The sequence below is a fragment of the Strix uralensis genome, chromosome 4, assembly GCF_047716275.1.
Source record: "Strix uralensis isolate ZFMK-TIS-50842 chromosome 4, bStrUra1, whole genome shotgun sequence".
NCBI lineage: Eukaryota > Metazoa > Chordata > Aves > Strigiformes > Strigidae > Strix > Strix uralensis.
In genome coordinates, this window is record NC_133975.1 from 65,245,500 (window position 1) to 65,317,588 (window position 72,089).

The 72,089-nt window shown below is 39.8% G+C and overlaps 1 protein-coding gene across 5 annotated transcripts; it reads right to left on the minus strand.

Moving 5' to 3' along the window:
* Positions 1 to 7,734: 7,734 nt before the first annotated feature.
* On the minus strand, positions 7,735 to 57,982 carry MTHFD2L (methylenetetrahydrofolate dehydrogenase (NADP+ dependent) 2 like). 5 transcript variants are annotated; one of them, XM_074867005.1, is made up of 10 exons: positions 57,814 to 57,982; positions 49,129 to 49,313; positions 47,714 to 47,836; positions 42,392 to 42,544; positions 41,515 to 41,622; positions 35,770 to 35,862; positions 29,150 to 29,275; positions 10,527 to 10,644; positions 9,609 to 9,761; positions 7,735 to 9,306 (listed from the first exon to the last, which is right to left on the minus strand). In XM_074867005.1, the coding sequence occupies exons 1-10, from the start codon at positions 57,960 to 57,962 to the stop codon at positions 9,252 to 9,254; spliced, it is 1,263 nt and encodes a 420-aa protein (XP_074723106.1). In that variant the 5' UTR covers positions 57,963 to 57,982; the 3' UTR covers positions 7,735 to 9,251. The 5 variants fall into 5 exon arrangements, 3 of the variants coding, with proteins under 3 accessions (XP_074723106.1, XP_074723108.1, XP_074723109.1); XR_012628769.1 differs by lacking the exons at positions 7,735 to 9,306; positions 9,609 to 9,761; positions 10,527 to 10,644 and adding exons at positions 20,783 to 20,856; positions 26,332 to 26,417; XM_074867007.1 differs by lacking the exons at positions 7,735 to 9,306; positions 9,609 to 9,761; positions 10,527 to 10,644 and adding an exon at positions 18,870 to 20,856.
* Positions 57,983 to 72,089: the final 14,107 nt, after the last annotated feature.

The following is a 72,089-nucleotide window of genomic DNA, read 5'->3' on the forward strand; positions in this document are numbered from 1 at the left end:
GGGCAGTTAGAACTATAAAATTACTTTTAGCTGGAAAATGAGAAAACACCTCTAGCTGTTGTACACACACAGGAGCTCATGCAAGTGATACCCAATTATGAGAGCACACAGGGCTAACTTTCTGCCTGCTTGGTGCCCAGAGCAAAATTGCATGTGCCTTTGTTCAATCAGATCCTTTACACCACCAGCACGTGAACGACTGAAAAGGGGTTTGCAACACAACTGCCAAAGCCAGCTCTACTGCTGGCACCTACGTTCACTTAACAGGGGTCCACACACCTAGTAGGGAAAGTTAAGAGCTGTTGTTTTAGGCTAGGTAAGCCGAGGTGCGCATGCTCATGCTTGCGCAGGGGCTACGATGAGTTGTTCGGATGTAAAAGCATAAGCAGGAAACCAGAACAGAGCTGAACCAGAGGGCGCTGCAGTGAGGTATGCATCTCCTGTGACTTTCCACAGATCTTACTCTGCCATTCTTTGAACTAGTCATCTGTACCCAAATGTAGTTCTGGGTCTTGAACTTGGTTTTGCTTTGAAACACTCTATCCTGCTTCTTCTGACTTGTTTTGCAGGATCACCTTGGAAGTGACTGATTTTACCGGTTCATTAAGCACAGAGCCTTTCACCACGCTCAACTTGCCTTCATCTTCTTGTTCACACTTACCTTGAAATTCATGGTTTTGCACCTCACCACCACCCTGAGAATAAGGCAGCAATAGAAATTAGCAGAAACTCCTATCTGAAGGTTTTTATAGCCACCACTCTGTTACAGCCATCAGGTATCAGAGGATTTGCTCCTATGTGTGGACCCAGGATTAATCTCCAGTTGAACAGAAAGATGAGGCCCCACAGCCTTATCAAATGGGAATTGTGCATCCAATTATCTCCCTTGCTGGGTAAGAAAAATAATAGTATAAAGACAGGGTGGCTATTCTTCAAGACCCGCATTATCCATTGCAATGGAAATCCTCAGCACTCACAGATCAATACCAACACTGCTAACATCAGTAAAGCTGCATTTGTTGAAAGCAGCCAAGACTGGGACCAACATGTACCTAAGTTCTGTTCCTCTGGACAGGTCAGACACAGCGCCCCGTTCAGAAGTCCAGATGCAGCATCTGTCTTCCCACCCTTGCCAGCAGCTCCTCTCCCTGCCCTGCCCACATTGACAACGATGACAAATCCCAGCTTGACAAGCTTCAGTGCTTGCACTGCTAGAGACAGAAAGCAGATTAAGCTGTCAAAGTCCAAGACTTGCACCTAAACAAACCAACACTTTAGATGTTAAGAGTTTCTAAAAATCACGAACACAGAAACCAAGGCCTCTTGGGGGCCCTCCTTGTGTTTCTCTTCCTGAACAGCATCCCTCCAACAAACACACATGAACATGTGACACCGCAGCCTTGAAAAGAGGAGAAAAGGCACAAAACTCCTAGCCAAATACTGCATGTTCTGGCTACAGGGCATGGCCTGTAACTTGAGGTCCTCTCTTGCTGTCCCTGCTTACCACTGACTCATCTCAGCCTGCTTCAGCCCATGGGTGGCTGCTCGCAAAGCAGGGATGCACCAAAGTGCCCCGGTCCTCCCTGTTACGTAAAGCTGTCACAGCTACCTGTGAGGCTGATCTGTCGCCCCGTAACCTTTAAATTCTGAATTAGTATCTATTAAGGCAGCTTCCTGGAACAGTGCTCATATTCAAAACTGCTGCCGGGCTCTGTCAAACGGCCGGCAGAAGTCAATAAAATGCAGTTCATCATGGGATTTGCCATAACAATGGGACACAAACAGACTTAGTCTTACGTATAGAAATGATGTCAAACAAATTAGCTTTGCCTGAGTTAGTCAGACACTCTTGCAAAGCACGGCCCTGTCCTTCCATGTCTCAACCCTGGTTATGCTATGTGTCAGATGGAGATACAGAGGCATCTTTACGTACCAGTCTTGAACATGGAAGACAGAGGAAGGGTTCTTGCATTTCCCACTCTCCCAACAAACAAAAGACCCCAAACAATGATCCAAAAAAAGCAAAGAGCATAACATTTCATGGAGTGACAGTGACGAAGCCCTAACACTCCTGTCACTGCATCATAATGTGGCTCCTTGCCTTGGGAAGCTGAAGGTGATGGCAGACCAATTTGCAAACAGCAGCAGCTACTCCACAGAGTGGGCTTCCAGGAGCAATTAAGGTCTGAGGCAGCAGGTACAGGCACTTAGCTCCAGGCTCACAGACTGGGAAGCTTTCCCACGCTGGCTACCTCAGGCTGGCTCTCCATCAGCCTGTCTCTCATCAGCCAACAGCAATGCCGCCATGCTGCATTCTGGTCAGTCATGATCGGGAAACACAGATTGACATTTGACTATCAGGTATTCAAAGTACAGCAAACTGTATTTTTGCCTATTAAAGGATAATTTTTGCTTATTAAAAATACTGTTAAAAAGAAACATCACTAGGGAATCTTTACAAGAAAATTTGTTTGCTAACATTCACCAGAAAAATTCAACATGAAGTTTTCATTAAAAATTAGTGTTTAAGTGACTCAATGTTAGACACGGAATCAAAACCTCGCATTTGGATACCTCTGACCTTTTTATGAGTTGGAAATCTGAGCCCAGAGCTACAGCTCAGTTTCACTGAGCTGTATCTACACAATAGGGCAAAAAACCCCCAAACCATCAGATAGAAAACTCCCCCAAAATGGCTATGCAAGACAAACCTTGACTCCCAAGTTTGGCTCATCTTGAACTGCTCCAGAGAATGAGCATTTAAAACAGATTTTACCCTAATTTGTCTGTGAAATTTTGTCTCACAGGTTGTTTTTATGTTTATATTAAAAAAAAAAATTAGAATTTTAGAAAAAAAAATTAGAATTCAATCAACCTAACAATCAGTTTGGACGAACTATATGACAGCCTCCATGTTCTTTATGATCTTTAAAAATCAGATACATAGAAAACTCCATGACAGAAGTCTTTTGAGTATTACTCTTATTTTTGTGTGTGACTTAGTGCTTACATTTTGACTTCCTTTTCTATGTGAACACATCACTTTGAAGCCCTGGCAAGATGGACAAAAAGATTTAGACTTTGGTGCTACCAATTTCTATTCTTCCACTAACACGATGTCCATCAAATCCAGCAAGCAGCAACTCGGCTCTCTTTCCAGACCTTAGGCCTCTGTTGTTTCCCTTAAATATAAAGGCAAAATGTTGGTTTGCAAACAGGAGCAAAGCAGTCCCCTAGATCCTGGATGGGCAGGCCAAAAGCCCAGGGTCTATGCCAATGCCCGGCTTCATGCAACTTGCTCTTTTCTGTGCCTCTATCTCCTCTTGTATCATTTCATCTGGCCTTCTAGAAAAGATGGATTCACCACTTCTCCCTGCAGTTATCTAACCTCTCATTTAGGAGTCTACCTGCCTACACAGGCAATGGGCTTACATATGGAGTCAAAACTAGTCTGTGCCCCAGCTTCTAACCCCAGCAGCCAGGTGAAAGCGTGCTCTTCCCATCTGAGCAGCCACCAGCAAAAGGGGCCTGGCGTGACAGTGCTCCCAGCAATAGCACAATAAACATTTTCCTCTTCTGCACACACCAGTGGCGTGGGCTGTGCTGTGACACCTCCTTCAGCTTGCTAAGAGCTGCTTCTTACAGAGCCTGCTCTTGCTCCCATTCAATTCAGCGAGAGTAGGAGCAGCCCAAAGTCTAGTCATAATACAAGATTTTATTGCTGTCATGATAATTAATGACTACTTACACTGAGCTTTTAATAAGTACCTGCACTTTTTTTTTGTTTGTTTGTTAACTGGGTCGTAAAGAAGGAGTCCCGAATGATTTCTTGGATTTATGGTACAATAGGGACCTCTACAGGCGTTTCCCTCTTCAGAGCAAGGCTAACGACATGACCTGTATGAGCAGCCACACATCACTACGGATGCCATCAGAGCTCTGCAGCACAGAGAGATCACAGAGCGCAGACTCTGCAGACAGCGCTCTCAGTCAGCAGGTCAAGTTGCTCACTGGTACCTTCAGGCCACCGAAGTGACACTCTCAAATGCAAGCAATAACCAGTGCGTTTTTCCCCACTCCTTGTTTTTCATGCTTTTTTTTCCTAGAGGCTGGATCCAGCTACGCCACTGCCATGAAGCTGTTTGGTTCCATGCCAGTAGCTACGGAAATAAGCAGGGCTATTGAAGGCCCTACCTACGATAGGCTGCAGTTGACTGAATACAGCCTTCAGATTATTTATCTGCATCATGGAAATTGTCTTATTTCAAACATATTTTGTCATGATACTTCTGAATAGCTCCAGAAGTTAAAACACAAACAAAAAAAATTGCACTCATGTCATACAAGATATAGAGTTGAAATGAATATTCAAAATGAAATTCTTGCTGTTTGCCATCAAACTTTCATTTTACCAAGACTGACCTCTCTCAATACTGCTCGTGTGTTATTGGTCTACTGGAGAACCATTTCTTAGAACGCAAAGGAGCAGAAGAACGATCTATCAGCTACAGCACTAGCAGCAGGTTTGAAAAGTTTGTTGCCTCTCCTTCATGTGACTTTAATCCCTCCCTGTCTTAGTTCTCCACAGTGCATCATCCCCAAAGCACTGCCTTGCTTCATAGGGATGGTCTGAAGACAAACCCATTAAGGACTGCAAGCTTCAGGGCTCATGCAAGCTATTCTGAACTTATCAAATCAGTTATTTTGCCAAGTTAGCCTTCTCTCTGCAGGATGCTTTCCCAACTACAGTGTATTTCATGGACCAGAAATTAAATAAAACCTTTAATGTGTGTAAAGAATGACAAAGCTATAAAATTTTGCTGAGCCACATAATTTTTTGGGGTTTGTTTTGTTTTGTTTGATCTTTTGGGGGTTTTTTTGCATAAAGTCCAGAGTCACTAGCAAGTAACCAGTTTCACAGCTAGTTCTTAGGACACAACCCAGTACTTACACTCAGGTCATATGCTAGTTAGCCTTGTGCTAGCCACATGAGCACAAATCAGTTTTTTACTTTTAATATGCACTAGAAGAAGCTGGGTTGCCCTGTTAAGTGTGAAGGACCAGAAACTCTGCTGTGTTATTACACAAAACATACTCTTGGTTACTGAGAATAAGAGAAAACCTTCTTTGAGGGAAAACTGTCTCCTACCTACTTGCCTGCCACCAGACTTCCAAAACCTTCTTCAGGAGCCTCTGGCACTGTCTGCAGTTGCTGGCTGGCTTTTGGACTAGATGGGCCAGTGGCCTGGCTGCTGCTGTGCCCCTGCAGCTCATATTGCTGAATCAGCCGTGTGCAATCATGGGCACCACTGTTAATCAACAGTGCACCCTAAGGCAGGCAGGACAGGGACTCTGCCTGCTCCAAACATTAGCCATCAGTACACTTCCTTACACTTCCAAGATTAAAAGCAGTATTTTGAAAGGACAGTCATCTTCTCCACAGGCTTGCATCTCGCCATTTTAAATAGATCTTGCTGGGATCAGGTAAACTGCAGGCCACCCACACACTTCAGTAGAACATGGGTGCTGAATTCAAGGGAGGTATTCAAGTCACAGTCAAGCATTAGCAACAACGTACAACTGCACAGTGACTGCAGATGCCAATGAAGCAGGCAGAGGGCTGGGTGGCTTAAGGGCAACTAGGCTTGAGAGATGTGCTGCAGGAAAAGCCAGTGTGGTTCCCCCAGCCAGGACCATCCACAGGGCAAGTGCTCTGTCCTTTGGAAAGGCAGGTCCCAGTCTTTAATGTCTTTCTCTTGGCCCTGCTGAGCTGGTGCCCCAACAAAGCTGATGCAGGATGGCCTAAAAGTCACACAAACACAGGGTGTCCTCTTGAAATGACAGTTTTTGGCATGTGCAGCTAATAGGAAGCAGAAGCTTACGACTCTGTTAATTATGCCATTACAGAAGGAGTCTGAGCCTGATAAATGAGCAAGGAAAGATGATCCTGATCCTTTGACAGGCCAGTCCTGCAGGAAATTCAGCACTGTAAGCAGCAACACACCATACTAGCCCAGTAGCATCTGTCACTTATCAAGGCAGGGCTCAGCACAGCTGACTCCACACAGAAATCTGAGGCGACACAGACTTCCTCAGCCAGGTCAGTGCATCAAACAGCACAGTGATTCATTCATGCAGTGATAGCTCAAACACAGCTTGGGGCTGATGAAATCCCTTAAAACTGCAGTAACAACACTCTTCTCCCACATGGGGTACAGCCTGTAAACACCGCAGACTGATGGAGAAAGCTGTCATCTGTGTTGGTGCCACCAGTCTTCGCTGTCTAAGAAGCTGGTAGCCTGCTCCAAGGTTGTGCTTCAGCACAAAGGGCGTACAGAACCCAGGTGGTGAGGAACCCATTTCCGGAAACCTCAATGCCATTTGGAAAAGGAAAACTAAATTAAAGCAAAGACCTCCTTTTCCTTTCTTCTTCCCATGTTTGTCTTTCCATTTTATTCTCTTTCTGTCCTTACACAAAGTCTCATTTTGCATGCACCGACTCATCGGGTGTTTCACTCTTGAGCTTTTCTTCCACTAGCAGAAAAATCTCAGCAAGCTTTCACTGGCAGCCCTTCCAAATCTACCTTGGACCAGAAAGCAAATTAGAAAAAAAATTTCACGATTTAGTCTCCTGATAAATTGTAGCCTTGAAATAAACCTGCTTTTCTCATTATGTCTAACCTACATTAAAAAAAAAAAAAGGAAGTCAATGTGCATTTCTATAGGTATAGTGTTTCACTGCAATGAATAAATACTTCTGAGGAAGCACTTGCATACCCTGCAAGGCACCTGCTTTGCCACTGGTATGTAAAAGGTGTCAAAAAAGTCAGTAAGAGGACATGCAAATGGTTAAAACCAAACAAAACCCATCTCCCTCCAACAACTTTCTTTGGACAAGTGAAAGTTCAGCTGTTCAAACTCCTGCCCTTAGAACTCCTTTAACAACTGCATGTACACCCTGCGCAAGTTGTGCTGCTGTGCGTGTCTGCTCCAAGACACAGCCTCTGTGATGCAGAAGGGCTGGTCCTCTAGAAGTGAATGCAACACTCCCCATGTGCATGCAGGAAGAGACTTCTCGCTGCAGAGAAGGAAATTCCTCACATGACAAAAGCTTTGAGGCTTTTCATCCTTTGGCCTATCTAGCTCTAAAATTTTCTCTGAGATCAACAAGAAAGATCTCTCACCTGTGTTTCCCTGACAACATGCATGTTTCTAATAGGTATTTCTGTTCAGTCTGTCCAGTGTGTGGTAGGGGTGAAGGGTGTTTTTTGTGTGGTAGTGTGCAGATTCGCAGAATGTAATTCACATCTAATTGCACTCTCAGTATATACATGCGACAGAAAATATTAGGGCAGCTACTGAAAGCTGACTTGAATATTGTGAAGGGCAGAAGTTGTCTCTCAGTGGACACTAAGAAAAGGTCAGAATAATGGAAAGGACCAAACAATACAGAAATCTGAAGATTTAACTTGAGATAAAGAAAACAAAAAGGCTGAAAGTTGGAAAATCAGCTCAGTGCCTCTTACAAAATGCTCATGTCAATGCATAAGGGAAAGGACTGGTGTCCATCTCCATCCAGCTCCTCACCAATCCTTTCTCTGCATGCATGTGTCGCTTGCTTCAGGCTGTTGCACAGGGACTCCAACCAGTGTGTGACATGTTTCAATCATTGGCATCAGAGAGCCAAGCTGACTCAGCTACTGACCAGGATGCCCCGTGTGAGATTCAGACCACTTGAGTGCCAAATGTATATTTATCCTGTCAAAGCCCAGTCTTTCATACACATTTCAACATTATCATTGTAGTCTCACAAATACACAGGGTTTTTTCAACAAATGACATGCATCCTATTGTGAAAATTAACTCACATAACAAAGAAATTGAGCATTTCAGCAGGGTACCTAAATTTAGGAGTCTGTATCATCCCATAAAATCGCAAAGTACCTAACTGCCTTTTTCTTGTAGATGACTAAGCATAGCAGATGCGTCTACAACATGCAGCAGCTGAAATGAAAACCTCTTAGAGCCATCTCCAGTCTTATCACACTGGCAAACATTCCAACTGTCAGTGAGAAGTCAGTTAGTGCCATGGTCTCCAGAACCAATTTTCTTCTCTCTTCCTTGAACAAAATCTTCTTACCTTTGCAATTCTTCGTAGACAAGATGAAGAAAAACAAGCATCTGATATATAAATCTGTTTGTCCAGGGTGGAACAAAATCCCTAAATTCATTTCTTTCCTATCTGAGTGGTCACATTGTGCACATAATGTGAGAATGGAATAAAGAAAGTCTGTTTCCTGGGCAAAGCTATACTGAAGTTTCATAATAAAATTTCAGTTTCTCCAGCAACTGAAGTCTTGTGCTTAAATCACGGTGTAGCAAAGTAATGTACTGCCTGAAGTTCTGTGAATCTGACGAGCTGCTATATGATGTTAGGGAAGAGTAGAGTTCTTGGTCATGAGCACACTCAATAATCCATTTTGAGAAAGATGTCCAATTCCTTTGCTTCTGAAAACAGTAACAACTTGCCATACCCAGAGGTGTCATGATCTAATTTTCCAGGAATTGCTTACTCTCTATTCCTAAGCTTAAGTAAGCTTTTGAGAACCATCCATTTTTCTCAGTCCAAAGCATTTTATGATTTTGTCCTTTAGGGCAACAGAAGCCTATACTTTGCTTAGCACACTGAAGATAACTGCTGTGTTGGAAGAGGGCTGTTTATCCACACACATAGGCAGCAGACACTGAAATCAGAACCCAAATGGTTTCTTGTCAGCACATGATGTTCAGAACACAACTCCATTGTAAGACAGGTTGTGCTTTTCCTCCAGAGGAGGAAAAAGAAGGGGAGGGACAAAAAAAAAAAAAAAAAAAAAAAAAAAAAAAAAAGACAGAAAAGACCAGAGCAGAACACTGTACTAGGGCATGAAATGACTGAAAACAGCTAAAACCAACCAGTCCTCCCCTCAGCAAATACCAACCACAGGAGAGCATTGAGAGGGCTGCAAGTATCCTTAGCTGTTCGGACCTGCTCATCTAGCAACCTTTACTAAAAAGGAGGAAGTCTTTCTTCAAAAGTGAATGGAGCCCATCAGTTCTGCAGAAGTTCCTTATATGTACTCGCTCTGTCATTCCCTTTATTTCATCTCATCAGCGAGGCTGGGGTACCTGCCAGATGGCGCGGGGTGGCCTTCCCAGCAGAACTTCCTCTCGTTTGCAGGCAAATTGGTAAGTGTCCCAATGCCCCATCTTCACAACGCCGTCTCGCCCATGCAGACTTTGTAGGGTGATTTCAATTTCCTGCATCTAAAATGGACAACATCACATGATCTTAATCAGACAAATCTAAAACCACAGCAGAACCTAAATCTAATCATCTAACTCATTTAAGCAGCCCCAATGAAACCCATGTTTCAGACAATCACACCATTTGACCCGACTGGCAGATTGGAAAGCAGAGGCATACAGTGTCAACTTCTTTTAGACCACACCGCAGATCAGTAGCAGGCAAGAACACACTCCCAGTGCCCTCAAAACTCTGCATACTGTTTCTTCCTGCCCACTGTAATTCAGATTAATGTAATCAGAAGGTTGCGTATCTCCCATACCTCTTTCTTACGTAGCAGTAGATGATAGCAAGTATCCCACTTGTCAGTATTCCTACACCAATTCCCACAGCAATGTAGCGTTCGTAAGAATTATGTGCATATGAATTTAGTGTTAAATGTTCACACCTCTCTCCATTATAACCTGCCAGGCACCTACAAAATAAATATACACCAAGCAAAAATTACTCAGAACTTCTTATGCTATGTATTTTAGAAACACATGTTAGTTTTCATCAGTTTTAAACAATTTAGAACAAGTCTAAATGAGGATGGGCTGGATCTGGTGCTCAGTCAGAACCTCTTCACCAAGACTACCAGTTGCCCCAGTCTATCTAGTTTAAAGCGAGCTCAAGTACTGCAGTCATAGCAGCAAATGCAGTCTAAACATATCCTCATCATGGAGGGTGTGGACAAAGAGCACTGTGCTCTGCTGATCCTTAGCTGCTATAATGTCTTCAAAGGCCAAAGCTGCCCAGCAACGACCCTAGAAAATTTTAAGGACACTGTAATCCCGATTGATGTGTAAGCAGTTACAGAATAAGGGAGTTGCAGCTGACATCTTGGAAGATCTTGCCCCCTTCATCGTGCTCACTGTGAAAATCTACTTATTCCTCCACTATTTACTCCAGCATCAGTTCTGATTTGAGATGCCATAGTGGTAGTGACCTACAAAGCTGTGACTTTTCCCTTTCCCTTCCTTAATATTACACTAGCACAGCACTACTGTCTCGTTAACAGTCCTGAGCCACCATAGCACTCAAGCCTGTGCCAAACTAAGCCTGCAAATACTTGACTGGCACTTGAAAGCTATGCTCTGCTGAAAATTAGTCACATTACATTAGTAACATGTAGCAGACAAAGAAACAATGCTACTGTTGTTATTTTCTAAGAAGGATACTTAGAAGCATTATTCTTTACTTGCATATGGGTTTCCTCAATTCGCTGTGGAAAGCACAGAGCCCATTGATACAATAGCTGTGGTGTTCTTCAAGACAGGTCTGCATGAGTTTCAAGAGCTTTGGCTGCTCTGTGTATTCTACTGTGAAAGAGAAAAAAGTCACGTTATATTTGGGAAAAAATATCATTTGAATATATTTTCACAACTCAAGTTGAACAGACACTGCCAGCAGAAGACATTTAATAAATGCATTTAGTGTGGTATGTCTCATGAGCAGATTCAAGCACCGCTAAGCAGAACAAGCTTCTGGGACATTCCAGCATAGCTTTAGAGAAAGAACAAACTGTAAATATATTACTTGCTCTTGAAAAGCATCTATAAAAATGATTATGGGAGATTCATCCATGATAACATCAGCACTATCCAACCTGAAATTCAATCAGAAAAACTATCCCAGGAGTATCAGGTGTTTAGGACACAATGAGAGCACTGAATTATTCTCAGTATGCTTTCCAGTCTGAATTAAAATTACTGGTTAATTCCTTATTTCTTTTCCCCACCACAAGAGAAACTATAGCACTCCTGCCTGCCAGCTCTGCAGTTATGAGTGGTGAATGGTGGGATTGCTCCCTCCCTCCCTCTATTCTCCATGGTCTAATGTTAGCAGAGTGTTCAATTATGCTTGTAAGCACCCAAGACTGCCTGGATGGTCTTGCCATGCAAAATCACTGTCCACAACTATGAAGTTTCTGAACTTGCGCAAAATTATATGCATGCAGGTCAGTAAGCATGCTTCTGCTTTGAAAGCACAGAACATAACTACCTTATTCCCAAGGATGGTGGCTCAAATGGGAATAATGTAGGAGTCAAAACTCTTCTTGGGGATCTTGCATCAATGTTACATAACAATAGGAGAGTGCCCAAGCCCAGGAGCCAGGCACCCTGCTGTGTAGAAGGAGTGCAAAGGCCAGCATGAATCTGTAACATGGGAGCAGGGGTGCGGCAAGTGAAGAGAAAGCTCAAAAGCTTCACCATCAAAGCAAGTATCTGTTTGAACTGGTCTCTCTACCCACTTACAGGAATCGCCGGTGGGGTGGGGTGTCCAAGCAATGTCTTGCTATTTCAGGGCACTGTTTTAGTGATGGCTGAAGGTGATTTCCTAACTGAGTGTATGTCAACACCAGCTTTCAGTTATGACCACAAGAAAAATAACATCATGCAGGAAGGTGACAAGGTCTGCTCAGAGTGACTAAACAATGGTACAGCAAGCAGAAACCTTCCTTTCTGACTAAGTGCTGAATCAAGGTTTGGAGACATTATACTGATGGAACCAGGCCTCTAGCTGTCCTGCGGGGAACTTGAGGTCCCACAACACATTTTTCAGGAGTAACAGCACCAGCCCCCTAAATTTCCAATCAAATTCCAGCTTGAGTCATTTAATGGCAGAAATTCCCCATGTGCTCAACTAAGCAATTTTTTTCTTTGTCCTTTATGCAGCTTCATCACAGAGATGACAAGTGATGGTAAACAGTTGCTCTACTCTATGCCTGCATGTTAGAGCAATTCACAACTTCAGTTGTGAATCATGTGGTTTGGACACCTAAGAGCTATGATGCTATCGCTGTTATTCAGATCAAACAACACTACTTTGAAAATAGTGTCCTCTAAAACCTGACAGAGCAATCAGACTTCCAGCTTATCAGGAGACCTATAGAGAACAAGTAACAATTCAAGTCTGCTTGAAAAAGAACATGTTGGTTTACTACACTTTCTCAGGAAAGGTTATAGACGTGGAAAAAACATGTCTTGCTTTCAAATGAACCTCTTTGGGCTGAGAAAAGGACATTTTCTCCACTCTTGTACAGAAAAAAAAAAAAATCACAAGTTGTTCTTCACACTATGGCAGACTTAAAGCCAGAAACACAATGCTAGAAACTACAAACCAAATCCACACCTTTGGCCTAGCACTCAAGTGACAATACATACGGACTGGAGGATACGCCGAGACCGAGGCCCTATCCCTATCGCAAACTACGATGCAGCAGGGGAGTACCTGAAGCGGCTCGCAGACCAGACTTGCATGCAGCATCACCTTGCAGTGAGCTCTATGCTACCAGAGCTAGGTTGTCCCCATACACTGAAACCAGAGTGGTATCTCTGCTATAGAAAGCCCTATGTAGGGCAGACACACCCATAGCCTTGAACCACACACTCTGCAGGGGAAGAAGTTGGCACTGGCTACACACGAGCTCTAGTATCAAGCTCTGGCTCTTTTCTGGCTGGCTCTGGGAACGCTGCCGACAAGCTCCGGGGACAGGCTTGTTGGCTGAGAGCACAGTCAGCACAGGACCAGGCCTTTGAGGGACGGATTTAAGGAAGAGAAGAACTTAAGAATGACAGATTTCAGGAACACAAGACAGATTTTATGACATGAGATGGATGATATAATTTTCTGCACAGGAGTACTGTATGATGCTCACTGCTGGGGAAAGCACAACAGAAAACAAAGCACGTGGTAAACACAGCTGCAGGGCTCAGCATGCCAAGGAGATGCAGGATGCAGGAGACCTGCAAAAGCCCATTTTTACTTAAGTCTAATGTACCTGCAGACCAACTACCAAAACTCTGCAGGGAAGAGTTTAAGAAAGCAGGCAATGGACATGCTTCCCCTGTGCCTCTCCTCAAACACTTCAGCACAAACTGTTTTGAATCACCACTTCAGCACAAAGGAGGCTGAACAATTCACTACAAAACTGCTTGACATAACCACTCAACAGGACCCTTTAATGTGTGTTCCTGCCACCTGAAGAATTACTCTTCTACCGGGCCCTGAGAAGATGTCTACTGCACAGGTTTAATATTTCACTTATTTCTTCATGTATCTCTGCCATATGGGTGGAAAAAAAAAACAACAGAAGGTACAAATCTACACTCCAGAGGCATGAAATCCCCAGCCACCTCTACTCAAAATTCCACCAGATGGATTCACGCAGCCAGACCATCCCTCCTCATCTACCCCACCACTGCCGAGAGGTGGCACCCTTCCATCCACCAATGTCTGGAAGAAACCTCGCTTTGTAGGGGAAGAGGTTTTGCGTACCCAAGAGTGCTGTGAAAGTTAGTACTGACATTAGAAACAAAGGTCAGCCTAGAGCAGAAGCCTGCCTAGAAAGCGTTGGAGACAAACATCTTGCTGCGCAGGCGACAAATGAACAATACATTCCTCCCTTGTTGTCAGGAGCAAGAGCTTTGTCCATTGTGGGTTGCAAGATCAGATCTTAAATGTACACACAAAAATTTTAAGTGCTAATTATTCTGACACTGCAGAAGTACAAATTAGCTCTGAAAGAATGATGAGTCTTGAAAACAAAAAGAACGACTTTCTAACCCATCCCAGAGCATTACGCTAATTCATATCATATTATCCACCTAGATACTAAATAAGCTGTTGAATAAACACATCCATGTGCCCTTTCATGTCACGTGAGGAAAGAAAAGCATGCTGTGTAAGCACTTGACAGTTGCCTGCAACTGAGTCATTCAAACAGATACACTTGGCAAGATCTGACATGAAATCAAAACTACAGGTACTTGGAAGCCTGGGCATGCCAAAACTGACAGACTGGCAACAAAAAGAGTCAGCCACTGAGACCACGACAGCTCAGCCTTCAAGTATGGTGCATCAGGGAGGAACAGGAGAGTCAGAAAGGGGAGGGAGGGAAGGGGTCAGTCCCAGGTTCAGGGCCTCCCTTACAGGCTGCATGGAAGAAGCAGTTCACGGCAATGAGGTGATCTCATTTTTATCCCAGTAAAACCAAGCCTTTCCCTACTCCTAGCTGCTCCCAGCCAGGCACCCTCTCCACTACCTTCTTCCTGCCTGGCTGATCACTGAGCCTAACGTTTCCCAGCCCCAGCACCGGTGACAAGTAAAGCCTATGTAACATAAAATAAGGAAATAGGACGTGATCTTGTAAACAGAAGACAAATGGATTGAGCACAAATTAATGGGTTTCCACAAACCACACCTCAGTCCTCAGAGGAACTGCAATCTCACAAGAAACTGCCAGTTCCTCCAGTGATACTTAAGCAGGAATTAATTTTCTTAGGATCCAGTATTACTATACCTTGGTTATAAACCTTACTATAAACTTAACTTATGCAGGAATGGGAGCTACAAGAAAACGTCAGAGAGATACAGCCAGTTTCTTTGATGACTCTTGAAGCATTTCTTTTCAATCTTCTTTCTGGAAACACTGTTTCTAACTTTTCAGTGGCTTTGTAAAAGGTCCACCAAAATATACTTTTAACTACCTGTGTAAACATGTGTTTGTATGTTTGTGAATTTGCTTTTGCCTTTGAGGGGAACACACTCTGAACTAAAACCACTTGTATGTAGTTGACTTGCACATCCACAGCTAGCATAAGGGTACATGGGATAACTACAGACATGGCTGTGTCCCTGTAAATAAGCCTCTTATTTGTTAAAACATGACCCATAACTCCTGCTTTCTACAAAGAATAGAAACAGGGTACTTAACAAGTCACAACATCTTTCTACTTCATTATACTCCTGTTTGTTGTACGCAACTCTGGAAGAATCATGTACCACACCAGACCACAGTGCTGTGCTGATAAATCAAAAGTCAAAAATCAACATCTTCTTGACTTCACATATATGTGTGTGTGTATATATCATATATACTTTACATATATATATGAAACCCACATATATATGTATGGATGAATGTATATATATCTGTAACACTGTACCACTTTGACAAATGAGACAAAAAAAGAACAATTTGACTTGTTATGAGAAAAATAAAAAGCTTATGGATCTACTAAAAAAAGCTTTTAAGACATCTTGTGATGACTTACAATTAACAGAAGATGATTTGTAGGCATGTTTATGTTCTTTTTAAAGTACAAAGACATTAATAAGTATCACAGTTAAAATCCTTTCCTCCTTTACTGACCTGCCAAAACCTCAGTTCCAGATCGCACAGTTCTCCACAAGTAATGACATCACTAGCACCTGAAGTAACATCAAAATGCAGCTTGCAGGATAAACACCGCGCTCTGGTCTCATGTTGGCAGGGAAATAGCTTGAGTTCACATTTCAGTCAGAAAAGAAAAAGAAAGAAAAGAGAGAGCTAGCACTCTGAGAAGGGTTGTGGAAGCTGTGATAGCCGAGAGCAAAACTGCAACAAAGAAAGAAACTACTGAGTAACAGTAATGAGAGGCATCACTTGAAGTTATGCTTGCTGCATTCCCACTTGTGTGCATAAAGATTCACACTGAAGACACCTAGAAACCAAGCACTAGTTAAAAGTAACACAAATTGCCATCAGATCATCTATCCCAATCAGCCTTAAAATATCTTCCTAAAATTATAACTGAATTTGGATAAGTGATCCTCTAGCTGATCAACGCTGAGCCTACTCCAGCTAAGTGGCAGCTATCACTTCAGAGAGGTTCATGAAGAAAGCAGCTCATCTCACAAATAAGACACACACAAAATTCACCAGTGTCCAAGTAACAGGAGCATTATAGCAGCTATCATCATAATAGATTTTGCTGGGTTTTTTTTGTTGTTGATGTTTCTTTGGGGGTTTGGGTTGTTTGGTTGTTTTTTGTTGGTTTTTGTTTTGGTTTGGTTTTAAGTGACAGATGAATAGAGAGAAACAGAACAAAAAAGAAATACCTTCAGCGTGGTTTTTTGTCCAATTATTCCATAAGTCTGTGCTGAGGGATGAAACAGTAATAGCTGACTCTTCACTCAGTGCCCCCATTGCTGTGTAATGCAAATAGATGCTTACTGTAACAGAAAAACTCAGTATATCTATTCAAGGTTCATTTCATCCAGAAAACACGTAGCCACTTAACACAATTCTGATACAATGCAGCAGTATAATAACAATTGATTTAAAACATTCTTGCCTCAAACTTCCTTTTGCCACAGCATAATTATGACTGGGGGAAAACAAACTATTGTTTGCAAATTTCCAAAATACATATCCATTCTGCTCTCGTTCTGTCCTCCATTCTACTATCTTACACAGTTTACGACACAGATACCTGTAATATACTACAATGTTACACATATTTACCAGTCTAAGTAGCTTCTTTTCAAAGAGTCTAAATTATACACTATCAGTTAAAATTTCATACAGGTTTAAAATTGCTAAAGTAATTCTGCTTTGCAATGTCTTTGCACGCTTCCCACCCCTACTGCTTATTTCAGAAAGAGCAAACTATTGTTCAACAAAGCTTTGTATCTTACAACATTGAAAAGCCTCCTCCAAACCTACCTTTCAGCAAAATATAGATTAGCATTCCAAATGCCATGGCAAGCAGCTGCTTTAACACCTTCTCAACTCTTCTTTCCAGATGGCTGGCTTGCTCTGCTTATCTGTGCTCCTGTGTTTTCTCTTGCACTTATATGCCATGAAGCGTCATCTGCTGTTCTCACCAATCAAAAAAAGGTGCATCTGGCAACAACCTCAACCCCCAGGGCAACCACACATTTATTTAGGAAACTGCTATTATCTGGCAATGGGATCAGGTTTTCTTTTGAAACCCTGGTTTCCTATTACCTGTGGGCATAATTGTGCATGCAAAGATACAGTTTTAAAGAGAGACCTGGTATCTGCCAGAGCAGATACACGAAATACAGCCAAGGTGAGAAAAATGAAAAATGACATATTGTGAAAAATGTGATCTTTCTTTCCCTTAGCAATGTAGGTCTTGTGTTACTTCCAGGAGGACTGTTAGGCATTCAGGATGCTACTCTGGAGTTCAGGGTCCAGTGACCAGCCCCTGCTTTGCCCATGTTCCTTCTTTGGTCCTTCCCTGCCATCCAGAAGAGAAACTGCGAGAACAGCTATTGCCAAGATTAGGAAGTGATCAGACACAAAGATAATGGATGATGTTCTCCATCAGTGACTGCCAGCAAGAGGCCTTTGATCACAGGCTCTGGTGAGCCGAGGGGCATGCTAATCACTTTGTTCAGCCTTCCCACGTGCACAACACTGAAGCAAGGCAGGCCACCAGCCCCGCAAAACCCCGAGACTGCTGGCTGCAGCTCTGCGTGGTTGTGCGGGGAACAAGTCGAAAGCTGGCAAAGCACAGGCTCTGAGAAAACACCGAAAGAGCAGGAAAGCTGTTGCCTCCTGTATTAGGTGATCCCCTCACTACTCCTGCCACTATACTGCCATAAAAGCTCATCTCTACCTTTTCAAGAAAATAGGTATGCATAATGAGAACAATCATACTTTTTACATAAAGTGTTTGTAGGTCTCCAAGACATACCTGTCATACACATTTCTTATACTAAACCAGTCTCTAGAGCCCCAAATGCAGTCCAACGTCCTTGGTCACAGGCAGCTTGGAACAAGTAGGACTGGTCTCTCTGAAGGGTACTTATGTAGCCAAACATACTGGAGCAGATCATCGGAAAGGCCCAGTTCAATAACGTACACACACATCAACAATCCGACTATCATCAAAGGAGAGTTACACACTTCACCCCAACAACAACTTTCGCTTTCTCAACTGTGACCTCCAAGCAACAAAAACATTTCACAATTTTTATATTTTAAAACCAAAACCCTTGTGATAAACGCTCTAATAACTCCAGTCAGCTCAAGTTCTCCCCCTATGCTGCACTCTCCTCAGTGATCGGTAGGATTAAATCTAACCACTTCACATGTAAGGGGAAAAACACAAGCTAGTTATACACATTTTAATTACGCGTTCTCCTGCTCATGGACTGCATTCCAGGAGGCTTTTCCCTTCCTTTGCTATCCTGAATTGCTGCATGCCTGCACGCTGATCGAGTGCAGTTTGCACACTCCCCAGATCGACAGGAGTGTTTATGCCTACCTGGATAACCTCTGCAATCAGTCCCGAGCAGGGCTAAGTCTCATGAGCCTTGCTTTCTACACCCATCTACACAATGGGAGCTTAATCCAGCTTGAATCGGAGAGGTGGCTTTGTCATTAGGCAATACAGCTGGGTGTGGTAGGCCTGTGAGAAGGCTTTGGTGGATAAGGCCGTGACTCTGTCTGCCACAGGGCATTTGTGCTTGGACCAGACTTGACCAGGTCTGGCACACGAGCATGCTTTTTGGGGTGGTTAATAGGCCCTTCCCTCTGGATGCTCCTTCTGGATGTTCTCCCAGTGGAGAATACTCTCACAGATGCGTCTGGCAGCTCTGAAAATAGTATGCCGTTGAGCGAAACCTCAGTCTCACTTGCTTTTGTGTAACCCATCTAACCCATCTACCATAGGTGGAAAGAGAAAAAGCTTAAGATGCACGATAAACTGTTTGTAGGACATAAGAGGCAGACTCACTCAAGCGACGTAGGCAAAATGCCATAAATTGTTATTCTGCCAAAAAAAAAAAAAAAGCAGAGATCATTATAGTTAAATCAAAGAAAACAGACATGAATCTAGAACAGCAATGCAAGCAGATGAAGAAAATTAATGACTGAACATGTGAAAGTCATCCATTGGCTCCACTCTTGACACACTGATAAAAAAAGAAAAAACACAACCACCCCCCAAAACTGTATTAACATTTTTCACCAAGACCAACATAACAGTGAACAAGTTTTATTCCATCTTAGTCAATGATGGGTTGATCAGTCTAAGTATTTTCTCCATAGGCACCTTGATCCTCCTAACATTTATACTACCACTTAAACAGATAATTAAGTGTCTGCACTATTCGTACTATGTATTTAGTAATGATTCTATCAACCTCTTTTTTGAACACTGCATTGAACAAAACTCTCAGCAAGTCCATCACAAGAACAACCAGCACAGAAATTATGCTCCATCTTGTTTCTTTTATTACAGTAAGCACATTTTTTTTGTTTAATGGCAGTAGTATTTAGCCACAACTCTTTTTTTAATTCCCCTTTCAAGTTATCTATATTCTACTTGCAAACACCTAAGGCTCTTGATGCAAATAAATCAAAGTTATCCCAACTGAGATAAAAACATGAAGATAAAATTCCCAACTGGCTCCCACTGACTTCAGTGGAAACTGGGGTAGACTCTTCATCTCAATAGTGCACACACTCAGTTCAACTGGTATCTCAGCAGTAACTCCACTCCAACTTTTACATTGCATGAGACTGTTCTAGATCTATCTTGGAATTAAAATTTTTGGGAACAGAAACACACTGATCTTATTATCCCATATAGTCCTCTCTAAGCAGCAAAACATTGTAGCCAAGGATTCACAGGGCTGAGCCTTACATCATGGACTAAAGAAAACCCCTTCATGCAGTTTCAGAAAAATAAAGAGAATAATTAAATGGCTTAAAATTCCAACAGAAATATTTCATCAGGGATAAACTTCTCCTTTTCTCATCCTCTTCTTCCCTGCCCCCCTTATACATAATGTACATACATAGCAGTTTTAACTACATTCTACCTAATTAAAGTCTGATCCAGCCCAGTCATCCATTCAGGGGTTTTTTTGTGGGATGAGGGCATTGTGCACCAAAACACTTTGTCAAACAAATCCAGACATGGAAAGAAAATAATTCTGGCCTCAATTCTAGCTACTTATTCATGCATACCTCTTGCATATGCTTAAGGTCAGAATTTCACCAGCATTCAAGTTTACTTGATTATTTTAAAACATGTACTGAACATTTGCATTCATGTCAACATTACTGCCTGGCAGCTGAAACAAAAATTTCAGTCTTTCACTCCTTTCAGATTCAAGATTTCTGCTGCTATCTCCAAGTGTTTAAAAAAAATAATAATTTCAAGACTTCAAACTACACCCAGAGTGCTCCATAACCTTAGAACTCAAACCATATTTTTAAAAAGATATCTAGCATGTTGAAACTTAAGTTTTCATATCGTTTGATCAAAATTGCAGGTCCCAAGTGCTTAGAAGGTCTTGGTAATTGCACATCATCCCGAGATACACAGGTATATTTGTAATTCATGCTTCATTCTTCATTTTCACACGCATAACATTGTTGGTGGTCAATTATCTGCATAGGCTGCAATCTCCAATTCATTTTTGCTCACAGTAAGTCAGTAGGAGGTAACACAAAGTATTTAAACATTTTGTAAACTATTGGGTTCAGCGTATTTTACATGAAAAAATAAATACAATGTAGAAATAAATATCTTTGTAGTAAAAAATAAATGTTTTGTGTATCAATAAATAGAACAACTTGGATTCTTCTTCCAAGGTAGACCACTTGCTCTAGTAAATGAGCTTTTTAGCAACTATAAGTGTGTTCTTCAGAAGCATTGCAACAGTCATAGGTCCTACCCCTCCTGGCACTGGAGTGATAAAGCCAGCCTTCTTCTTCACTTCTAAGAGAAAAGAGAAAAAGGTATTGACTAAGAATGTTTCCAAACAGTTTGTTTTTTTTTTTTTCCTTCAATTGCCCTCATATGCCTAACTGGCAATGAGCATAAAGGACTGCGACTTGGCAAGTACTGCAGAATATGAGAGAAGTTAAGGCAGAAGTCTTATTACAGCCATGATAGTGGCAGAATACAGTCAGGACCAGGGCTGAAAGGTAGTTTTCTTCAGCTGAATATTATTACCCAGGGGCTAGTTCTGGGGCATGGTTTCAGAACCTGTTCGAGTTGATCCACCTGCAGCAGGCTGTCCTTTCTTCATGGGAGCAACACACATACATGCAGCCTGTGATTAGACAGATGGAAAGTTAATCCCGCAAAACTTTTTGGTAAGTGGCAGTTTTTGACTGTTTGACCTGGCTGACCAGCTGACCCAGGAATGTCTGGGTGACATGAGGGCAGGATGATGCCAGGAGGGCAGCATGGACTCGCATCACCCCCATCTGTCAAGGGTGATACTGCACCTTCAGTATCCAGGAGAGCTATGGAAGGTGGGGTTCTCATTTTGTAGGTAAAGAGATGATCCCCCAAACAGCGTGTGTTCCTGAGGAGCAGCATGCAGAGCAGGACTCTGCTGTAACTATCAAAATTGACAGCAGAACACTAGCAGCAGTTAAAGTTGCCTATTCAGCCTCTTTCCCCCACTCTGGCTTGCACGTTCTAACAATGACATTCTACGATCACAAAAGGGAACTTAAAACCACAGAGAAGGAGAAAGTACAGTTCCCTGGTTGATATGTTTTTCCTCTTCACAATATTGGCAAAGAATAAAATCAAGAGTTTTCTTCAAGGAAAAATCGATTCTAGTGGCAAAATTCCCATTGCAACTTCAGCCATAAACACTCAGCTCCTCCAGAGAAGACTTTTTTTAACCAGTGTTACCAGGGTGCTTATACTGAACTAGAATCCAGAGGCACAGATCTTCCCAAAGTCTCCAACAGAAGGGAAACTGTTACAGCTGAATTAACTCCAACCATGAACCACATCAGACTATCCAAAGTTAGTATACACCTTGAATGCTTATGTTGAGGTAAATACATACGGATTACTTCTTTTTTTCAGCATTTAACACCTGTCAAGTTAATCTCTTTGTACAAGGAATTAATATAACCTAGCAATAAATCCTGAATTGATATTCTTATCTACTGTCCAAAACACAATCAACTGGAGTTGCAGGTTACCTGCAAAGGAATTATATGCAACTGACTGGGAATTCATTGCATGACAAACTGTAATGAGCAGTTATTTGCTAATAATGGTTAGTCTAAACAGCATATTACTAACCTGATTACTACAGAGTTTTTTTTCTTAAGTGCCACTGTGAGAGGTTTTTTGTTTGTTAGTTTGGGGTTTTTTTGCTTGCTTAGAAATAACTTCTTGGAAACTCACACCCCAGTTTTAAAAGCATTGTTTTTAAAAAGGCACACACAGATACACAGGAGAAAACTGAGCAAGCAGAACCCTGACACATGCACATACATTCCCACTGAAGTCACTACAGGGCAGAATCTGTATCTCACTAATAGAATAGATCAATGGACGGAAAACTAGGCACCATGACTTTGGAACCAAGATAACTTGCTTCTGCTTTAAGTGCATTCATCTTGAATGTATGTGGTGCTTTACTGTTGAGAATAACAAAGTCTCACAAAAAGAAAAGTTACAAGAGAATTTGGGAAGCTGGATATTGGGGTTTTTTTGACAGAATATGTATTAGATTTTAAGCGGGGGTGGTGACTGAAACAAAAAAAACCCACTGTCTGAAATCCTCACCGCAGTGACCCACTCAGAGCATTCACAGAATTTAATGGTGAATATCTCACTGAACTGAAGAACAGAAGATTAAGCCTCATTAAGGACAGATGGTAATTACAACTGGGAGGGTTTTAATTACTCAGTTGACTGGTACCACCAGATATACTGTTAAAATATTGGGATAGGTAAACAAATTGCAATGTGGTTTTTTCACATGTAAATTGTAACAAATGAATTAAGATCTCATACGACAGTTATTCTTAATATTCTCAAACACAAATAATTTGTCTTTTTAATAATGATACTATTTTGAACTACCTACCATTTGAGATGGTGTTTACAGTTAATACAGTTGTTACGAATTCCCAGATTAATGTCATAATTATTGAAATGTACCCACATCTGAAGTAAACACAGTAATTAACACAGAAAATATTTTAGGCATTTTCAATTGAAGTAAGTTTGTTTCCATGGCAATGTTACATCCCTTTTTTTGTGGTATTATTCAAACTACTCCTATCTTACTTACAAAGAGGTACAATCCACAACCGGACCATGCCTTACCTACAGAAAGCCTTCTAATGAATATCATGTACAACATTCATTGCCTCTAGTGTTAGTAACTCAGCAGTTAACACAGCAGTAAACACACAGTACACTGTTTTCACAAGTTGTTGGGGAATTTCTCTACCCATACTCTATCATTATGGAAATCCCTGTAGGTCAGTGTGGCAGAAGACATATTTTGTATCAGTTAGCATAAAACCACCTGGATAGCTTATTCACAAAAGCTGATCCAGATTTTTAAATGCACAACAGGTGTCTATGTTGGGGAAACTACCATCTGATAAATTTCCATCTGTAAGAGTAAATACAGATATGGTGAATGCAATTTTCCAAGATGAATGCCAGCGACCAAAGGGGGAAAAATAACTTGGCCCTCAACAATGTAAATAGGTTTTCCTTTCCTTGTGAAGTGCAGTAGGCCAAAGCACAGTTCCAAGACAGCACTTCAGTGTGACTGACCTCAACTTGGGAAGTAAGGTGCTGCACTGTCGGTTCCTTCAAAAGGTCTTGTTTCTGCTTCTCAGCAATAGCATAACTTTGTCCCTACCTTTAACTCTGCTTTCTCAACATGCATGCTGTTCTCCCAGGCATTTCTCTGCCAATCTGGAAAATGTTGGTATGCAAATTAGGTGCCTATGGGGGAGGAGCTGCTATTTTGCAGCTTCTGTAGAACCTTAAAATCTTCCTTTGATTCTTCAGAAGAAATGAAATGTAGATTGTTTCCTTGAAAAACAGGATCCACTGCTTTGGAAACAGCCCTTCATTCCTAGGTTCCTTTAAAGCTAAGGACATCAGACACCTAATAGGGTTAATCACACAAACCAAGGGCAAGTCTCAACCTGAAGGCAGTTCTGGGTCTTGTGCATCTGTGTTAAGTGATGCAGAGTAATTCCTGCCTAAGCACTGTTTCCACACAGCTTTATTAGTCCCTGTAAAGCTACTCTGGATCACTGCATCCCTGCAGTACTGCATAAGTGTGAATCACGTGCTTAGCAATCACAGTACATATCCCATGTTCTGCTCCACACATTCTGGGAGTCTTCTTACTACGCACTGTGGGATACCAACCAGCAAGCACCTACCCCATTTCTCACAGTTCCTTCTTTTTGATGTTATCCCTGTTTCTCTTACTGCAGCTACTTTAACAGCAATATAAAGGAAAACCAAAGAATTATGGTCCATTACTGTAATTCTAATAGTGCCTACACTTTTCCTCCTCCAGTACCTCTAAAAGCCGAGCAACAGAGGCATCTTGGACACAAGAATCCAGTGTAAAATTATGCACAACAGCTTCTTTGCATTCAGCTAATGAGCATGGACAGGTGGATGGGACATCGCTGTAGCCTTGGGATAATAAGCAGTAGCAGCAGAAATGCAAAATACCAAAGATGACTTACTTCGACCCCTGCACGACACTCTTCTACAGAGGAGTACCTAGACTTGTCCATCCAGCACCCTTCTGTCACCCGTGAGCAATCAGTCAGTCTGGCCTTCTGGCAGTCACAGCCTGGTGCTAACATTCTTATTTATTTCTTGCACTAGTGGAGCATAACAACAGGCAATGCTTCCCCTGATTTTTGCAGAGCAGCAATATGGTGACAAGATTACACAGATGGGACTTCTATTAATTGCAAAATGAATGCCAGGTGCTCAAGATCAACTGAGAAATTAACTAACTAAAGCTATAGCAAAAGCAGCTGGAACATCTACATTCTATTTTCATGACCACTGTTTGGAAAAGCTACACAGAGAGATAATTTGGAAAGGATTCAATAATGTAAAGAGAAGTCTACAGCCTGGAAGGTAACACAATGAACGCAAAGCAGCAGCAAACAACTGTCAGAAGCGACTGCTGTCACAAAGCCTGTGCTTCCTGCGAACTGTAGCTAAGATACAACTGCAGGACCACCATTTCCATTAAGAAATCAGGTTCCAAGATTATCGTGGTAAATCTCTTGAGCTACATGAAGAAGTTTCAAGAAACTTGTCAACTTGCCCAATTACTTTGTACTCATTAGTCCTGTAGCTGATGCAGGCGGGATACATTTCCCTGTTTTTCATTCAACTGATTCTTTCTTTTTGTACACTTGGTCTATCCAGAAGCAATATGTGAATCTGGTCCATTCTCCATCTTAATAGGATTCAACATATCATTTCCCTGGTTTCCCTGCATTTACTATGTACAATTATCCGTCATTCAAAGAAAATTTGTAATATACGCCCATCACCCTTCACCATATTGATCATTTGTTGAGGCACTCTTTTCTGCTATTGAGTACTGGGAACCCCTCCACGCTCCTGGTGGCACCCTTTTTCCAGAATCTCCTTTACGTCACCTAGGCTGTGTAAAACAGACGGGTCAGGAGAACAACAATAATTTATAAACCCCTCCACTGATATCACGACCATACCACCTATGAAGGTCTTGCATAAAGGATTTCTTTCCTATACACGCATACAATAAAGACTCAGAAACCAGCATTCCCATCTGCTTGTCAAAGATATGGGAGGAATCATAAAGAAATACAGGCAGCATTTAGAGCAAATCCCACATGAGTTCTGTACACTTTGGATTCACAGGCATTTCCAGTTCCAGTTTCATAGGTTAGCTACTACATCGGTGTGTTACTACCCTGCTCTACCAGTCACTCCTGGAAATGGTGCTCCACCCAAAAAAGTCGTTCCAGTTAAATGCTTTGTGTAAGTTGTTGCTTTATTTCATGTTCCTGGTCCTTGTAGCCCTCCTCCCCCCTTAGTATTACTGCTGTGGCAACAAAAGCCCTATAAAATGGGGCCAAGTACACCCACACATGCATTACCCCATTCACAGAAACATATCGCCCTTTCTGTGACTGAAACTTGCTGCACAAAATTAACTAAAATGGTGCTGGCGATAATCTAAGGATGCCACCGCTTCTCCTCCTCCCTGTCACTTCATCCTCTCCCTTTTGGCTCCCAGAAGCTACAGAACATCCCCTCCCTGGACCATATATTTTAGCAAATTATTAACATACATAGGGGTACACTGAAAGTGCTGTGCTGGTTATATATGGAGAGATGTACACGCAGTTTAATATATCCTAGCAATATCAGGCTAAGTACCTCAGCATGCTTCGCCGTTGACCTCCACATGCAGTGTTTTCCTGTCTTGTTCTTTCAGATACCTTGGAACTGCATAGTAAACTATTCTGGACAAAAAAAAAAAAAAAAATATCCCTTTTTTGATGTGGAAACAGTTTGGAGTCTCAAAATAAAGAGGACATATGGAGATGGGGGAAATCACAAATACTGTTTAAAGACATTCCACAATACAGCCTGGGATTTTTGCCCAAAATAAATGGTTAAGCCTGACAAGCACAGAGGTACCCCGATGGCATCACTACCAAGTCTATCATTACAGCAGCAGTAACAGTGATATGCACAAGTCTGATACTGTTAAATTTTTGTAAGTAAACTAAACAACCTTGTTGGTCCTCGTCATCTATCAGAGTTTAAAGAAGAGCTGCAGCGTGTTCCTTGGCTTGAGAGCATGTACACACATACACCAGCATATGCCAGCAGTCAGTCCTCAGCCCACCGTGGGAAGCGCTGTCAAGGGCAAGTGCTCTGGCTGTGGGTGACTGTGGGCAACTCTGCTGCCTTCAGCAGAAGCAGACATGACTCAAACAAATGCAGATTTTAGAAGAGATCTCAAAACTTCAAAACTCATGTTTTTGAGCAACTATCAAATTCTCTTGGCCTGTGGTAAGAATTTTTACCTCCAGGCGTTTTCTTACACTGAATTTAATAATGAACAACATTTAAAAAAAAAAAAAAAAGAAATGCAAGTGGCATCATTTTGTTGTTAAAAGAGATAAAAATAAACTTTTAGTCTCTAACCTAACCCCTAGAGATTAGAGGATGGCATCCAAGTATTGCTAGGATATGACAGCTGAATCAAAACAGTTTCCACCCATCTAATAAACTTAATTTCCACTATAGGAGATTTTCTGTCAGATGACCTGGTGAAGTAAGCCATTTCAATCTATTTCTTATAAATAAAATTTAACCTGTGATTGCCCAGTTAAATCTCTGCTCTCCCCACAGCCACATTTTTCTGCTTAAAGAAGTGGATGATGAGACAATAGATATTGGTGGGCTACATGATGTTAAACAGGTGCTGTACGTCATGCCAGCCATTTATGCACCTGGCCTTAACCTGCAAAAATAATTTTTATTTAGGCTTAAATATTAATTCAGTCAAGTGATCAAATGGAGGAAAAGGATAAAATTATTTGCTACATGAGTACACTAGCTTGTTCCCTTTCCTAACTGCCAAATCAAATACTTGGCAAGGGTGATTTACTTGTTAGTATATAGAACTGTATACATTGGGATGTTTTTTTTTTGTTGTTAGAGATTTAGTGAAACTTTCACCGATACCAATGAACCAACAACAATTTCCCTTTGGCAATGCACAGTGAAATGCTACTTGCAACTGTAATGGCATAATCCAAGTTGAAGTTCCTCCCTCTTTTTTGGATCTTCCCTCCCCCCAGGTAAAATCCTGAGAACAACCCACAGCAGACATGACGAGACATATACAGTGCATTGCTGAAACTCTGAATCACGGCCTTGCCATTGAATCTACACCTATATTACATTCAGAAGGTGTCACATTTAAGAAAAACAAACAAAACGGATACAACTTTATGTTTCTCAAAGTTATAGCTTTTTTCCTCCTGTACCTGCTAAAGTAAACAAAAAAATCCTGAAAATTCCTTGTACTTTAGTTTAGTTCTGAAAACGGAAAATACAACCTTTTACTTGATAGTGCAAGCAGGATAACAAAACAAAAAAAAAAAATTCAAGTTGTACTCTAAAATTATTTTTCTACTGGAGCTCTATTGTATACATACAGTTATACATTTCCAAATGCATGCCAAGACAATTGCTTAGCTACACTCGTGCGGGTAATTTAATTGACTTTAACAGACAGGTATCATGTATGTGATGAGTAAAAGAAGCAGGAACTAAGGGAGTGATGTAATTACAAATACACACAGCTGGCTAGAAACATTTTGAATATAATTAAGCTTTGAGACATTATGCCAGCCAAGATGTTAATAACTGTGAAAAAAACCTGTGGGTGATTTTCATACTTATCAAAATAAGGAACTGTTGAGAACCATTAATAATGTGGGTAAATGCTGTCTAAGCTTCCCACACTCAACTCTGCCAATAAGCTTTAATTTTCAAATCCAACAATCCTGCTATTCCAGTCTGGAGCTCCTCCAGAGCAGAGATATTTAATCAAATTACGTTGTGAACTTGCCCTGCAACACATTAAACATAAAAAGGATCAATATGTAACACCAATTTTTACCTGTTAGGCTTGCCTAGACCAAGACTTTCAACAGCTTAAGATGAACCCCACATTAAACCTTAGCATAAAGGATACTTCTAAAGCAGAAGTTAACATTTTCACATACAATTGTAGAGTGAGAGTGTAAAAGGCTTGAGAAGCTGTGGTATAATAATACATGCTATGAATGGTGGGAGACCCTATACTTGTGAAAGAGTAGAAACTGCTTTTATTGCTTACTCTTAAAACACTTCAGAGACTCAAAAATGATTAAAGAAACTTGGAGACAAGCATCTTCTGCCACCACACTGCCATAAGAGCTCATTTGCATCTCTTAAAGGTTGCTGGCATGTGTAATTAAAAGTAACACTTCCTCTCTTAAATAACATACCATTTCTCAAGAGCAGATACCTGAACATATACTTTGTTTTCTTATTTAAGTAAATAAATTACAAAAAATTCCTGCAAGTGTCATCTCATTTGAGACACTGGCTATTCCAAGTATTTATCAGGAATGAAGCTCTCAAACTTCAAAATATTTATCCGAGAGGTTCATATAAAGAGTGTTTCACTGACCTTCAAAGTCCACATCCCCAACTAATTTGGTCTTTCCTGTAAGAGGATCGTGGATATGGTTGATGCCTACATCAATCACAGCTGCGCCTTCTTTGACCATATCAGTTGTAATCAGCTTTGGGATACCTGGAATCATGAAGATATATTTGGTTAACATGGCCAGGTAGTCTCAGGTCATCAGTTTCAAATTATATCAAGGGGTGTGAAGGCACGTGTATGTATGCACAAAGAAGATAATTCTTTCACTTGAATTTTTCTGGATACATCACACACAGAAAACAATTATTCCTCAATTTCACACAGTTTGTATTTATGAGAAGGAAAGGTAATATTTGTTCATTTTGACTAACTATTTTCAGCTAAATCTGGTGTCACAAACATAGTCAACATGATCTGTATGAAGGAAGGACTTGCTGGTTTGTGGCAGTAAGTCCCTTTCATAGCATTTCCAAAGAAAAGCTGGACAATAAAGACGCTCTGCGAGTCACAAGAAACCTTAGTGTTGTCAGAGGTCTGCTGATCCAGAAGTGTTGTCAACTGCTGAAGCAAGCCAGGCACATGACCTCCACGGCATTTTCTTTAATCTTAGCTTTTTTAATACCCATATAGGATTTGTGTTACTCAGCTCCTCTGATTTCTCATATACTTTACTTGTTAGCTTCACCATTTCAAGCAGTTACTTAAATAATGAATGTGAACTACATGAAATACCACTGCTACAAAAGAAAAAAAAATACTAGCATGGTGAGAGAATCTGATCTATCCTGCCACCTTGTTTTTGATTCCTGTCAATTATAAGCCACAGATAGACAACAAGAAAAAATAAAATGGCGAGCTCAGATTTACCCATCATAAACAACATCAGCTCAATCTGTAGGAGAGAAGCAACTGACTTTCAAGTAAAACTTTCTCCACCTAATCTCCTCATAAGTGTGCAAGAAAAGCATATTGGATGGAAAACGAGTCGGGTAGTTGTACCCAGGTAAGAGGCTCCAATGGTACTTTATGAAAATGAAAGCGTGTGCAGAGGGAGTATCAGAAGGGCCAGGTGTTTGTTTATACATCACTAGTGCTGTAGTAGAGAACACTTATTATTTAATAGTGGCAGAGGGTGCAGATGACACAAAGCTGGAAAGAACTTGAAACAGATTAGCTTAGATTTCAAGTGCCACTGGAAAAAAGGAGCAAAGCATCAAAAATCATTTGACATTCAACAGGGAGGAAGGAAAGATACCACATTTATGTACACAGAATTACCCCTCACAAAGGCAAGACAGCAAATGACTGGTTAGGCAGTAATTTTTTAGAAAAAGATTTTTTTATTAGATCAACTGAACACAAACAGACACAATCATGCTATGTAAAACACATGTAGAAGCCCTAATCTCTTCAACATATGACATCAGCTGGGATACCATATTCTCACTGTGGGTGCTAGACTTCTCTGATCTGCCTGTTCACATCTCTATAAAATACCAAGCACAATGAGGATTACAAGCAAATTTTGCAAAGAATTAACCTTTTAGATCTCATGACAGCCTTCAGGAATATTAAAAACTTTTGGCACAAGAAGAACTATGCTTTTTTTCCATGTCCATGGTCAACATGACACAAAATAATAGACTTAAGTTTGATTCCCTTGCTGCACTGTTGAGAACTTTTTAACCACAAGAGCAGAGAAACATTGAAGCAAAGAGTGTGCAGAGAATAAGGAAGTCTGAAAAAGCAGATTGAACTAATATGTACAAAATACCACTTTTGGTGCACTAGTACAGACTAGATGGGCTTTCAAAAGACCATTCTCACCCTGCTTTTCTACCATTCCACATAGACATAGCAAAGGGGAACCAGGAAGACTTCCTACATTCAAATATTACCGATGCATGGAAGACACTGCTCTGTCTCTTGTACTGCTTAGATAATGAAGCCACTGACACTTGGCAAACACATCTACCAAAATTTGTTCAAGGGTGGAGAATGGCAGTCTGAGACTGAATCTGGGACAGCTGAGGCTTTTCTATGTTAGTTTTTAGTACTACTACAGAAAAAAAAAACCTCAAAACCAACAACCCAAACCAAAAACTGTGCAATGGGATTGGTTTTGGTTCATGAAACAGACTTGACTAATATGCAATTTTAACTGTGCTACTGGTAACCCCAGTGTGTGACACTGACTTTTCACAGGGGAGCTTCTACAAAACACGGTGTCCTGCTATTTATAGCAAATTGGGAGACCTCCCCTGCTTGACCAAAGAGGGCCTGGCCTCAGCACTACACACCTTCATCATCTCTCAGTGGGCTACATCTGTGTAGCGTCTTGGGATATGATTTTTTTGCTATTAAGAATCTCCAGCTAAAACACAGTGCTGCAACAAGCTGCCTCAGCTCTTTCACATGCACAATATTCCTTCAGCACATTTAAATGTAAAGCATTTTGATAGTCATCACAAAGATGTTCAACAGTCAGGACCCAGAAAACCTAAAAGGTCACTTCAAGTTCTAGATAAAGGGCTGAGTCAATGGCTATATGTTTCCAGTCAGCACAGTTGAGCTATCTAAATACATAGCAAGAGACACCAAAACAGTTATTTAGGTATTGAAAGAACTTAAGTACAAAAATGACAACTGAATTACACACAAAGTCTGACCTGGGTCCTACCAAAGGGCGTGGCAAAACACCATTTTGTAAACCAGTAGTCCTGGACAGTAAATGCCTTCCACTTTGTAAAGATCACTGCTGCATGGGATTTCACACTGCAGGTAGCACCACACATTTACTTGAAGGAGATCAATCTCATCTAGCTTACGCGATGTGCTGAAGCTAGAGGTAAAATTTCTATGGCATGCCAACAGCTCCAACCTGATGCACAGAAAAGACCTCTCTTTCAAGAACGGGAGTTCAGCAGGATCCCTCTTTGCAGAGAGCAATTTTAATTACAGGAGAGGCTATCTTAGAACAAATGTACTAGTACTGCTTTACAGAGGCATCATGTGTGACCAGATGTCCGAAAGTTTATGTCTGGACAGTCACAACAAAGGAAGTGTCTCCTGGAATATTAACGCAAAGCAGTATCTGAGACCAAAGTCAATGCATGCTATCCGAGAGCCAAGAATATCAAGTCCTGGCCCATCATCTGCATTAGCCTATCATACCTTAACTGCAACAATCTTTCGTCTGTGTTCACTTTAAATGACCTCCCAAATTTCTTTCTTACCATGCAACCTCCAACTTTGAGTGACAGGAAATCCCAACTTTAAGATTACAATTCACCTTATTTCTTGAGCAATTCTGTCAGTTCTATGTTCCCCGAGGAATGTTCATCCTAGTAACAGAGTATCTCCAAAGGGGGAATCTACGCTCCCCTCTTCCCCACCAAAGCAGCTTTCTCTCCAGTAGAGAGAAGAAAAAAAAGGAAAAGAAATCTAATTCATATGGCTTGAGACTGTAGTTTTACTGGAGGCAAGCGCTGGTATACAAGGGCTTTGGCTCCATTTAAAGCGCTGGATGACAGCCAGTTTAGTCATTTAGATACATGCAATACAAGAACCTTCTTTGCTCACCATTTCTCACTCCCCCATAGGACACAAGCTTGAAACTCTGCTTCTAATGTTAAGCAAGCCAAGACCTCAAATTCTTTCCTATGCCACTTGATAACATCTGGCTGTGTCTACTTCATCACACTCTTATGCAATCAATTGCAAGCTGGCTGGTAATTGGATAATGCCCCAGCCTTATGGGGGTAAATGATCTGTGTGTGATAGGGATGGAAGCATATTAACGGAAGCTGCACAGTTACACCCTTTGTAAAACGGTTTGATAATAGGCCAAATACTTAATAGCAACAAATAAACTAACCCCCAAACCAAATGAGCAGATCTATTTACTTAAGCCTACTTTACATGCCAAGTAGGAAGAGATAAGCATTAGAGCAACTATTCCTAAAATGCACTGACTGAAGAATGTGGGAAAATCTTTCACTGGTAATTTTTGTAACAAATGATAAATCACACTTTAAACGAAAGAGAAACAAAACCCTATCTAGTCCCATCTTAGTTACAAGGACTGTAAAATAGCCAACTCCTGAGAAAGCTAACCAGCTAAAAGGGTCTGACAAATCAGCAATTCCTGTACAAGAGGACCACAAATCATGTCCCAAGGGACAGCGCAAGCAGTCCCAGAAGAATTTCATCTGGCATTCGGCACCCCCCGTTCCTTCTCCTCTTTGCCGCCTCTCCAAACCTAGCATGCAGATGAGTCTTCTCTCTCAAGGCAGACGGGAAAGCCAAAAGACAGCAGAAGCAGCAGGTTGACTAGTCAAAGACTGCCTACTGCCTCCATCACCGCCCTAGAAGTACTGTGGTAGCTACACAAGAACCACAGATAAAGCTGCACTTATTCTTCTACTACGGGTCTGGGCCAATGACAAGAAGAACAGACTCTGTGGGATGTCTGTATAGGCAGGGATGGAGGGCAAAGATAGGAAAGGCTATCACGGGATGTGTAGTGCTGGGTGTGCTTAGGAGGAAAAATTATGCTCTGGTTAGAAATGCAAAAGCTGCATGGTATTGAAAGAGTTTAGGAAGCTCCACCTGGAAGCAGAGAGAGAGATTTTTAGGGAGAGGTAGGCTGGACAAGAGCAGCATTGTTGGAACTTATGATGCAAGAAGTTGGGAGGAAACAAGTGTGAAGGAATAAACTGCACAGATAGTTGCAATCAATGTAAGCAGGAAAACTGGGGTCCCAAGACTGGGGGCGAACGAGAGACAACATATGAAGATGGGTATTCTCAAACTCAAGAGTAAAACCACAGGCACCTGATTTGAAGCATTACAAAAGGCATGAATGCAAGTGAACAGAAAACTCCTCAGAAACAGAGTACCACATCAGAGTGAACAGACTCACTGCAACAAGTCACCAAACCAGGAGCCAGAATGCAGATGGGTCTTCTAGACATATTACACGGGAAGAGGAGAATGAGAATAGGAATCTTGCTCTTATATGCAGACACACACAAAAAGCTGTTTTCCATTTGCACATCTTGCACAGTGGCCTCTGACAGCAGCTGTTTCTACCTGGCAGGGTAGAAGTTACCTTTTTTTGCAACACTCACTGAACAGGTCACGCATTTCCAGGCAATGTGTGATCCCAAAGGTACAATGTGCACAGTTCTCAAATAACAAGAGAAAACTTGAAGGGATTCCACCTTTCTGAAGTATAATTTTCCCCAGAGCATCCACTGGGGCAGGGCTGCATACTGTTTGCACAATCTAGCCCTAGGTTTTTTCATCATTCCAAGTATATCTCATGTTGTGTAATGAGTGTTTTATCATGCTCTTGTTACAAATGACACGAGGAAAATAATGTGAAGAACAAACACGGCTGAATTGCTACTGAACCATTTAACTACAAGCATAAGTGATGACAAACTATGTTCACATAAAAATCAGAAGTGATGATTAAATTGGAAGTAGTGAATTTGGGTGAAAAGTTACGAGTTTATTGCCAGTTAGCACTCACATTACTATCTTTCATTCACAGTGCGTGAATTCTGGTCAGGCCCGCAGCTGAGTAATCACATGTGGGACAACTGAGCTGTTCCTTGTTCCTGACCTGGCATGAGAATGAGATGGTGCATTTAAGCCCTGAAGCAAAGGACATCTCACTTCAGCAGGAAGTGATGAGCTTTAGACAGGTACCTATCTGTTTTCACCTAGAGAATCACTAAACAAGACTCTGGTCTTGAGGATGATGAAGAGGGAGGAAGAGAGGAGAAAAGAGGAAAGACACAATCTTCTTGTACTCCTCCAAAATGGTATGTGAGAATGAGTATATCCTGAGCTGTGAGGGGACACAGAATTTTACCAAAGTTTTTTGTATGTTGGATTGTTTTATTTCCTTTTTAAAAATTAACTTGTATTTCTAACACCTGTAAACAAAAACCAGAGGTTGCTCAGAAGCAGAGTTCTACTTGTTTCTTTGTTCTAGACTAGTCAAACTGCAAGTATTTCACTATACACTGCTTTAAGAATATAGACACTGATCTTTCAGACCCCTTCCTCTAGGCAATTACCATTCTCTTCCTCTTTACATGACAACTGTAAAAGAAAAAAAAGAAAATAAAAATTCATCCATTAATAACATGTTACCAAAACTTCATTTGGCAAGGTTGCCCTTAATTCCAACAGCAAGGGAATGATACCATTGTTTTATGAATGCAGCCTCCAGCTGATTTAAAGAAACCCTCCTGTCAAAATTTAAATGACTCATGATTTTTGAACTGCACAGAGAATGTTTTAATTTACATAATTATACCTGTATAAACTATGCACTGACTGGTTCCCAATCTTGAGTTCACTCTAAAGTCTCCCTAAGGGAAAGGTGTCACATGTGACGAGAAACAGTTTATGAGTCTGCAAATGTGAAGGGCAAGAACAAAGAGCCAAATCACCTGCCCTTCTTACAACAAGAAATCCTACTTAATGCAACACCCTCAGCAAGTACGAGCACCAATTATTTGGTGAAACGTGAAATAGCTAGTCATGCCACCAACACAGACACCAAAGTCCACTTTTTAGGTTTTAAATGTTGTGATTAGAGTATTAACAACAACTGGTATTACCTGCAGCTACTATTACAATGTCAGCAAGTTGTGTATGGATCTTCAGCTGCTCTTTTGGTGTATATCTGTGAGTAATGGTCACTGTAGCATCACCTGAAACGTTAAGAGATTATCAATTAATTGTCATATATACAACGCGTGTATAGCATTTACTTTCAGGTGCAAATGACTGACTTTGGTACATTAACAACAGTACAGATGATCATCAGATTTGTCTTGGGATGCATCATTTATTTCAGCATAGGCAAAATACTCATAACACTTGCTGTTCACACATATGAAAAAATGTTTATTCTTAAAAATTCTCACAGGATGAATTAATTTATACACTATGGACTTATTCCTTAATCGACTTCATTACGTTTAGTGGAATTACACAGAGTAAACCCAGCATGGAATCCAGTGTCTACCTTATTAAGCATGATTTGTGTACTGTGCCATAAGATTCAGATGTTTGCCACAAACTAAAGCTTCAAGTACAAGATCACAACGTTCGGATCTCTGTCCTCAACCACATTTGTTATTCATCTGTCCTGAAGCTTCCTAGATGCTTCCCTTGACATTCTGTTGTCTAGATGGGAAGGAAGACCACAGTCTTCCAAGTACCTGTGACCTAAACGCATTTCCCTCAAGTCAAAGTTTAGTCTTTGGCCTGTGTTTCTGACAGATTTTGAGCACTCAAGAAAGAACACGTAATTCAAGTTCAGTGAAGTGGCACTATTTCTTACTGATATTCCCTCTCTCAAGAATTAACACTGCTGATAATCTGGCCAACAACAGATGACAACAGCTGAAGCTCTTCTCTTTGTAGGGCCTGACTGTGTAGGGAATGAGTGTAGGAGCTATGACAACAAGGATACTCCTGGGCCAAGGGTCTTTGCTTAGAAACCCTGCCAACCAGTAACTGCATGCAAGGGTCAGACAGCAAAATCCCTCTCTTGACTGGAACACTACCAGATTTCATCAAGGAGAGGCATTTTGGAACAGACATATGGAACAATCAACAGCAGCATCAGTATTTACAAAATTCCAGTTGAATGGATCTGAAAAGGTTTATCATTGTAGCCACCTAAGGAATCAATACATCCAATGCATATATTTTTCCACACGCTCAAAGCATTCCAAGTCATCATTTATGTAGCTCAAGTGCAACAACAGGAATGGAAAAGACCAGACAAAAAGGTACTCAAATTTTTGCAGGTGTCCTACTATCTGTTGTATCTCCCAATAAGACAAAACCAGCTGAAGCCTTACTTCACACCAGAGTCGGAAGTGTTTGAAGTTATCACAAATAGATGCACACATCCTTTTGGGCAAACTCAAAAGATCTGGGACCTGCTTCTGCATGTATCCATATTTCTTGGCAAGAACCTACAAATAAACCCTCCTAGTAAGACATGAAAAACCTTGCGCTGTTTGATGGAGATACTGAGGAGAGACCATTACACACAAAATGAATTGGGGATAGGGACTGAAGTCTCATACTGCATCTAACAGCAAGTGTGGTGATCCCTCAAGGACTGCCCAAGAAAACAGCAATGATAACAGCTATCAAAGGAGATTCCTCCCAACACTCTCCCCGTCAACTATTTGTACTGTACAGTGTTCAGGTGTTACATCCCCCCATCTCCACCTTCCACTCATCACAGACTCCTAAGCCACATTATTAACCATTAAACTCAAAGTATTTGCCATCTCAGACGTTACTACCACATCTGCTTCTTCTTCTGGAATGTGTCTGACTGATCTAATCTGTGCCTCTCATCTCATTAACTCTCTTCTTCAAGCATCTCATCTTCGACCTGTCTGTGCTCTGACTTCTCTGCTCTTTTCCCTCATCTTCTCCTTCAGTGTCTACAGTGCACATCGTCTCCTAAAGAGAGGCAGATCAAGACATTTTCACATAATGAGAACAGAAAAGCACAGATGTGCATAAGCAATTCCATGAAATAAGGGGAATTGTCAGAAGTTAGAAGTCTCTCACCAACTTCCCATGAATTTAAGTGCATTGAGAGCTTAGACAGCTAATAGTCTTAAAAACTTCTCCGCAGTAACCCTTCTTGTGATAGCAACACCCCAGCCAGTACATAAAGCCTGCATGTCAAGATTCCTTCAGCTTCCTTCCTTGAATACCTTTGGGATCATGAAATAACAACTCATACAGACAAAATACTTGGGACAAGACCTAAATATCACTCATTGATACTCCTCATTTTGCTAATCTAAAGCAGCATGTCTTCAGCTGCTGATTTGTTTGTATGTTGTCTGTAGGCCACGTACATACTCTTTTGAGTGAGCAGCATACAGGCTGTACAGATGGTCAGAGTTTTCTTTCTTTGGAAGACTCATTCTCCAAATTATATTAATAATTATATTATATTATTAACAAATCACTTCACCCCCCACAGAAGAACCATGCCTATACTTTTCCAGGCTAATGCTCTATCAGCCACACTAAAACTTAGGGATTCTCTGAAGGGCCATCCTTCACACATGAAGGGCAAATAGACTTATCACTGGATTCTGGAAAGAAAGGCTTGAATAAAATAGAGGAGTCTTCTGATACCTATTTTAAGCAAAAGAAGGATGTCTTGCCCAAAATCACAATCATTACTTCCAAAAACATATACATAATGAGATTCTTTTGACCTCTTATGCTGTTCACAACAGAGAGGCTGAGAAAAACCAATGGATAAAACTCAAAGTTAGAAATATTCACACCTTCTGAGAAATAAAATCAGTGCTATTTTCCCATCAAGATTTTCATGAGGAATGTGTCTGTAGTCAGCTCCTGAAACCAAGTAATTGCTCTCACTACCAGAATGGAAGAGGAAAAAAACCAAACCAAAACAAACAAAAACCCTACCTTCAGAATAGCAGTCCAGAAGCTTACAGACACCTCAGAAAAGGTAGGTTTTCCATTTATTTGTGATCATGCCAAAACAGAAAACAAACAACTATTTTTACACTGCTACTTCTGCTGAAAGAAGAGGAATATATTTAGCAATTGAGATTCTGCATGATACTGCTGAGTCAATTCACTAGCTTATAAAACAGAGATAGTCTCTTGACCTGCCTACACAAAACACGATTTGTTTTATAAGGGTTCAGTTAGTTTCCCATCTGATCAGATATTGCCACCTGCAGGACATTACAGTTTCTACATACATCACAGATTAAGACAGACCCCAGTTTTCCAGTTTTGTTCACAATCTGTAAAATACCAACTAAAACCTACAACAAAAACAAAGAAAAAAAAAGTACCACACACACACCCCTTGCATCACTTCTCAATAAGAGTTATTTAATCAAAACAGCCCAGTTGCTGATAAAACCCTATTCTGACCGATAACCTGAGAAAGTTCTTTTTCAGCACTTAACCGTAGGTCTTGTCTGGTCCCCATCCCCCTGAATAAAAAAAAAAAAAAAAAAACCAAAAAAGAAAGAATAAATACTTCATTTGTATTAACAGGTTAAAATTGTTCTAAACACATGCTCAAGATGAAAGCCTGCCTTTGTTTGGAAAATATAAAATTAGCAACTCTGACATGTGATTTTCAACTCCAAAACACACTTCACCTAGAAACTTATCACACTTGGTAAAGCTACCTTACCTTGTATTCTGCCTGCTGTCTCTGATCATAATGCACAAATTTTGTCCTGCTATTACCTGCTAAGAAAACAGGTGGAAAGAAGTATTCTGTTTAAGCTATTATTTTTATTATGTTCACATTTCCAAACTTTCCTTTAGTTCTACCTCCTTAATCTTATTATACTTTAGCTTTATGCTTTCTCTTTCACTGTCTATCTCATCTTTCTCAACTGCCTTCAGTTTCTTCTGTCATGATACATTCAGAAATTCTGATAGCATTGAGGTAAAGCTGAGGCCACCGCCTAGCCTGCCTTCCCTTCCACACACTGTCCAGGCTGGCCTCTTGTTGTTCAGAGCAGAAGCAGAGAAGAAAGCTAACTACAGAAGGCCAATCAGATCTTAAAGGACAGCCCAATCTGTGAGTCAGGAATGAAAACTACACTTGACTACCCCAACTATGAAAGTATTTTTCACCATGTACATGAAAAATACATACTTAATGATAATTTATTGTGAAAGAAATTCAAATGTTCCTTTTTTCCCCTCATTGCCAGCTGCTTTATACTGTATACTGCCACTTGGCAGATTGGAAAACAAGAAAAATTACCTTAAAAATAAATCCCTTTCTTCAGAATAAGCAAAGATAACTTCAATGAGGTAACTCTTTCTACATCTAGATTCCAGCGTCACTGTCAGTAAGGGAATATCTGAATGTTCTTGTGTCCCTACGTACAGTACTTGACATACGTAGCATCAATAACAATGCCAGTAAATAGTGCTGCCAGTGAAGTAACGCGTAGTATGTCAGGAATCTGAACACACACAGATGATTGTGAAGCACAAAGTTCTTTCATAGGCCAACAAACTCATGGACTAGCCTCCCAAAACAAGTCATACTTCCAAGCAGTCAAATAAGAACTACAAACCCAAGATGCAAGTGAACAAAACTGAGCCACAAATCCAACTAACCGAAAAGCTTAAAGCTACAAAACAGTATTTAGTTACAGCTAAAAAACATCCATTAAACTACTATGAGTTTTGTAATAAGTTGCTGAAAGAATCATGGGTCACTAAGTCTCCTAATTTCCAACTGAGAAACATGCAAGTAGTTTGCAACATAACTCTGTGTTGTATAAAGCCTATTTCAAACTGCACTGCCAGTGATATATATAACCCAATATTTGCAGCAAATGGCAAAAATGCTACTAATTTTCATGGGAATGGGGAAGAGACCAGAACTATGCACCGATGGTAATTACAATTCCAGCACTGAGAGAAGTTTCAAATAGCAACTTTCCCACAGAGACTGAATGGAAAAACCAACTCTATGATTAGTAAGAAGCTTTTAGTGTTTTATTATATTAATAACAGATTTCACTCCACTCCTATTAAATAAGCCTGGGACTAAACATTCATGTTTACCTCATTTGCACACATCACTGTGGCAGTTTCTAACATCAAAATGAAGTTGCAAAAGGACAGTATCCTGCTGAAATTATATTTGTTTTTCTTTCTATAGCACAATTACAGCAGCACATGCATGCTTCTATAATTAGAATTACTTTAAAATATTTCCATTACAACACCCAATTTCCAGGGGGAAACTGCACTGCAGAAAAATCCCCCAGGCCAACATGTAATATCATAGAGCTCACACTGAAAAGTTACTTTGTTGGCCATTCAGATATTTTCATAATCACCACCTAAATAACACAGCACAACACAGGAATCGTGTAATATATTTTTTTATATATATGTATGTGTATATATGTGTATGTGTATATATGTGCGCACGTGTATGAAAAACTTTAATATTACATAAACATGAGGATAAGGCATATAGCTATATTACTTTGTATAAACATCACATGAACCTCTGTAGCTCTTTAAGGCCACATCATTCAGTGCTAATCGTGTTTAAAGAGTAGCTGTTCAATGGAGGACAAAATGATGACAACACACCAGAAGTTGTCAAGCCCAGAAACTGTTCTCCTGAGAATACATCAGGAACTACATATAGCAAGTTTTTCCTTGCTCTGGTTGCAAATATTGTACAAGAGATAAAAGCTTTCCCTTTTTATCTGAATCCTCTGGTCAGCTTTATTTTAATGATTTCATAAATGGAAACATTAAAACAACATTCTTTGACTTACCTCCAGGCCTTTCATGCTCTCCATCAGTATGTAAAAGCATTGAAATAGGCATTCCAACATTCTTAGATCTTCCAGCTACAACAACATTTTTTCCAAATGTTTGTATTCCTTATAGGGGGAAAAAAAAGCAGCAAACAAAACAAAAAACAAAATATCAAAAAAAGTATTCCGTTATTTCTGTATCCCTAAACCCTTCTTCTCAATCCCCCAGATATAATTATTTGCTGTTGTGGACTGCTGACATCAACATGACTTGAAAATCCACAAGGCTGAACTTGAAGGATGAATCCACAAAACAACTTTCAGCTTTCACCTTAGAGAAACAAAATTGGCAACTCATTCAGGTTATCTGAATCACCCTTCAGAGGGACTTAATTTGTTTTCTCTGACCAGAAAGGGAAATAGAAGCTCTTATGTCCACCTATAAGAACATGTGCATTATACTTATAAAATGACAAGTATGAACTACATATGCATTCTTTTCCTCTTCTAGTACTGAATTAAATGTTTCCATTTTTGTTCTTGTTTCTTCCCTTCCCCCCATAAGAACTTATGCATTCCAATCTTCTATTTGATAAATAATCAGGAAGGGATCAGCAATATCACAGAAAGTTCCTTGCAACATTATGAAATGCAGAAAACAGGTTACCAAAGTGTTTCGCCAAGTATTCTACGCGGACTACTGTCTACACTTAATTAATAGTTATGTTACTGGCAAAAGATCTCATCTATTTGGCACCTCCTTTTTATTTAGATTAATCCTTTAAATTCAATCAGCCCAATACATTTAGATAACCCACACCTTTTAACTCACACCTGACTATCCTTCATTCATCTTCCAAGATAAAAAGAGTTTCAATACAGTTCAGTTTCTTACCTGTCCTTTTTATCATTTCCCACACAGCAGCAGCAGTGGCAGGTATTATAGAAGGCTGATCAAGACACAGACGTCCAATATTCATAATATGAAATCCATCCACATCCTTTTCAGGTGCGATAGCGTTACAAACTGTTCGTTCATCTATGTGATCTAGGAGACACATTGCTTTCAAATTACAGTTCTTTCACTTGTCAGGTGTCATCAATACTATCTGAATCATTACACAGAGAAACACATAAGTTTGGTCTAGCTAGCGTAATTATTAGTATTCATTATGAATAAACTACACTCCCCCTCTAAAGGCAGCAGTTACAGCCTCACTTTTTAAAGTCATATACTGAAAATTAAATGATTCAGTTTGTGACAGATTCAGCCAAAATATGAGAGGCCAATACTCAGCTGAGAATGATGACTTAGTAACTATAAAAATAAATGTTTAAACAAGACACTTCAGAGTCACTTCTGCATTCTGGAAGTGTGAATTATCAAGTGGTTAAAAAAAAATCATAGAAAAGTTACTGTGCATGTTACCTGTCTCAGATCACAAAGGATACATGACCTAAGTTTTAAACAAATGTACGGAAACCCTAAGCTGAAATAACTTTGCAGGTCTGTCTTCCATTTTCCCACAATACAACTGTTTCTAGTAATTTTCTAATCAGTAGGACCAAAACGCATACTACTTCATCAGAAACCTCTGAGAATGCATAAAACTGTTTGATATTGATGAGCTCGAAACATTAAGTACGGCTTAAATGACAATAACCTGCACATAATTTATTATTCATACCTATTTGTAATGAACATTTTTCATATGCACTATTGGTATGAAATAGGTCTGCAACTACTTAAAGCTTATACTGCATAAACACTGCTACTGATTATGAAAAAAAAAATAAAAATGCATTAGCCAGTCCTAGCTCTGCAAAAGTTACAAACCCAAGAATAAAGCTGGCATACACAAAGACAGTCCAGAGGAACAGCTCTATAAAATGTCCCCATACTGACCCAGAAAGCAAACTTTTGTTTAATAAATATATTTACCCAGTGGTACCTCAGTCACAATTTTTAACTCATAAAATAGCTTGGGTTAGAAGAGACCCTGAAAGGTCATCTAGTCCAATCCCCCTGCAACAAGCAGGGACATTTTAGTCTATTGCTTCATTGTTTAATAATGTCCCAAACCGCTTCCAGGATTACACTTCCAGCTTTACTTCCATCTCAGAATTACTATTTTTTGCATCTTTTATATAATGATACAATGCTTATTCTAGGCTTGATCCCTAACAGAACTCTGCAATTGTGAGGCAATATATCCCAATGTCTAATTCAGGGAGTGTAACAGCATGTTTAAAAAAGTCCAATAAAGGGAAATGAGTGTTGATGACAAAATTCAGACATTCTGAGTAAAAATATTTTATAGACCTATATAGGATGTTTGAATTTAGTAGTCAACTAGCTCTACTGAAGTATTTTGTGATTTTGCATTAAAAGGAGCTAGTTAATTAGAAGATACTATGCATGTTATAAAACCTAAAACGTGGTAATCTCTTGTTAAAAGATTTTTAATTAAAAAAACCCCTAGAGTTAAACCAGACTGTCATGATTTACAATTTAATTCTCCATTTTCTGATGGGAGGAGGCTTCCTTCTGAATCCTAATGAGAAAGGTCTGTGGAATTAAGATGTTAAGTACATTGATGAAAGAGTCTCTTAGAAGTCAAACTAGCCCAATCCAGATTGAAGGCAACCATGGTTTTGTTTTTATGTCAACTTGGGGAATAAAAAAAACAAATAAGAAAGAAATTTGCAATTACCTATTGAACAGTTTTTGCAGAAGAAAACTTGTTAACCTTAGGCAAGTGGTTCTTCATCAAACAAAAACTTGGCAGCTGTGTTTTTCCTTGTGCCTGGGATAGGACAGAACACTACTCTGACAGACACCTCATTGCTGTCTGTCTTCAGCTTCCCAGAAATAGACAGATAATACATACATTAATGTAAAAGGGAAAAAAATCATGCTTTCCATGGATTTCCCCACACACACTCAAAACTGATTTGCAGCATTTCAGAAAAGGGCACACAGTACTGGAAAGAAATGCAGCTGCATAGCTGTATGTGGGAGAAGTAGGATGACATGGGCCTGAGAAAAGAGGATGTGGACACCTTCCCTTCCTCATCAGAGACACTTCTAAAACACTATCTTGGGCAGGCCGCCCACAAACAAACAAAACCAATACAAACTGTATAGACAGTTACTATGTTCCTTAATGAGTGGATTTTATTTGCCTCAAGAAATGTATTTTCTTGGTTTGTTTCCACTTGACTGCAGATAGCCTCATTTCTTTCCAGAAGAACAAAGTAATTTCTTAAGTATGTTACTGTCAGTCTCATAGAACACGCTTAACCTCCTCTCAACTGATATCCATACTTGCTGTGATTCCAAGCTCCTCTCTGCACTCATCTTTCACTTGTTAACCAAACTTGCAAGACGACGCCAGGCATCACTTCTGCCCAGCTACTCTGACATATACACATGTAAACTCTTGTTTATGCAATATACATGTTGACATACAAAAAATAAAGGCTGATTTTCAAACTGGAAGACCGATGAAAATAAAAACATAGCACAAAAGGGATTCAAAAACAAACCATATGCATCAAAAAATACAGACACAGAGCAAGGAGGAAGCTGTTCAGCAGCAGCAATGAGCTCCCTGGAATTAATTTTGAGAAGCTAAAACGATAGCAGTGTCTCAGTGTTAAGTCAGTTCCACCAAAGCAGGCTGCACTTAGGCTGGCACAGACTTTCACAACAGAAGGGTATCATGTTTGTGCTCATGTGTCTCAACTCCTTTGCTGCTTACAACTAAGAAAATTTTGAGGTTTTCATATTCTATCTCAAATAAATACCTAACATTTCATAGCTATCTTCCAGGCAATTAAAAAAAAGATACATGAAACTCTCCACAAAACCATTACCACATCAGAAGTAATACACTCAAAAGGTGCATAGAAAGGAAGTTTTCCTCAGGCAAAGATGACAATCCTCAAAGTTAAGTTGCTCCAGCTCACAAAAGTGAAAGAGAACAAAGCTATTTTCTGATTCTATTTTTATCCCAATGTTGATCAAAAGCCACACCTGTGTGCGGTTCACTACAAAAAACCCAGAACCCCACATAACAACCTCAACTCTGGAATAAACAGCCTCCACTGATAAAGTTTTCACAACTTCTAGGTTTTGTTTCCTTACGTTACAATGCAAATCAAAAGCATTTTGAAAAATGAGCTCACTTAGCTTTCTGCCTGTTTCTGAAGTTCTTTTGGGAGGAAAAAAAATAATTCAGTAATCAGTTGTATCTGACATCTATTATGGAAAGAACTTCATGAACATTTTCAGTTCATGATAACTTGCATATTTAACTTTACTATAAAGACAATGCAATATTGAAAATGTTCTGCTAATGATTAAATTACTCTAAAGTTTTTACTAAAGCAAGCAAGAGCTAGGCCTCAAACTACAAGTTTTATAGTTTAGAAGAAGGCTAATTTGTCTTCATGTAGTTCTTGAGATACTGCAGTTCTTGAAAGGGATCTTCAACCAATTACTTTAGTGTACTAGCATCAGACATTTGAATTGACACAGCTAGAATTATCTTCAGGGTTTTTTCTTTTCAGAAGTTGAACAGGTTTAAATTCACTAAGTTTCAAGGCTTAAGTCTGTTGTTGAACTATATATTGACAAAGGCAGACAGCTCAAGACCAGACTGTAATGATCTGATATCCTCCTCAAAAAAATGCATTTCTGCAAGCAGTACCTAACAATTTTACCGAGTACCCACACAAGCAAGACAAGTGACACATGACACCTCCCATTTCTGGGGAACACAACAGCGGATTGGTAGTCCAGTGGCTGAGTCTATTTCTTTTGTCTGAAGTATGTAACAAAGATCTCCATCCCTAGGCTGTTAGTGCTCCATCTTTTGCATGAGTTCTTACTACTGAAATGAAAATTTGTTACATTACCTGTTACCCTAATCTGTTCTTAGTGGAAGAGATGTTTGTTCAGAGTAAACCGACCACATTCCATCAGCTGCCAGAGTTCCTCCATTGGTGTCCAAGATTTCACTCTTCTTACCTGTGTTATACTTCCACCTTGTGGCCAACTTATTTCAGTAAGTGGCCGATTTCAGTTAGCTTTCACATAATACGAAGTGCAAAACTTGCTAATCACAAACGCTGATGTTTATTCAAAATACAAACAAAGAATCTCTTCCTCTGTAACAGTCAGCACCTGCCCCAATTTTTTGCTGTTTCATAAACACAAAATAAAGGTAGCAAGAACTGTCTGAAAGTGAGGACCAAGACTAGGAATAAGAGTGGAAAAAACGAAGAGCTTAGCTAGAAACAAAGCTTCAACTTCATCATCATCAGAGACACTTATAAACAGTAACCCCTGCAGTCCCAGCTAGTGCTAGAAATCATGCCTGTACATGTCAAAAAGACAGCTCCTGCCATTCAGAGCATACAGGATAAATGTATGTTAAAAGACAATGTTTGGAAACACAGAGACGGGGGAAACCCAACATGCCAGTCAATTTATTACAATGACTCTAGTAATTGAGGCACCTCCCCACTAGGAAACATATAGTGGTTTAACTAAGTTGACTTACATAGATTTAGATGAAAACTGCAAGTTTTATCACTGCCAAAATAGCATTTTGTCAGCTACTGCCAAGTGATATTTTAGTGAGATTTTACTGGAAATTAGGATAAGAGAAATAACAAACAAGAGTAGAGGCTTTTAAGGACCTTAACACAAAGCTCACCTGGAACATTAGGGACAGCATAGAAAACACGAACAAATGTTTAAGGCAAAACTTTGAATCACTGGGAAAAAGGCCGCAGCATCATACGCTAGATAGCATAATTTGGCATGATATAGGAGATGAAAATATGGCAAAGGTCTTGGAGTTCAAGGCAAAACAGTGCCACATGTTAAAAAACAAAATAAAAAAGAGAAATTAACTGGATAAAGTGTGTGTGTGGAGGGAAATTCCTTGAAATAGCATTCTGACTGAACTTTAAAAAAAAAAGGCAAGGTTGACAATATGAAATGATTCTTATGATTTAGTTTGCATTTTGGTTTAAAATGAACTGCAGGCTAGTAAGATTTTAACATCTCAACTAAGCCTTCACTGTGCATGTCCTCTTTCAAGAGCTTCTTATGTCACTAAGATATACTTGCAACCCAAAACTGTCAAACTCTTTACTCGCACATTGACTGTACATGAGGAGTGGGACAAAAGATGTCACCTACCTGGGAGAGGTAGCTGAACTAATAAACCAGTAACTGTTGAATCCTTGTTGAGTTTTACTGTCATATCTAAGAGTTCTTCCTGAGAAACATCTTTAGGCCTCAGTATGATCTCACTAGAAATGCCTGATAAAAACCAAAACCAGAAGACATATATTAGTATCAGGAAATTTATCTATGGACATCTTAGTAATTTTGACTAAAAATCTGTCCGATGATTAACAACTGTCTTAAATAACCATGTAGGACCTGCTAAAAGTTCTGCTTTCGCTGCCTGGTCTTTAATGCTGTATTTCTAGATGTCAAATACAATCTTACAATGAAACATATAGGGAAAAAAAAAAATCTATAATTGGGCACAGTAGGTCCAAAATTAAACAACAGTTTAGAAATATTTGGAAAATAAAGCATGTAACTTTTCTACAAATGTGTTCTTAAGAATTACAACTAAAACCAAACAGATAAAGCTACACGAGCACTACTGGCATTTTATCTGAGAGCTATTCTACTTCTGTGGAACAAAACTCATTATTAGAAAATAAAAGTTTTCAAGTTACTTCACAAGATTTCAGTTTCACTGATAGCAACAAGATTTAAGTTCCCTGTTTAGGCTATGATCCTCTCTCATTTGGAGATGAGATGTAGTGACTGGGCTTTATCCTGGATACTCAGTCACTTAGCTTTACTGTTTGATTTCATTATGTCTGAAATTTTGCCCTTCATATTCAGAACTGTGAAGCCTTAGTTTTGGATTGGCTTGCCTGGCTCTACTGTGGACCTAAAGCATTCAACAGGAAAGATATTCCATGAGATACAGCAGATGCATATGAAGATTGACATTATGAAGAAAAAGGCTCTTTCTCAGTATCTTCCTGTGAAACTAGTTACTTAATCACTGTTCACATCAGTTCTGGGGTAGTAGGATTTGCTACCACAGTTGGAGGTGGGCTGAAAAATTCACATATAAAAGCAGGAATCTAACAGATACTGAGGAGGCAAGCTCTTAAGCAAATATTTCACATTCGAAAATAATCAGAAGTTGCAGAAACAACTACAAACTGATGTATTTTCTCTGATTATCGTTATTCACCAAGCCTCTCAAAGCCAGTTAAGACATTTAACTGTCAAAAACCTTTCCCAATGTTTTCCTTTAGTTTCCAGTTTCTAGCACTAAGGGTGCAAACTGTTTCTTAACAACATCTTAAGATACCAAATTGAACTTAAATCTACCAGTCATGTGTCATTAAAGCTACTTTCTTCACATCAATGCAACTTCTTTAATTTCATCAGAGAAGGAAAACAGTGCAGAATTAAATTAAGACACAAAGGGGCCCGTCTGTCCCCCTTTTTTTATTTTTTGTTTTTAAATAACAGTATCTTGTGCTTACCAAAGGATCATCATATTACGTAACACATACCTACAGCTGCAGCTGCTTTTATCTTGTTTCTGACATAGATATGACTAGCTGGATTGTCTCCTACTAATATGACAGTGAGATGAGGTCTCTTGTTTCCAGAGGATATCCACGATTCTACATCCCTTTGAACTTCTTTCAAAACTTGTTTAGCAAGCTTTGTCCCTGAGATAATGGTTGCTTCATCACTATAAAGACAAAAAGATACACAATATTTAGGTCTAAAATTTCATCAACAAGACACTTCTAAGTGTGTGATCTACCACGTTAAATACCTGATTGATTAGTTAATTTGCTAGTATTTCAAATATTTTTTGAAAAACACTACCGCGCTACAAATCCACCTGTGGAAAGAAGTGCTTCCCCACTCTCTTATTTGAAGAGCAGGAATGTGCCATCAGTGCATACAGAAGAAGAGCTCACCTGCCACACCCCACCTTCCCAACACACATCGCCAGCCAGGTTGAACATATCTATCAACTTCTGCATTTGGGATCAGAACATGAGAACATTCCTATGCCCTTAAGTTTTTCTGGTTTAAGGAATTTTTACCCACCTCCCTTCCCAAATTTCCTTCAAAAAAACCCTATTTGGTATGGGATTATTCACACTACTCTTTTGTCCAAGGCTAGATGATACTATTTCTCAGCCTTCTTAGCACTTAACTCATATAAGCCAGTGGTGACTAACCCAGGAGCTTGTCCTGCCCTCCCTGCTTTTGTCCTTTCAATTCCCCGTCCTTCCAGTAACCTCCCTCTGCCCCTCAACCAACACTACAGCAGACATACATCCTCCCTGGGTGAAGGGCCCACAACCATTGCCCTACCCATGTAGAAAAGCAAAGGAAAACTGAAAGTCTTGTGCCTTTAACTTGTCCCAGAACTTCTCAGCCCCGCTCTTTCTCTCTGTCATTGCTGTGATAATCACCCCAAACAAGGATGTGGAAAATCCGTCCCCCCTGCCCCCAACATACAAGAAACCTCTGGCATGTATAACTTTCAGATGCTAAGATGTTAATTCCTCTTCTAGCAGAGAAGCAGCCTTTAAATTCCAACTTTATTGCTTGTTGGTGGTGGTGCTTAAAGGGGAGAAAGCAGGAAGAGACAGAAAGCTATAGAGCAAGAAACTACATCACTGATCTGGTTTAAAACATGGTATTCCATAAGATTCAAAACCATAACTTTAAGCAGACAAAAGATCAAGTTGCATTTTACTCATTTCAGAAATCTGTGCAGTTTCATTCATTCTTAGAAAGTCTTCATGATCAAAGAAGCTAAATGCACAAGGGTGTGGAAAAAGGAAGGTGGGGGGGGAACAGCAGCGGTGACACCATGACCACACAAGACAGGACAACCACAAGAGCACCCAAAATCACAGACTATCTATGGTCTTACATAAAGAAATCATCCAAACTTAACCTCTATATCTGACTGATAGATGAAGAAATCCAGTCTACATTTTAGGTTACTGAAGAACTGTTCTATGAGGACTCTGCTAGAGAGGGAAGAGAAAGATACCTGAAAATACATTTTTCTGGATTGGAAATAACAGTACCCAATTCTCTGACTTCTATTACTGCTCACTCCCTGCAGAAAAATGAACAACTTGTGAGCAGTAACATGACAACCCCCAAAATGTATTTTAAAATACAGGTTTATTCCAAATGATACGCAAGGTAAACCTTAACAGTGTTCCAGAGGTATGGCAGAATGGAACAGAAGTCAAATTCCTTATTTAATCTTACAAGCCCTACCCCCACCCTTGAATGACATTTTGGTGACAATAATATTAAGGCTTACCCTCTCGTAAAGCTCTTAATGTCACTTATCGACTTCCCACACTCACCTCACCAGCTAACTGCTCAAAGATCAAGTGCATCTCGACTGAACAGCACTTCCTTAAGTACTATTTCATTCAGATCTTCCAAGTGTCAGCTTTATCTTACCTTGGTTGTTCTTGCTTCTGGAGTCTTCTCCATCTTCCTGTCTGTCTGCTCGCTGTGAGCAAGCATAGGTACTCCTCATCTTGTATGTGTCCATGGACATATTCCACCACAGCTCAAGCTTTTATCTACACTACCTCCTTCATTATTTGAACCTCCCATCTTCTCAAAGAAACTCCAGGAAGCCCAACATGATACATACAGTGAACAGTGTTTCTTGGCACAATCATCTGATATTATAACAAGAAAGTAAATACTATTCTATCTGTAAAGATACAGTAAAATAACACCAACTCCCCAGAAGCAAAACTACCAACACAGACACAGAGTTAAAGTTACTAGTGGACAAGTTCACTCCTCTCCTAATAAGCACAACTATGCGGCACTGTAAGAAAAAACATGCTCCTGGTTCATCAGCTCCTAACCAAAGACCGCTGACTGATTACTTGATCTTACTTACTAGAAAGTAAGCCTGAGGAGGAGAGGGTTTCCCCTCTGCAAACATTCTTCACTCTCTTGTCTGAAATGAAGAGCTTTACATGTATACACACACAGAGATCGTAACCCCTGCTCTGAATTGAATAAATTAATTCAATATGACTACCATTTCTAACTGATATACTTTAGCAAGGACTCCAGATGAGTTATAATGACATCTTGTTGGTGTCACTATAACTTAAAAAAAAAAAAAATTTTTTTTAAAAATCATAGTGCCTAGTATTAAAAAAACCCATACTCTGCTGAGAACAATTTATCCAACTGTTTGTCAAAAAAGCAAAGTATTAGAAACATTCTTAGCACACAAAAAATATTAATAACTTGTTTCCTTCACAGTATCACAGAATCATCAAGGTTGGAAAAGACCTTGAAGATCATCTAGTCCAACCATTACCCTAACACTGACAGTTCTCAACTACACAATGTTACACCAGACTTAGCTACTTCCCAAATACAAGTTTCTGTACTGTTTAACTTAAATATATATAAAGAAAAATAATTAAGCCAACAGATGTGGTTTTATTCTTTTCCTGTATGGCCTGCTCTGTATGTGCTCATTTTCATAGATGTCTTCCTCTCATCTTCATTATTTATGTTTTAGCTACACATGCCTTTGGCACAAGACACTTCTTTCCACGTACTCATTATGCCAAATAAATAATTAATGCTCACCTGCATAGCAATGCCATATACATTTAAGAATACAAGGACTTAATATTTTGGGGCCAAAAAATATTTTCAATCTATATTGAATGTGTATTGCATTTCTATGCTATTCTTACTCTAAATGATAAGTTTTCCTAATCTTTAAGCAAACAACTTTAATTGCATGTCTCTTCCTTAAAATCTAGCCACAGACTCACTAAGTTTTCAAGATCTGTCCTCATATCTGACCATTCTCACCCCATCAAGTTCAGTCTTCTCAGTCATCCAAGGATCAAAACCAAAACAAATTAACAGAAAAACAGTGCTAAAAATGCAAAACCATAAACACAAAAAAAATAAAAGAAAAAGCCCCTCACACACATTATAGTCTAGGACAAAACGCATGCAATATATCCTAGTCAGGAGGCACTGTGATAAGGCTCTACAACACCTGGATCTTTCTGAAGACAACAAACAGTAAGTTCTACAAGCCTCAGTGAAAGTCAATTGTAAAAGACAAAAACTTGCTTGAAAAACAGAAATGTTTCAAGTTAACACTACTCTGAAAAATTAATACTCTGGGGCAGCCGAGGTATAGAAGATCAAAATTATTCCAGGTGAGTTCACATACACGGAAGAAAACAAGTACAATTACATCTTAGCAAGAAGTTATGGGATGGCCCTACTTTAAAAACCCTCTTCTGGCATTCCAACAGCTACATGGATACTTTGAAGAAGTTAAGGAAGGTATCAATGCCAAAAGTAGTTCTATTTTTCACATTCGTAACTGGGTGCTGGGAAGGGAGATGGTAAATGTCATGTACATTTGTGGCAAATGTTTACGAAAGTAACTCCAGGTCTCAAGGAGAATCACAATGAGGACAAAGTACAGGAAAAAGAAATCTTTAGGTAAAACTTTCAGCCTTTGCTTTGGAGACTGACCACAAACCACAGAGCAACTGAAATTACCAAATAATCAGAAAGGAGTGTGAAAGGCCAGCTTTGTATCTTACAGAGTTATAGGTAAAGACCCTGTCATGTTACAGATGCCACTAATGCAAATCATTTTCGGAAAACAGCTAACAATTTTTATAATGGTTCAGAAACCAAGTGTCCCAGTTGTCGTGAGTCCCAAGCTATTAAAAAGCACTCCACCTATCCACTAGGTTAACTATGTAATGAAAATGCCACCACTGTAACCAAGCTGTCAAAATTGCTACTCAAAGAACCACCACTTAGGTTGAAATGTTCATTATTTCTTGTATGTTTCCTAGCAGAAGTTTTCAAATAGATTTGAAAGCTTACATCACCTTCATATATAGCAAATAGTTTTGCCCTAAATCAGCCAGTGCCTAAATTTTTACAAGTCCAAGGTGAAAACCAAGGGTAAATCAAACATTAAATTATTTGGAATATAAAGATTATGTTCTTTTACATGATTAGATATTTGAAAATCAGCAGCTGCTCCTGCATTGCCATTCTGCTGCTCTATTCATTGAATAATAATTAAAAAAAGAACACTAATACTTAGTGTTTACACTTAACCGTACACATTTCAGTCACACAAATTGAAACCTCAGCACGTCAATAGGTGGTACAAGTGAAGACTATCTAGAAATGTCCTAAAATGAATTATTTCAGTCTTGATGACGATTTAACTCAGCTGGTCATCATTACAGCAACACAACATACTGTTCTTCCTAGGGAAGATTTTAATAATTATATTTAATCACCATAATTAATTGCTTTATTCTTAGACCTAGTATTTGGCTACATCAACTTCTGTTGCTTGAACTTTCCTTGACACATAAAATAAGCAAAGTATGTTATGGTAATTTACCTCTATTTTCTAGGAAGACAGCAGTATTTATTATTTCTCTTGATCACTGTTAGTTCTAGTGCATTTACAATTTCATCTAGATTTTTAAGACAAGGGTACAAATTCAGTATATCATGGAAACATGTATAACCTATCGTGTAACAGAAGCGTGATTTTAGTTCCAAAGAAACTTCCCCTGAGAAGGAGGAAAAAAAAAAGAAAGAAAAAAAGAAGCCCTAGTAGATTAAAATATGTTTGATCAGGTATTAAGAGAATAAAAGCTTGACATCCTTCAGCAGTAATCTTTTTCTGTGCCTGACTACCCTGAACATCAAGAATTAAAACATTTCAACATCCTCTGCGAATACATATGCTTGAAGCTTTCCATGTATATCTGTACACAAATGCGTTTAACATTGATGTTTAATATAAGTTGAGTCAGTTTGCCATGATGAAAGTAGTTCAAAGTCATTTGCAAAAACAATAAAGCATTCTGGTTTTATGTTAAAATTGGACTGGTTTTCAAAGTGCTGCAAGTCCGATCAGTCGCGGTTTTTTCTGTACCATGTTCTGGGGGATGAACAAGTCTGCACCTAGAACAACACTCGGGAAAAAAAAAAACCCACCATGCTTTCTGAGATGGTCTAAAACCAGTTTTGCACTCATGTCTCTACTATAAGAAACTACACAGCTGGAGTAAAATAACATATGATTAATGTTTTGTTATATTAATAAGATGCATGTTGTTGTGTTTATCAGCATACTCAAACATGAGAAATGTTTAACAATTCAACACATGGGGAATACATCTAAAAGCCAGCAGACACCATATTTATTCAGAGACACTTGCTGAAACTTTATAGACACATGGATGGTAGAACATTAAGGATTTTAAAATATCACCCCAACAGCATATGGAAGAAATGCAGAGTGTTGAGTTCTGAAACAACTCCTTCTCTCTGCTAGTCTTTAAGATGGAAAAAAAGAAGTAATCCTAGAAGCACAAACTCACTCCCAGGATCATCATCCCACCCATAACACAGTTCAACCATTTCTTGAAAAGAACTCTTTGCTTAAATAAGATCATATTTAGAAACAGCTGCTGTCAGCACTTCTGGAGAAAAACCCAACTGTCTATACATTTTAGCTGCACCCAAAGCAACAACATGGTATTCTTGTTACTACCTATGAAGTTACTGAGACTTGTTTAAATGTCAGTGGCTAAAAAGCAAAAACCATTCCTGGGTTTAAATGCAAATACTAAAAAGGAAACAAATCAGGTGGCAATGTGTTGTCATTTAGCATTCCAAATGGAGAAGTTTCTAGTTCTCCTCCTTCCAAGATTATTCTGTCCTTCATGACTCCAGAAATTACCCTCCCAGAAGTAAGAAAACAGTTGCATTAACACCCCCTTTTATGTAACATAGCTGTTTTATTTTTACAAAGTAAAATTCATCAAGGACCTGATTTCTGCTACATAGTCACCATCTATTAATACCACATTTTAAAAGTCTCTGGATTTACTCAACAACCATTAAAACTTTGAGCATTTCTCCAGACATGATACATAAGGTGCTCAGAGTTTATCAGGGAAAGATGAAACAGTAGCATACACATACACACCTGCTGTGTAAAATATACTTAAATTCAGCTCACCTTCCAATTCTAGCAACCTCCCGAGCAACAATTTAAGTAAAACAAAGGTCACCTTGAAACCATCTGTGACTTCCTGAATTCAACTGTCACTTGTCTTCTATGCATCAACTAGTATTTCATACATGAAATAAATATCAAGAAGAAAATATTAATACAACTCAGTAAATACTATCGTATTATTTATTTTGACATTCAGAACTTTGTCTCAGCAAAAACACCCAGTTAAAAAGTTAACTCTCACAGGAGAAAAAAAAAGAAGCAAGTTTTAAATATATAGCTAAGGAGAAACTTCCAATACCTTGTCATTTTCCTTAGTTGCACTGTAATGCTTTTCCAAGTCTTTTCTTTACTTGAGAAAGTTGTATACACAGTCTTTTCAACAAGAAAATTTTCCACAACTACCAAACATAAAAATAGCAAATATTATAATATGTTGATGCTTCTCAGGTTTAGAATCTAGATGGTTTAAGTCCTTTGATGGAAATATTACACAGGAACTACATGAAAAAGTAAAGCATCAGCCGTACAGGAAGGTTACACTGCAGCGAGCTATTCAAGACACTGAAATGAATTACTATTTTAGATTTTACCACATGAAAAACTTGACCAGGTGTAATGACAGATTTATTACGTGTTACTATGCCATCCTGTTCCACTATCATCCTACTCACTCATGGATGCTCTTATTCTGAACCCTGGGTGAGTTTACAACAGAACAATTCACATACTGAATCTTTCTTGTTAGTGCATCCAGTGACTCGCAGAACATTACAGAAACAGAAACGTCAGCGGCTATTTTAGATCAACCTCTACACTAAAAGCCCAAAATCATATGGGGCATCACAATGGGATCTTCTCAATCCCATACATACCACATGAAAACCTCTGTAAAATCATTATTGCAGGAGCATCTACTTTTTGCTGAATTGGAAAAAACCGTTACTAGCAGCAGAGAACAGAAGTAGGCATGCACTGTTCCAGAAATACAGCTGTCTGTGCCAAAACCGGCAGAACTGAATCCTCTATTGTACAGGATATACAGAATATCTAGAAGGTCAGATGCTTATTTCAATTGTCACAGTACAGCTTACTAATCTTTTCATGTTTGCAAACACAAAGCAAAGACAATGCTTTCAATGTGGGCTACTTGTGACCTACTGAAATGAGCAAACTTTCAGGTCAGTATTTAAAACGACTCCAGTATAAATAAAAAGTCTGGCAAGCAAGAGCTGAGCTGAAACCCTCCCATCCACACCCAGACAAGTGCTCGCAGTTGCTGTGCCGCAACACCAACACGAGAGTCTCAGCGCAGCCAGCACATTAAATGAAACACACGGGGTAACAATTGTCAGCGTCCTCGCTGCGTTGGACTGCGTCCTGCTCACCCTAGGGATCCAGGCTTTCAGCAAACACTGGCAGATCCCTGCACGCTGCAGTGCTACATGAGACACAGTGTGCCCACATGGGCTTTGTTTATTTATTTTATTATCGGTTTTATTTTTAATATTGTATGTTTAATTATTTATTTATTCAAGAACAAAGGAGCACCACGGTATCACACCACCTGCCTTGCTGAGGACAGTGAGATGTCATGGGATGGGCTGTCACCATCACACGTCCCTTCATACAGGCAGTAATATTCTTCGGCAAAGATTAAAATACTAGCCATCAGCAAAAATAACCGTAGATGTCAGAAAATTCACATACACGTAGTAATTCTGTGCAAACAAACGTAGAACAGCCCGATTCCCCCGGAGGAGGAGGAGGACGGGAAGGCCGCACCGCAAGGGCTCCCCCATTTCAGTGCACCCTTTAAACACCCACCGGACAGCACCGCCGGAGCCGCCGCCCGCCCCCCCTCCCTCCCAGTACCCCCACCGGCTGGCACAGGCCCCGCAGAGCCCCACTTTCCCGGGGAGAGCTGCCACTCAGCCGGGGGCCTGGGGCAGCCACCCCGGAGGCGACGGACGAGGGAGACGAGCCGGGCCCCCCCCCCGTCCCCTCTCCTCTCCTCCCCTCAGGCGGTTGGCGCCCGCTCGATCCGCAGCTCCCCCGAACGTTCCCGGCCGCACCGGGAGGAGGTAGAGGAGGAGGTGAAGATGAAGATGCCCCGAGCGGCGCGGCGTACCTGGCGGCGCTGCGAGGGGAACTGCTGGTGCTGGAGGCGGCCCGGGACGCCGGGCGCGAGAGAGCTCGCCATCGCCTCAGCGACGCCAAGCCCGGGCGCAGCACGGAGGAGAAGGCGGTCGCTGCTGCTGCCGCCGCCGCCGCCGCCATGTCGGTCCCGACGGACGGAAGCGCCGCCGCAACCAAGCGACGAGAGGAGGAGCCAGGGCAAGTAGCGGGCCCGGGGCCGCGGCGGGGCGGGGCTCGTCGCTGAAGGCCGGGCGGAGGTGCCGCCGGTCGCCGTGGCGGGAAGAGCGGCCAGAAGGGGGAGAGATGAATCCGCCGATCGGCAGAAGTGAAAGGGCGGCGGCAGCGCCTCTGGGGAAGGCACCCCTGTGGGCAGGCCGTCACCCGCGTGATGCCCGGGGCTGGCAAACCCGGCGCATTTGTGTGCTGAGAGATCGAGCAGCACAGCCCCTACCATTCTCCCCTGCCCCTGCCACCCTGCAGTGCTTCGGGGGTGGTCGCAGGAACCTCTGCAGATGATGGTGCAAAAGGCGGCCTTCCTTCGCATCCTTTGATTCGTATGAACTTCTCTTCCCGCCAAAATGTGGTGTGGGGAAAGCCGACACCGAGTCAGAGCTAGGCAGACAAGCATTGATGCCCTTCGTAATTCTCAGCTGCATTCTCGTGTTTTCCCAGGGGAAGTCTCGTGGACTTTCTTAGAACTCACATATAAGTGATTTCTGTCATGTTTTATGGCAGATTTTTCACTAAAAAGCGTGGAAAAAATCCTTTGTGCAGAGGGGATAAAGAAAACAAAAGGAGATCGGAAATAGCATATACAAAGCATGCCAAAGTAATAACGACAACCTAACCTGCAGTACTGGGCGTACTGACAGCTGGTAAATTCCTTTATGAAGTGACGAAAGCTTTGAAAAGATGCAACGGATTACCGAGGCTGCCATTTACTGCTGTGGTACTGGCATATGGTTTACCTAAGGAACATGATTCAGGCGCTTCCACAGGCAGTGTGTGTACTGTTTTTTAATGACTTGTCTTCCTAGAATCTGTCTTCCAGTATTATAGATACTATGTAAATCTTTCCCTTTCGGTTGCCATTTCTTATTTTATAAACAGTAGCAACGCCAAACTTTACACCCTGTCTAGCATGTATGTACTGCATTAATTATAAAGCTTTTTTAAAAAAGGACACTTACCGAAGTTTCATTGACACAGTTATACGCTCTTACTCCCATGATTATTTCTTGTTACTATCCTGTTCGGAGAAAAATGAACATGTGAGGATATAGGAAGCCCTGTGAAAATTTACAGTCCTGAACAGGTATTAGATTTTTAAGACAGAACAAAGATCTTCAAATGTTAATCGACCCTATCCAGCTTCTAAAGAGCGGAAGATTATGAATGTAAATTGACTATTTAAGCTTGTTTGTATAAAATCTAGCCATTTTTGTATGCTATTTTTTTTAGAACTGTCATATTAATTGTTCTATAAGAACAGATGCTCAAATACGGATAGACTGACACTTTATGTGGTGGTGGAAAAATGAATTGCATGTAATCCTAAAAAAGGGAGTAGGTTGCTTGGAGGTGTATATATATATATCACAAAGAATAGGCAAGATACTAAAAGAAGGAAAAACTGAAAAGGATAACAGAAAACACGATAGGGAAATGAAAAAAATATCAGTAGTCCTAAAAATTGGTATTACAGAAAAGAGAATTCCATCAAAAGTTTCTTTTTGTCTAGGATGAAAAAGGTTGTCCACTTTTTTTTTTGCAAGGTTTGTATATTTGAGTAGAAAACTTTGAATTGCTGTTGATAAAATTTTCCACAAATGGAAAGTCCACCACAGATTTTTCTACCAAATTAGTATACTAGAAAAAACCAGTTGTATTATAAAGGCTTTCAATGAAGTTTGCAATGCAAATTGTGACTGAAAAATTGCTTTACTTCAAAAGTACATCAGTTACAAAATGTTTAACAGATGTAGGTGAGCATATTCTTACAGTCAGTGATGCTGAACACATTAAAAAAAAAAAACCCTTACCCATTATCTTTTATGCAAATTAACCTTTTGTACCAATTGGATTCCTGCTGTTCATACTGATCCCTACAGACAAATAAAAACAGGTTTTCAGTAATATGAGGATGAAACCTGTTTTCTTGACCTAAGTTAACTGCTTAGGTTTTAGATCCCCTTTGAGTTTGGAAATTAAATATCACAACTTTTTAAAAAAGCAAAATATCAGAACATTTTAAATTAACTTTCACACCAACAAAATTGCCCCATACTGGCAATCTCCGGTTTGACCTTGAACCTGCATGTAGTAATGCACATATAAAAAAATGCTACCAATATCGGTCGTTCACATCAAAATGAGGTACTGTCTTTTCGTATCACTCCTGGAAAAGATAAATCTGAAGGCTCACCAGTGCTATAATAACAATATTTATGACTGCAGAACATAGTCTACAAAAAGTGAACACATTACTATTGTGCAAGATCTGCTGAATACATTATATAGAAAATCTTATGAAAATACTACAGTAATAATTAACAGTATGCATATGATCCGCAAAAGTGCACTGATGAAATTGGTACAAAGGGTAAAGCTGAAAAGATGCAATTTGGTTTTCATAACAGTTAAAGCAGAGTTAGGCATTGACAGCTGAGAAGAAGGTGGGTATCCTTAACAGGTTGTTTCAGAGTCTGTTATACTTGGAGTATTTTTATTTATAAAGGACTAGTTATAAAATACTCTCTTGGGCATTAACAATCCCATCAACTTAAAATGATCTCTTAGTAATTATTTGTGTATGAAGATGAAGTCAAACATGCTTGTTTGGTAAGAGGTGTTGTTCTCTCACCTTTTGAAAAACTGTATCAGGAAATGTTGCTTTACAAAAAAATTTTGTTATTTCTTTTTATATCCTGGAAGAATATTATGTCTTTCTGCCCACTTCTCCACTTTTTTCTTCTTTGTTTTGCCTTCCTAGCTGCTGGAAGGTGTACATTTTTATGAGGCAAAAGAGGTTGAGAAGACAGGTGAACCACCTCATGTTTTGCAGTCTTAGTTTAAGGAAAAAATTAATCTTAGTTTAGGGAGAAAACTATTATGAGAAAAATTTAGTTTAAGAAAAAAAACTTGTTACCCTTTTGAAGCTTTGTATTTTAAGAAAATTGATTTGCTGGCCTTTTTTTACTTTCTAGCAGTCCCCCACCCCACCTACAGCCTCTATTTTTAAAGGACACCAGTACTGGGGATGAACATAGTATTTGGGATGAACATGTTACTGTATTTTAAGAAACTCTGCTCACGATCCCACGATCTGGCACTTTCAGCACCTGCTGCAGAGTCTGCTTTCTACAGCAACAAATTGTGTATAAAACCTGGGCCCTGGCAGCAGGATGCTGGGAATTTCTGGAATGTGAGCAAAAGTGAGAGTCACAGCTATTGCTGGAGCTGGAAGAGACACAAAAGGAAAAAGATGTGTTACCGATTTATTTAACAGATACATATTTTGCACCTTGGTCCAACCTCACTCAACTTTTGTTCAGAAGCCCTGGTTCCCAAGGGGGAAGAGAAGGCAGGCCAGAACAGTGCTTGAAGCCTGAGGGGTTTTCCTTCATCAGTACATTTGGGATTGTGTCTGTGCGGGCATGTGTGTTACCATGGGCCGTGACTCTCTTAAAGTGCACACTGATGATCCAGACTGTACCTTCACCTTGTGTTTCTACAGAAAGTCTGTGACTATATTAGGATAATTATAGAGGCAAGCGTTTGCCTTCCCTGGTTAGCGATGCCATATGGGAAGCGAGCCACCAGGAGGTACTCAGCCCACATGTTAAGTCTCGCCTTACACTGATCCCTCCTGCTGCCGTCTTGGGAAATGCACTATTTGGGAAGCCATAGTTTGGTTTGAATGTCATCACGATCATTAGTGATGGCCTTAACTACATCTATTACTGTGTAGTCATTATTCTGAAACAGAAAATAAGAGCCTCCAGTCACTTCACCCGTTTTAATATCGTATTTTCTCTTAGGACCACTCCTGGATGATGGTGGCAGGGAAACAAACAGGAGCACAAGTTCTGTTCACCATAGATGTCAGCTGAAATGGAAAGCACATATTAAATGGTTCTGTAGGAAGTGAAAGAGAACTAGATTCAAGGTGGAAATTCATATTTAGGATCTTGAAGAGAAAGATAGACATCAAAGCACAGGCAAACTTAAAAACACTTTTCCTGTGCTTTTCATGCAACTATTAGGAGTCCTTAGGCTACCAGTCAACACTGTCTGTTTAGAAAAATCTTGGCTCAAATATGCAGTTTTAAGGCATGAACTGAAGAAATAAATACCCAGCCAAGTCTGTTTTAATGAGAGTTTTTAATCTTAGTTATTTTGGCATCCATTTCTACTGATGTCAAGGCAGTACATCAATGCTTTCGTAGCACTCAAGTTTATAGATAGATACATTTTTGATTAATAACTAGCATTTATTGTCTGACATGATCTCACTCTGAAATGTCTAAGTGAGCACAGTATTGGAAGCACTGATGTGATTTAGGTAGATCGTGTCATTCAGTAACAGTGCATTGTAATTCTATAGAGGTCCTAAATATTGAACGTGTTTTCTTCTCGGCTTTCTCTAGCACAACTAAATTAAATTAAGATTTCCCTTTTCTCTGCACCCTGTCTTACTATTTCACGCTGAAGAACCTTACAGTGGAATCCACAGAAGTACCTTTTTATGTGAAAAAGGAAAATTCTATCATTTGCTACGGGATTGAATTTGGAGCAAAGGTTCTGGTATTATTTTTTAAAAGTAAATAAAATAGAAATCATTAACCATAGCAATAAACATTTATAATGCTTTTCACAAATATTATTGTATCCTTTAAATGCATGTTTTCATGGAGAAACAAGGAAATTATTTTGATTTGATTTTAAATGAAACAACAGTTTATGTTATTACAAAATCATTGGTAGACAGTAATGACTATTACTATTACTAATAGTGACAGCTATTCCTAAACAGTAACAAGCTCCAAATTCTGTAATACATTTGCATAAGTATGTAATATTTTGACTTTTTCATTATTTTTCATTATTAGTCAAACAAACCAAGTAGTCTAATTGAATTGCAAGGAATGTAAAATGTGCTGTAAGTTTAAGCAGATTCTACTCAAAGTGCCTCATTTCCCAGTCAAGTTTAGATCAGTTAAATTTGTAGTAGGTCTATTTGCTCTGCCATGACTCTTTTTGAATACTGTGACTCCTAGAACGCTGCACACGTGAAAATGAGGTATCTAGTTGGTGCCTGAGCTCTTTGCTATGGGTACAACAGCAGGGAACATGGATTTTCAGCTTGGGAAAGCTTCTCTTAAGCTTGATTGACATATCTTAATTGCATTTATATTCTCTCTTAGGTTATTCTAAAATAATCATTAAGAATTATAAACATTGCCGAGACTTTTAGCATATATTTTAACCACACATTACAAATTATGTCTGATAAAGGGATCTTCCCGTGGATCTTATGTTAAATCTTATTCTGTTAAAAAAAGAAAACCACAAACTAGAATTGTTTTTCTGATAACATACATCAGCAAAACATAAAACCAGCATTTTATGTTGCTTTTACTTTGGTATGCAGATACAATCAGCACTGCTACTGAAGTCAGCAGATGTCTTCAGGAGTTTAAAACAAAGTAAATCCACATTGAAGTTCCCAGCAAACCTATACTAGTTATCTTCATTCTTGTCGCTTGCAAAACTGTTCTTTGACTGTCTTTGTTTTTGATAGATCTACTCACTAGATGACTGAAATTTTTTGGTAAAACCCTCACTTATAGACTACCCTGGAAAGTAATTTCTCTCCAGTTCATTCACATAACTGAAAAAACCTGGAAATTATATAAAGTCAGCTCACAATTTTCAATATGGTTTTCATGTTAAAAATTCAGAAAAGTTGTTGTATTGCTAACATTCTGTGTATGAGACTCTAAGCTTGTGGCATTTTCTTTATTGAAAACATGTATATTGTCCCAAGTCTTCCTGAAAATTATGTAGGTTCCAAAATAGCTGTCATCTGCATATTACAGTTGCTATTCCCTTATATATCTTCACAATTTCAGCATCCTTTTTTTGTGGGGAATTAGAGACATAGCAGCAGTAATGTGCACTGGTGCAAAGTTCCCATCTCTTCATATCTGGTTTCGGGTTTTTTTATGGCACAAAATTTCTGTGCAATAGAGAGTTGAAATTCTCTACCTTTCCATCACTGACTTTTTGTTCTGTGTTTTTTCTTTCAGGCAAGGACAGATGGTTCCTACCCAAGTTTTCGTTTTGGGGGCTGAAGAGGTGTTTCGTTCTGAGCAAATAGTGGCATTTATGGTTGAGGTGAGCAGCTGATTGAACATTATAAGCAGGGCTGTGAAGGGCTAAAAGTCACCTGGGGAAAAGCTACAAATACCGTGGTGGGCTGGGGTTGCTGAAAGACAGAGGTAGGTTTGCATTAGGTTGCTCTGAGCACTCTTTTTTGGAAGGCACCTTTATGTTCTGATGAGGGTTGGTAAATTGGTATCCAGGGTCTAAGGGATTTGGGTGTGTCACTGTTGGAGAGCCTGTGTGCTGGCAGCTGTCTAGGGTCAGCAGAGGAATTACAGAAAAAACACTTAAATGAATCTGTGAAAATGTGTAGTTGATCTTGGGCCTTGTGTCTTGGAGACAAGGGCACCAGAGAAAAATTATGAAGAAATGTCTCAATATGTTCTAATTTGTTTTAAGTGTAGAAAGAAAAAGTGTTCATTTTACATGATGGTGTAGTAGTAAAAATCTAGTTTAAGAAGACCCTTATGATGAGGAGTGCAGTGTTCCTGGAAAGCAGAAGATGCTGGTCAAAATGAAAGTGCAGGTAAAAGTTAGGAAAATCTGGTATGTTACATGAACATAGTTTGACAAAGAAAAAATAGGCCTTTTAAAAGCAAGCCCATGCTGAATGCATTTCTCTGGATCTGAATTTGTTTGCTTTCCCCGTAGTTTTTAAAAACTTCATTAACAAAATTATATTTTCCTTGCTGTGCAAACTGGACACTTTGCAACTTTAATTTGGATATAATTACAGATGGAATTCAAAGGTAATATTGAATGAAAAAGATGGGACTAGCAAGCTTGTTGAAATAAAAATAATTGCTATGGGGTGTATTATGTTTATTGTCTGGGTATTACAGAAACAGTTATTCTGGAAACTGACTGGAAATCAGCACTTTATTGAAAGGTCACTAATATAATAAAAGTTATAGAAGTATATATGGAGAGTATATAGAACTATATATGGAGATATCAACAATCCATTGAAGAGGAGCATCAAATGTAGGTACCAAGTACAGCATCTTAACTGAGAAGTGAAGCTGTGCTGCTAACAGGTAAGAATACAAAGGAAATTCTGGGCAGAGGTGAAAAGTCAAATTTATGCTGACATGCAAGTTAGGAATGATAAGGACAAATTTATCTTTAGGATAAATCTCTTAAGTCAGTAGGTGAGCTTTATTTATGATACCAGATGTTTCACATGGAAAACCTGTATGCCATTTATTTTTTGTGCAAAGCTATTTCTACACAGGGCATAAGAACTTGGGGTTTTTTTAGCCTGACTGTGGAAACCCCTTGAAATACAGCACCTTCACTGACAAATGTGTTCAGCTACTTTATTCAAATAGTAGTGGCAAAAAAATCTCCCAAACCCTATAATCATAATAATTGTTGCTAGCTTGGCAAGTGAGTTTCTTAGTGCACTCTTTCTGTGTGGAAGAGGATAGTGAACTTGTATCCATGGAGCAAGATGCTTGGCTGTGTCTTTGCTGAAGTAGGTGTTCTTCTATTTTTAATGCTAAATGGAGTATACTTTTCAAGACATTTTCCTGGTTTCCCACAGAGGTCACTGCAAACAACTAACATGTTATTCAGATGGTAATAGGCATCATCTTTGAGTACCCTTGTAGAGTAAACAGTTTCTAATTTCTCCATGAAAGCATTCCACTTCCACAGTCTGCAGCTATGGAGAACAAAGTAATTTCCTAGACATTTCTCTAAATATCTTATAAATGTGTTCAGTTTGTCAAGTTTATTACAATACAGCACAAAGGCTATTATGCTAATTGCTCAAAGCTGGAACTTTACATGGAAACCCTCTTTCCGGTTCTACTTTTTATGGCAAGAAAAATAGTTGCAAGGGTTAAATCCAGTTTTAAGTTGCAACAATAGGCTTAATGTGACTGTGTACATTTGACTATCTATATACATCTATGTGAAACTCTTAGGGTACTGTCAGGCTTAACTTTTTTCATGCTTAGCATTTTAAGAATTTCAAAGAACCAATGATAAAAAGTCCTAAGTCCCATGAGGACTTTTAAAAAATAAGAGGCTTTTGATATGTCTTGTTTTACTAGCATTTCTTGTTGGGCAATAGACTTCCATGCTGAAAACTGGGTGGGAGGCAAAAATCCAGAGTTGCGCAAGAAGGTATTTCCATTGCTGTTTTAGTAGATTAACTTGTGTCTGAAGAAAAACATGACATAGAAGAGGAGGGAAGAATTGTAGCAATCTTCACTGATCCACAGTTTTCAAAAATAACATATAAAGTAGGCATCTCTTCCAGGAGGTAATTTATGTCTTTCAGCTCTTGAAGGAAGCTGGTAGTTGTCGGTCTTTTAGTCCCAGTCTTTGGTGTGCACTGGGTAATGAGAGTGAAAATTCTGCCTTGGAGACTTGGGATTTTGCAAATATCTGCTGCTTTGGTCAAGTGAAGCTGGATGTAGGTCTTTCTGGAATCCATGCTATTCCTGAGACACACATGTTGCAACAGGACAATGTGCTGACAGTGGTTTCTGATAGACACCATCCCCTGGAGGAAAACTATTATGTGTGGAGATGCACCAAAGTCTGTTGAGTGGTGGCCAGTGCAGGGAGGACTTTCTCAAGGTTGTGGAGAGGGAGCAGCCATTTCAGGTCACCTGTAAATAGCAGGAAGGGAATGGCAAGAGGGAAAGGGAGTCCATCTATCCATGGGTGTCTTTTGGCACTGCCGAGGTTGGGGATGGAGGTTGGTTACCTACAGCAATTGCCTAGTGCTGGTGAAAGAGGAAGTTTTCCATATACCTTAGTTTGCTCTGTCCCGGTTCATCAAAATGCAGAGGGCTTTGTTGTTGCCACCTATTTATGTGCCTGTTTTCCACAAGAGAGATGAGGAGGGTAAGGAATAAATCCAATTTCTCCTAATAGTGGTAGACTGCAGAGTGAAGTACATGTGGCTTTCATAAGAGCAGCCACTCCAGATGAGACTGAAGATCCATCTAGCCCAGTTTCCTGTCCTGGACAGTAGCCAAAAACTTATTTCTAGGAAAGAAGACAAGAACAGACTGGTCACATGGCAGTAGTTTCCCAGAATTGCTCCTGTGCTGCCAGTGATTTGTGTTTCATGGACTGCCTGAGCTAGGCAACAGTCTTGGGATTTTTTGCCATATCTCTGCACGTTATCCCTAGGAGACTCTTGTAAGCTCCTAATATTTACAACATCCTTTGCTATGACTTATGTATAAGTTATGTGATTAACCACCCACTTTTGGTTTCCAGCCTGTTTGCTGAGGCATCAACACACAAGAGATTAAATGTGGGTCACTTGGTGTAGTGGCTTTTCAGTATAGATACCTTCATGTAGCATTGCTCTAAATAGGATGCACTTCCTTCTCCAATCTCCTAGGAGTGTCACAATACTCTCCCAGGAGAACCTTATTTGTCACTGTAGCTTAAAGTGCTGGATTTTGGGCCTTTCTGCCCCTCACATGACAAACTAAGAGGACGTTCCCCTCTGGCATGCCCTGTGGAGTCCCTATCATAGTAAATCCATGTGGAAAAAATTATCTGTATTACACCCCAAATACTTTCAAGCAAACCACTCAAGGGCAAAGCAAATGAGAAATAAGTAAATAGCAGGATACGCAAAGAGTAGGACCCTATATTTTATTTTGTAATTGTTTCTATATTCTATTTGTCATAACCACATAACACCACACATGAAGCTATCAGGATTCAGTGGAGTTAGTAATGATGCAACTGGCACTGTCCAGGTAGAGCAATGGGGCCTGTTCCGTTTCATTATGTCTGTTTAACCTAGGGTGTGTGCAGTTGGTGTGACAACCACATCTGTTGGACATTTTGTGCATAAATCAATCTACTTTGTAGTAGACAAATGGGACAGAATAGGGAAGTGACCCTGTTGACATTATGAAAAAGTCCTCTGATTATGTTTCTGTGCAATAATGTTCAAATATTAATATGCTGAGGAAGTGAGTTCTTCCTTTTTACCGCTGAAGTGTTTTCATCTAGTGAAGATGCTGTGAGAGGAGTAGTCCTAAGCAACTCTGCCTGTATATCCTCTCCTGCCAGTGTCAGTCAGATATGCTGTGTTTGGATTGAGGGAAGCCTGATTTTGAATGAACTATAAAGTAGCTCTTCTAGCTGTTCAGCAGGAGGAACTTGCCTTAATGCTCATCTAGTCCTGATTTTGTCTCTGAAGTAGGTTGAAAATGCAGAGTGCCTGTTAAATTTTAAAGAGGGTTTGTCACTTCAGCCAAGGTTTGAAGTGACATGCCTGAATATTAGCTCTCACATGGTTCTTATGACTTTGGAAAGAACTGATGGACACTCAGCTTTTTCAAAAACATTGGTGTTATTCATAGGACCCAGTTTTGTACTCTAGGACTGTACCTCTGTCCTCACCTCAGTGTTGTAGGTGAAGGGTGAGCAGACAGGGTAATAAAGCTGTGGTTCTGAATACATACTGTCATGGTTTTAGTTTAAATAGTGATTTCCTAATCAATGGCAGCCTGTAATCTCATGGTATTATTAGATGCCATTTCATAGACAGCTGATGTTGAAATATGTGAACGATACAGTGCTATTGACTTAACTACTGCCTGTGCATGAAGAAAGGGTTGTGAGATGATGTAAAACTTATGCCAGGATACTTTGTCACTGCTACAAACTTATAACATATGAATGTCAAGGATAAAAATGATTGTTGAGGCAAAAGTTAGAACGTAAGTCATGTTATCATGTTCTAAATTTGAGTTTTGGTGTGAGGTGGAAAACAGAATTATGACATTTTAATTTTTTTTTATTACAAAGGGTGTTGACAAATTTTGACTGTACTTGGATGTAAGCAGTTATCTGAATCTTTTCTTTTGCTGTCTGTGGTTACTGGCTTGTGTGGGTGGGAATAATCCATCAAACACAACAGGGAATTTGCTGTGGAGACTGGCTGAACTCCTTAAAGACTGTTCCTGCTATACAGGGAAGGAGTTATCTGTACTATTAAGGTGAACCATGTGATTTGGTGCCATTTGTGGGCTTAAATATGAAGTGCCGGGATTTTCAGAATTGAGGCCCAACAACACTAAGAAATATGAACGGTAATGGTAAATTTGGGGCAAGGTAGCATGTTGGGGTAGATTAACTAAACTCAGCGGAATTCATATTCATAAAGATTAATAAGTTTGCATAAAAAATAAGGAACAGGCACATTTACATGGGTGTGCATTCTCTGTGTGGTTTAAAAATATTACTTGTGGAGGGAACTGTTTATAACATGAGACATTTATTTTAAATGCCTTCTGAGAATGAGTTAGAGACACTCTGAAATTACCAACCTGATTTACACAGTCTGACCACAGTGGGTATTTCCAAAAAACACAGGTATCGATCATGTAGTGTTCAGCACCAGCCAGCTACGCTATAACTGGCACACTTTTCTTGATATTTTAAAACTTGTTTGTTTCATTATCCATGACTTTGACCCTGAACATCTGAGTTCTCTGTTCAGTGCATGTCTGTGATACATGTTTAAACCATTAAGATGCAACAGGAAACTGGGGTTTATTTAGAATAGCTACCCTACAAGCTAGTTAGATAAGAATTCACCATTTGATTTTATTTCTAATTTCCTGATGGATTGCAGAAAAAAAATGTTCAGGTCACACTGATTGAGCTAATTAAGAATATCAGTAACAGTTGACCTCTGTCCCTAGACACTCATGCAGATGGCTCCAGCCGTGTCATTGCCGGGGGGGCTTGGCTGGCATATCCATATTAGCTAGAGGGACACAGCATTGCTGTGCCTGTCCTGGTTCATACCTCAGCCTTCCAACCTGTGCCAGTCTTCTGGATTTCAGGGAGCAGCTGAGAATGGCGTCGCCCAATAGCTCTGCCAGCAGGAGGTACGGCAGCTCTTTTCATCTACCTCAGGTTACACTAGTAGTATTATTTTAAATCAACTTCTTCAGCCTTGCCAACTTTTTGGTAGTGGCACAGCTTTGAATAATGGGCTGTCAAAGCTGCTTGCAAAATCCTTTCAGTTTCTTCTTGAGAAGTCAAGGGCAGACACAACTGCACCACGAGGCAGTTCGAGCAGCATAATTATGGGGGCATAAGCCCTAACATGCACAGAAGCTTCTAACTAGAGGGCTTCCAGTAAGGGAGGTAGATGTGCTGGCAGAAAAAAATGCTCCTTGCAGATCTGCATTCTTCACTGTGGCTTCTCGCAGTGCAGCTTTCCAGGGTAGCCTTCTAGGGGGATGCAAGCAGTGCAGTGTTGGTGCTGTCATGCTGCAGTGAACCCCTTCATCAAAGATTAAACTTGCCATGACAACACAGGGTTCCTTGTCTTACACAGTTCCCAGTATAAAATAAGCTGTCTTGGGAGAAAGAATGCTTTTTAAAAAATCTGCCTTCACATTACAGTTTGAGTTAGCTGTTTTCCTAAATGACTTAACATTTTTTTACCATTCTGAATATAGATAAAACTTAATGTTTGCTGATATGGAAAAAAAGTCTTTTACCCCTCCTTACACAAGATTTTTTATGGCTTTCCTTACACAAGATTTTTTATGCCACTCTTTTTATCTATGTTTTAGCAGTACAAAGGAGATCAGTTTGAATTGCAGCTGTATCAGCTGATGTGAATGTCAGGCAAAGGGTTTTAGGCAGCTGTAAAGATAAGAATAATATTAGTATGATTTATTTTGCTCTATATGAACTTAGTCAGAAAGGAAATACATTCCTAGTGTCTGAAACCATGAGATATTTATAACATCTTTTTTTTTCCTGAATTTGGAGTATACGTGCTGTGTCAATAAAGCAGGCTTGTGCATTGTTTGTCACGTCCCCAGTTTTGTTCCTGTCTCTGTATTTAGTGCATGTGTTGCCCTGGTCTCCACTGGGAGGGAATAAAAAAATTGGTTTCATTTATTGTTTGTACTTGAGTTCTAAGAATATATTTACAGGTTTTTAGTTTTCCTGTAGGTTCTCAGGCAGAAGATGATAACTAATTTTCTAAGCTGTTAGCCATTATGTAGAGTTTTAATGAATCTGTCCCTCTTTGAATTGATACTTTTCAAGAGGATTATCTAAAGCTTCAGACAGCAGCACTCTCAAATGCTGAGCCAACCTATGATTTTCATAGTGCAGTTAGTAAACTCCCTTAAGTTCCAAAAAAATGCAAAACTTTAATGTCCGCATCTAATAGTGCTGCAAAAACATTACTTTTTTGAAAGTGACACTTTGATTGTCTGAACAGGGAAATGTGAAGCCAAACTAGAATGGTGTAACTCTAATAGTAGTAATTGTACTGGTGTTACAATAGATGTGAACACTGGCCTTTGCTTACTTGCAGAGTGGTAAGAATGAACTGGAACAAGTCATTTGTATTTCAGAGCAAGTGCCCTTGGCCAAGTTTTACTGCCAAATACTACTCGTAACTTAAATTCATAACCTATGAACTCTCTTAGCCATGTAGATTCTACTGGCTTCCAGTCTGACTTAGACATTTACATTCTTACATCACTTCTGAAAATGGCATTTACTCTAGGAGATGCTTGAGGATATTTGGAACCTTTTATCTCAAATCACAATTATTTTTAATCTTCATTCCCTGATCCATCTCCACGCTAGGTTGGTTTTTTCCTAAGTTTTTAAGATGTGTCAGCTCTGATACTGTTCATTTCAATCTTTCTCATTTTTCATCTAACCATGGCATTACCAGGGGAATACGTGGCAGGGGGTACTTGTACTTTCGGATAAAACAAGTCATCTATATTGAAAATATATGACTAAAACTTTCCGTACATAAAAAGCTTCCAGAATGAGCATGGGGACAATTTCATTTCAAAAATAACTTGTCTAAGAGCACTCCCATGGGAAAAGTAGGATTTAAGG

Bases quoted from the DNA above. Each gene is read 5' to 3' on its own strand.
- MTHFD2L (XM_074867005.1), bottom strand. From the start codon at position 57,962: ATGGCGGCGGCGGCGGCGGCAGCAGCAGCGACCGCCTTCTCCTCCGTG. The intron at 29,276-35,769 runs GTAATACCAGTT...TCATGATTCCAG, and splicing joins CATTGTAATAGTAGCTGCAG to GTATCCCAAAGCTGATTACA. The intron at 9,307-9,608 runs GTATGGGAGATA...TGTCCATTTTAG, and splicing joins TACTGCTACGTAAGAAAGAG to ATGCAGGAAATTGAAATCAC.